At 26.0% G+C, this 72089-nt stretch overlaps 3 protein-coding genes across 3 annotated transcripts; 2 read left to right on the plus strand and 1 right to left on the minus strand.

Annotated features, from left to right (window-relative positions):
- Positions 1 to 15199: 15199 nt before the first annotated feature.
- On the minus strand, positions 15200 to 28434 carry LOC145844862 (helicase POLQ-like). Its single transcript, XM_082952283.1, has 20 exons — positions 28311 to 28434; positions 27550 to 27916; positions 26416 to 26597; positions 24924 to 25102; positions 23711 to 23851; positions 23121 to 23256; positions 22621 to 22826; positions 22401 to 22543; positions 22151 to 22288; positions 21880 to 21993; positions 21385 to 21517; positions 20877 to 20996; positions 20707 to 20809; positions 19990 to 20097; positions 19595 to 19728; positions 18731 to 18892; positions 17350 to 17523; positions 16790 to 16918; positions 15838 to 15957; positions 15200 to 15549 (listed from the first exon to the last, which is right to left on the minus strand). Exons 1-20 carry the CDS (start codon positions 28432 to 28434, stop codon positions 15469 to 15471), a joined length of 2994 nt encoding a protein of 997 aa, XP_082808409.1. The 3' UTR covers positions 15200 to 15468.
- Positions 28435 to 36651: 8217 nt separating this feature from the next.
- Positions 36652 to 42977, plus strand: LOC145844608 (acetylcholine receptor subunit alpha-1-B-like). Its single transcript, XM_082952006.1, has 10 exons — positions 36652 to 36842; positions 38283 to 38437; positions 39406 to 39514; positions 39573 to 39682; positions 39798 to 39946; positions 40100 to 40294; positions 40558 to 40718; positions 41531 to 41657; positions 41780 to 41892; positions 42554 to 42977. Exons 1-10 carry the CDS (start codon positions 36654 to 36656, stop codon positions 42716 to 42718), a joined length of 1473 nt encoding a protein of 490 aa, XP_082808132.1. The 5' UTR covers positions 36652 to 36653; the 3' UTR covers positions 42719 to 42977.
- A 19332-nt stretch (positions 42978 to 62309) lies between these two features.
- LOC145843924 (FGGY carbohydrate kinase domain-containing protein-like) lies at positions 62310 to 63887 on the plus strand. The gene has a single exon (XM_082951202.1). It carries the CDS (start codon positions 62522 to 62524, stop codon positions 63854 to 63856), a length of 1335 nt encoding a protein of 444 aa, XP_082807328.1. The 5' UTR covers positions 62310 to 62521; the 3' UTR covers positions 63857 to 63887.
- The last annotated feature ends 8202 nt before the right edge of the window (positions 63888 to 72089 follow it).

Below are 72089 nucleotides of genomic sequence, written 5' to 3' on the forward strand. Positions count from 1 at the left end.
GTACAAAGTGAAAACTTTTTCAAACACCTTTATCAGTACTATAAAATAAATTAAGATTTATTGAAAAGTAATAATTTTATCGAATTTATATTTTATGAAATACAAGAAGTTTCAAAGTATTTAGTCTAAAGATCTGGTGTACGGAGGAACCTTTTAACTATCGAGTAGTACACCACTTGGATACAGTTTACCGTCATTGTCCAGGACTATAAATAGTTTTTTAGTATGTTGTATATAAAATCAAATATAACAATAGCTTATATTTAACAAATAATTAGATTAAAAGCAATAACTCTACCAAATTATTAGCTTTAGATTACTTTTGAAAACTTTAAGCTTTTATAACTTTATTGTTTATCAAGTCTAACATACTTAAAATAATACATTTATATTATTGTACTAAACTTGACAATTACGTATTTTAACTTAGTTACTTTAAATAAAAACTTTTTAGATGTTTTATATGTAGCAGTTTTAAGAAATTGTTTTAAACTTAAGTTTAAAACCAGAACGTTTACATTGTCTATGATATAATTGCTTTTAAAATTTGAAACAGTTAAATTACATACTAAATTACCGTTTAAACAATAAAAATACTTATCTTTTATTGTATTTGCTTTTTTCCCTGAAAAAAATATTGAAGTAAACAATTTTACTGCTTATCTTTTATTTTTTGCTTTGTTATTGTTCTAAGCAAAATATATTGTAAAAATCAAATACCATTTATATAATTTTTAATTTTTTTCATGATAAGGTTTTCAGAGTAAAATATCATATTAAGTTTTAATGTGTGTTTTTCTTCTTTTTGTGCATTTTATTTTTATAAAGTTGCAGATTGTTGAAGCCGAATAATATATTTTTCTTCTGTTTGTTTTGTAACGTAAAATAAATAAAGTAAAAACTTAGTGCGTAGGTCGTATATCGAAAGTTCTTTCTATACACCAGTCCTTTGACAAGTATACTTGGGCGTTGATATTTTATCAAGTTCAATAAACTTAAAAGATGTATGACTCTAATACAAAATAAAACTTGAAAATAATAGTTTAAGCAAATAATTTTAGTAACATATAAAAACAAATGCAGCTACTTACTTAACATATGTTTTAAAGAAACATTATTATTTTTATTTAAAAAAACTACTCCTAAGCAGTAATGTATTTAGAAAAAATATTATAAATTAAAAAGTTGTTTAACTGAAAAATCGTGAACTTAAAATTAATTGTCATTGACCACTAAACAAAAACTTTAGAAAATGTAAATAAATGTATTTTATTACACTTTTAGTTTAGAAATTAAAAAATTTATACAACTTTGGTTGTGAAAAACACAAAAGTCAAAGTGTTTGTTATAAAATTACAGATATTGGAACTAATACTAATTATTAAAGTTTCTAAGATCGTGAAGAAGGAAAATTAAAACTAAAACCTTGAAAGTGCAGGTGTTTTAAACTTTTTTTTTTAGCCCAACTCCAGCGATTTTGCTTGCTTATGCTTACAACATATGTAATATATTTATTATAAATATTTAAAATCGCCACATACTCAGGCTAATTATATATTTTAAACAACTTTGGCTAAATTAGATTATTTCAAAAATCCCTGGCTAGTTTTAATGATTTTGAAATCATTTTTGTTTTTTATTCTGAACATTTTTGTTTGTTGAACGTCAAAAAAACTTTCAAATATTTGGTCCTAGGACCTGGTGCACGAAAAAACCTTTAGATTATCGACTCGCACACCACTTGAATACTTTAACGTCTTGTCTAAAAAAATTAACTTTTATGAAATTGTTTTAGTTTTATTTTTAAATACTCAACCTTGATTGACAGTAAATTTGATCTGTTATTGTTTTTTAACACATTGTTTTTTTTTATAATCTTAGGCTAATATTAAATTATTTATTTTATACCAAAATACCTATACGTAAGCCCTTTTTAGCTAAAGATGACTTTCTCCATTTTTTCAAATAAACATTTTTCAGCACTAATTGACTCTTTGCTTGCTCTTGACTTACTCATTAGAAGCTTAGTGGTAAAGAGACTAAAATTCAAATAAAAAAGATTAGAGAACTATTTAGTTAAAACATATCGTAATCATAATAAAAACTTTAAATTACCTTGAGTTGTAAATTTATCTAAACCTTTTTACAAGCTTTTTACGTTTACCTTGTTAAGATTTCCTAAAACTGCTTAGGTAAAACTTAAGTTTGTTTAAATTAAAGTAGATATTAAACTATTAGATACTACTTATTCCAGTTTTGTACTAATAAAAAAAATAAGTTGTTTATTTATTAAAATTTTTATTTAGTTTTACTTTCTAATGTAGACTTAAACTTTTACTACAACGAATAAACATATAAAGAAGAAACATAACTTTTAGTGTTTAAACTAAACTTCATTACAAAGCGTAAAAGTATTTTAAGAATATAACTTTCTAAGTTATAAAAAATATTTAAAAAAAATTGTTTCAATATGTTAGTAGCGTTTTACGTATAAATTACATTTGTATCTATTTTTTAACGTATTTTTTTCTTTTAAACTACATTAACTTTATTTTTAGATGTAATAAAATCATCGTACAACTTTAGACGTACAAAAATCACCCTTAGAAGGCAAAACAAAAATGCAAATTCAAAGGGTGACTAAGTTCATTTTCAATACATTGAGTCACAGGAAATACGCTTTTCTTTACAAGCTGGCTAGACAACTGTTAAATGATTAACTTGCAGTTAAAGCTTTGTTTGAAATAAATATAGACTTTTTTTTATATAATTCACACTCTTTTTTACTTTCTTTTATTTGTATTATAAGAACATGTTCGTCAAAAACAGCTTTTATTCAAATAAAAAACAGAAAAAACAAGTGTTTTTTTTCTTTCTTTTATAAACTTCGTTAAAAATATTTTTATTCATGTTTTGAATTATAAGTCGTTGTTGTTTGTATAATTTTTTCAATTCTTTTGTTTAATGCTTAAAACTTAGCTTTAAAAAACTTAGTGCTGTTTAACTGTTTTTAGTGAATGTTTACTAATTGAAGCGAAAAGTCTAATTGAAAATATTCTAAAGAAAGTTTAAAATTTAGAAACAATAAAAACAACGAGTAAATGAGCAAAACAGGAAAGGACCTGTACATTTGCGGGGGATTTGCCGAAGGAAGTCATTGCAACCATTTTCTCAAACTTTGCACCAAAACGAACACCTGGTCCAGACTTCCTGGAATGACTCGGCCCATGTACGATTGTAAATGTGTGGTGATCGATCAGGAAGTTTTCGTCATCAGCTCCAGTCACAACGAGAAATTATCCATGAAAACTAACGAGTGGGTTGAAATTGCGGCACTGCCTGACCAAAGCGTGCTGATAGGTGCTTTCCCTTTTCAGGGAAATGTTCTCGTGGTGACGAGGGGAGATGATTTTGCAGTTCAGCTTTACAACATGAAGGACGAAAAATGGTACTACTTGCTGGAGCTGGCAAACGCACTTAATGACTTCTTTGGTGAGATTTATTCGATAATTTGCTTCAACAAGGAAATTTTGGTTTACGGCAAAGACAAGAAGGAAAGCACGTTTTTCAACGACACATACAAGTGGTTCAGCCTTGCTACTAAAAAGCTCGAAAGCAGAGACACGAACGGTAAAAATTTGAAAGAAATATTTTCGCTCGCCGAAGCTCCGATAAGGTTGCTTTCGAACGGAGATAACTTGTTTGCGTTCATGTACTCACACGGCAACAAGTTCAACACAAACCTTCACAAATTCGACAACTTTTCCACTTCTGTAATTTTCTCCCCTCAATCTAAGTGGACTTCGATTTTACCGATGCAGACGCCGGCTCACATAGATAGCATTGATATTGCTGATGACAAGATCTACGCGCTTGTTCGCACCGATCAGTTCTGCATGGTTAGAACTTTCGATATTATGGCCGGAATGTGGAAAGGTGAAGTGAAGCTGCCGTTTAAAGTGACACAAAGTGGATTTTTCTCGTTTTGAAATTTGAAGTGCCATATATAAATATGAACAAAGTAGGAAAGATTTTGCTTATTTTTAATAGATTACTTATTAAGTTAAAATAATTAAACAACATGGCTTTTTAACTTACACAACCTTACTTATATAGCAACACTTTATATTAATATTTTTTTTATTGATTTTATTCATACATTTTCTTTATACGATACAGGGGCGTGTTTTGACTGGTTTCCTGTTTCCTGTGAACCCCCTGTAAGAAAAATGAAAAAAAGAATCTCAGAATATCACTAAATACGTTTGTTTATTGACTTTGTTTTGGTTATTTGATAAACTTTGAATAATGAATGTTAAATTTATAACACTTAAAGATTATAAGTTTCCGTAACTAAAAATGCTCGTTTTTGCCCAGCTGAAATAGATTTCAAAAAAAATTTTAATTGTGACTTGATAATAAGTAAAAGTTTTAAAGTAGCATTTTTTTCTGGGAAACCTTTTACTAAGATGCTCTTAGTTCCCAGCATAAATTGTTACTTAGTGTAAATAACTTTTGAATAAGTTTTGTTTTTCAACTAGTAAGTACAATTTTATTTAAAAAATGTTAAATATAGTCACTAAAGTTTTGTTTTATCTAGTTGAGTGTATATAATAATGTTATGCGAAGCTTTTAAACCTTGAAAAGTTCAATTAAGAGAGTTTAAAAAACATCTTTAGACCACTACACCAGCTGGCAGTTTATTCTTTTATCATTTAACAGTATTTTAATATTTTTATTCTAGTTATTTTATTTTTGTATATCTGTTGGCCACAAAGTTGATTCTTGATTTTTTTTAATTTTCAACTCAGAGCCATTTCAAAACGATCATTAGAATCCCTGCACCATCAAGTAAACATTTAATTATAAATTAAAGATGTTTTATTTTAATTGTATAAATCCAAACACTTTTTTTAGTGAAATCTATAATTTTATAAATTAAATTTTATTTTACTTAGTTGATTGTATATAATAAAGTTGTGTGAAGCTTTTAAACCTTGGAAAGTTCAATTAAGAGAGTTTAAAAAATCATCTTTAGACCACTACACCAGCTGGCAATTTATTCTTTTATCATTTAATGATATTTTCATATTTTTTTAAGTAAATTTATTTTTGTATATCTGTTGGTTACAAAGTTGATTCTTGATTTTTTGAAATTTTGAACTCAAAGAGATTTCAAAACCATCATTAGAATCCCTGCACCATCAGACAAACATTTAACTATAACTCAAAGATATTTTAATTTAATTGTACAAGTCTAAACATTTTTTCAGTGGAGTTTCAGATTTAAATTTTTTATTATAAATAGATATACAAATATAAATAGTTTAAAATTTTAAAGAAAAAACTTGTATAAACACCATCTATACTAACATTTAAATCAAAAATGAAGTTGTCTTTATGAAAATTATTATAGTTTTATTTATTTTATAATATTGTTTCCAGTATAATAAATAAATAAAATAAAGTATTTTTCTATTTCTACTTAAATGTTTTTTTTTAATTTCTAAGCAGAAAAAAAAATTAAACACAGATTTTTCGGCTAAATATAGCGTAGTACGCACAATGCGTACTTAAGCGGCAAATTAAGAACATATAAGTTTCATTAAATAAGCTTTCTGTGCTAGTTGATACTTCAGTATTAAAAAAAAGAAAAAATTTATTTATATATTACTGTAGAGTGTAGGATCGTACTTGAAACCTTATATCGTATACAAGATTTCATAATTGATTTTAATATTGAACCTGCAGTTTGGATAACTTGATTTCTATTTACAAAAAAAACTATTCAAAATATTCTAATGAAACAAACTAAAGGATAGTTTTCAAAACTTTAATGGTATTATTAACATCTAAATCAAGCTAGTTGTTCTATTATTTTTTACAGAAATCCTAGATGTAACTAAAAATCATAATCTATAGTAGTTATCTTTTATTCTAAAACATCAAACAGTTATAACTGACTTCTTTTCTCACACAACTTGGAAAACATTTGCTGGTGCTTATAATTTTCTGTTTTTTAATTTTACTTCTAATACAGGTTAAGGTACAACTAGTGTAAATACTGCAAACTAATAATATAAAATTGTTATATTTTGTATAATAAATTATCGAAAATTTTAGAATAATATTTTACTAGGTTTATGCAACTTTATAAAACCCTAAAATTTTAAGCTATTTTATGTGTCCTATAATTTTATCAAAAAAATGATATTCTATTTGCCCGTGAAGAATTTTAATTTCATACACAGTTTATTTTTCGATGAAAAGTATCTATTACACGGTCTTGATTCTTTGAAAAGTTTATAAAAACAAAAAAATTAATTGTTAAAGCGATCTAAATAACTTATGAAAATTTTTAAATGCAAAACAGTTTATTACCATCGTACTACGACTAAGACATAGGATTGTTATTAACAAAATAAGAGCCAAACACAATAACTATACTAAAATTTTGATTCACTGTATTTTTGTTTTTATAAATTCTACCTGTTATTGTACACGTAGCAATCTATTGGAATTATGTTTTTACTTGACAACTAATAAAAAACTACAGTAGTAAATTTTCAACAATTTAAACTAAAGAAATACTTAAAATATAAAATAATTTTAATCTAAAAACTCGAAATTTTCAAAACTTTTCTTTTTATTTTTCAACTGCTATATATAGTATTTAACTAAACTATTATGTAATTTTTGTGAAACTTCAGAATTTTAGAATATTTTTTAGAAAACTTTTAGACTAAATTAATAAAATAAGGCTATCACCAAAATTTGAACAATTCGAACGAAATTAACAAAGCTGTTTATAAACTTTTACATTTATTTATTTCTCTTAGGGTCATTACTTTCTAAGTAATAAATCTAGCCTTGATTTATGTGTATTATTAAACTACAGTTATGTCATAGAAAATTTGCGTCTCTGGCGATCTAAATAAGATGATACTTTATAATTACTAAGTGCAAGGTTTGCAGTATGTGTTTAGTTACTGAAGCAACTATACCAACAAACTTTTCAAAATACCTTACACATAAAATTTAGAATTATAAAAAATTAAACTGTAGTTTCAGTTTCTGATTGTTGAGTTGTCACCTTCACAACTATTTTTAAAATTTGAGTTATTTTTTTTTTGTTAACTTGGTTAAAAATATGCACCTACTAAGAACAATCAGTTATAGCTCATAGAAAGTTGAGTCATTTGACTTGATCATACAACTTTTAATGTTTTTATATAATTTTGAAACAAACTAACCAAACAGCGGTATCAATAAGTGAAAATTTCATTTGATGATTAAGTTTCAATACTATGAAATTTGGGTCGGCTAACTGTGGCCCGCATACCAATTGCGGCCTCGAAAGCCAAAATCTACGGCCTGCTAGGTACTTTTAACCCGAAAATATACTTTTTTAAAACAAAAACAGACATTTTTTTTAAATTTACAATTAGAATGCTAAGTTTATAATTACTCATTCACACTAAAAATATTTAATACAAAATTGAGGCAGTAACTAAGTTTTATCGCTGAACGGGTTATCAAACTGCGATTCTGTAATAAAAAATTATAAAAATGATAAACTATACAAAAATATGTGTTTTAATCAATAACACTTTAATAAGTTGAGGCAATAAAACTATTCATTTTGTTTAGATTTACATACATTAGTGAACGAACGTTTTTTTAACTATAACATCAAGAAAAGTAAGCTACGTTGCGATCTAATTGATATTCACCTGATTTATTTACTGAGAAATTCTATTTTAAATATACAGCCAGATTTTAACTACCTCACTAAATTTTTTTAATCAAGTGAAATGAAAGTTTTAAATAAATATACGTTTTTATATATCTTAAACAGAAGATTTAAGTACTAATTTAAACTTTGATTACAAACTAATAAGTTTAAAGGATAAACTAACTTGCCTTAAAAAGTCACTACGAATAATTGATATAACATTTTATTTCCTTTGTATGATACAAAGTTTTCAACTATTTCATACAAAATTTAAAGATTAGTATTCAACAAAAACTGTTTGTATTTAAAAATAAACTTGTGTTAATAACAGTATTTAATCTAACATAGTAGAACATAGTTTAGATTTTATATCAGAGTTATTGTAAATATATAACAGAACCATAAAAAAATAGTTACTGTAAGATTATTTTAAGATTAAAAACTATAGTGTAGTGCTTACTCTTTTTTGAAAACTTCATTTAAGTAAAAGTAAGTATGCCAGTAGACTATTTGTAAGCTCGTAAGACAGTAGCATAAGTTCTTAAACTTAGTATATTAATAAGTTTTAGGTTAAATTAAAGATTAAGCTTAAAGACTATTAATTTTAAAATAAGAGATTAAGTTTAAAGACTTCTGAGTTTTAATATTTTACTAACAGCAGATTTCTTCTAACTGTTTTTACCTAAAAACTTTAAAAATTTAGGACTGTTCCATACGTATGTTTAAAACAAACATAATATAGAAACAAAAGTACAAAAACAAAATTAATAGTAATAGTAGTTTTATTTAAAATTTGACACACAAGTAGATGCAAATAAAATATGTAACTTTATTGACAATGTGTTAACGTTTTTCCTTGTTGGTTATTTTTTTTGTCATCCAATTCAGTTTACGTAAAAATACGTATTCAAACATCATAAAATTTACAATACGCTATTGCGGTTTGACGAAAATGTTTGATAAATCATCAGTGATCATTATACTTGTTAGTAAATCAAACATTCATATGCTTTTCACAAAGTGTTTATTTGCAATAAATTTTATTTCGTTTTGGAGTTTTAAATGATTTTCAAAAAGTTTTATGCTATTTGTCTTTTTAAATAGATTAACAATCCTTATTTTTTAATTTCTATATGCATAGCATAAAGTAAAAAAAAAACATTTAAATAAAGAAACACTGTGTTTTTTAATAATTAGCAAAGCAACTAAAAAATATTTAGTAATGTGTCAGAGAAAAATTAGATGTGAAATAACAAACAAATATTAATTTCAAAACAACAGAAAGCATGAATAAATCTTTTATAGCCGTCTGTGTTTTAAACTTCATCTCCTGCATAGTGATTGCAGGAATTGGTGTTTTGTTTTACACAAGAACTTTTTCAGTCACCACCGAAATTAAGAAGGTAATTTTTATTTTTTAAACTAGTTTATTAAATTTTTAACAAATATTTTATATAAAGGAGATGCAGATAAAAATAGACGAACACAACAAAACAATCATGAACCTCACCATTAAAAATTACGAGTTAAAGAAAAGTTATACAGGTAAAACACATATTTTTTCAATAGTATATAGTTATAGAAAGTATTGGAATTTTTTTCAGAATTAAAAGCGTTATGTGAGTTTCAAGGTTCAACAATAACTCAACAGACGACACAGCAAAGCTCAGTAGCTACAACCGCTTCTACAACAACAAAAACTAAAAGCTCTACAGCCGTACAGACTACATCAGTTTATAATGGAAACTGGACTGTAAGTTTGTTTTGTTGTTTAACATAAACAATAAAATTACAATAAACAAGTTTGTGTAGTAATTGCTTTTTAAATTGTATAAAATATGAAGTTTTCAATACATTCAAACAACAATATTAAAAGTGATACGAATTTTACAAACAGTAACAATTAAGTCTTTTTCTACATTTTTAATAATCAACAATTAAGTATAGATAGTACAAAATTAAAACAACTTTACATTTAAAAAAAAAGTTTGTTAAATGTATCGTTTTTGGTTTTATATACTTTTTGACTATTTTTAGTTATTTATATGATTCAAATTTTTATGTAGCTCATTTAAATACTATTAATGCACTAATATTAGTATTTAAATAAGCTTCTTACATCACAGAAAATTAAGCAATATATTTTAGTTAACCAAATAAATATATAGCTCATATAAAAAAAAGTTAAAGTCTTTAAAAAAAACAAAAACAACATTAACCTTTAATGATACTTTCTAACACACATAAAGTTTGTAAATATTTCAATGAATATTTGTACTAATAATTTATTTTAAAAAAACTGTAGACTACTTCTTAATCTAGCGTTATTTAACTTTTAAAACTAGCAACATTCAATTAAGGTTGACGAGTGTCCTGTGCATTAAATAGATTTATGTTTCTATACTTTTGCGTATAAAAATATTACTAAACTAATGGTTTTATGGTTTTGTTGATGCTAGAGTGCTCTTGATTAAAAAAATGATTTAAACTTTAATAAGAAACATAAATATAAAATGTTTTTTAAGAACAGAACAATTCGTAAGCATAAAATTTAATGTTTTACAAAACAATTTAGTGCTTAATAGTTTTTTTTTTAAGGCATTCCATCGTAGGTACGACGGTAGTCTTGACTTCGCTAGAAATTGGACAGAGTATGTTCAAGGTTTTGGAGATAAAAACGGAGAATTTTGGTTAGGTTAGGGTTTTTCTATAAAGTATGTAAAATGTTTAAAAAGGATTACTAGGAAGTTTAGAATAAAATATGTACTTATGAAGAACGAAAATTTAATATTTTATCAGCAGTTTTTATGACTGAAAGTATTCAAACTTTTAGACAAAACTTTAAGGCTTATTTTGTCTATTTTAGATTTAAGCTAGTTTCATTTTTAGGTCTTAAAAAGCTACACAACTTAACAAATGATGGTAATTTCGATTTAAAAGTCGAAATGACCAGTTTTGACGGAAGGTTCAAGTATGCCCAATACAAGTCAGTAAAACAATTTTTTTTATGTAAGCTAAAGATAAGCATATTTTTCTAAAAAAGTTACTATAATTATAGATTCTAAAATCATTGAAACTAAGATAAATTTCTAGTGTGTTCTCATATCTGTCAAATATAAAAAACATTAACCTATAAGCTTTAAAACCCCATGTTAAAAATCTATGTTTAAAATTATTTTCTATTTTATTTAAACTAATTTAAGAAAACAGTACTCCACAAATAAAAAACTTTTTTAAATGATTTAAACGATGAATTTAAAATAAAGTTGTTGTTAAAATCTGATTAAAGTTTTTATTTGCTACTAAAAATTCTAAACCGATCTAATTAAATTAAACTTTAGTAAAAAAATTTTAGGCTTTAGGCTTTTTTTAAGAATAAAATAATGAGTTAGTTTTAAAATAGACTTTTTAGGTTTTTTAGAAATTGTTTTAAATTTTTACCTAACTGCTAAAACATTTAAATTAGTATAAACTGAAAAAACTAAAAGCATATTAACATTAGAAAATTTTAAAAGAAAAACATAAAAATAAAGTTTATAAATTTAACTAAAGAAGTCAAACTATTTATCTATACAGAGAATTTAAAGTCGCGGAGTCCTCACAAAATTATAGACTCTCATACAAGGATGGATCTTACTCCGGCGATGCAGGTTAATAATATTACTACTTAGACTGCATAACACAAAACATTTTCACAACAGTCTAATGTTTATTAGATATTTCTTGAATCCCTTTAGAGGTTTATCTTTTCGTTTTTCGACAAATTTCAAACTGCATTCCGTATTAAATAAAAATTAACATTTATTATTTTATACTAAAAAGCGATATAAACATAAAATGTTAGTAAAACAAGAGGCATGAAAAACATTTCGTCTTTCCAGGCGACAGCTTGAGATGGAGCAACAAAATGGAATTCAGCACCTTCGACGTCGACAACGACGCGTGGGGAGATGGCAACTGCGCTGCCGACCATCGCGGCGTCGGTGGCAACTGGTTTCACAAATGTGGTGGTCAGAACATGAACGCCTTTTACGGCAAGCCCGGTGACAAAGGTTACGAGTTCATGTTCTGGCAAGATTTTGATAAAGACGAAAGCGCGCTGAAAGCTATGAGCTGGATGGTTAGACCGGCTGTTTAATTTTTGCCGTTGTTTTCTTAGCTTTACTAATTTCTAAATATAAACGTTAACAATTACAGGGAGAGTTTTTTTTGGTGAAACCTGTTAAGTTTTTATCTAAAATCAAAACAACTTTTAAATATATAGTACTTTTTATTTACCTGATTAAATGTTTTGTATACTTCGATTAATTTTTTTGAGTACGAAGTTTGCAAAAAAAAAAGTGTTATACGTCAACTATGTCTAATCTTTTTACAAACCTTTTAACTATGCTTTTAAAATTTATACTGTTTACTTAAAACTAGAAGTTTTAAAAACGTACTTTTTAATAAAATTGTATAAACATTTGAATTGGAAATATTGTTTTGTTTATATACTACTCTTAATTATTATAAATTTGTCGCGGGCTGTATACTTCTTGTGTAGTTTTGAACTATCTGTATCCGGCTCGATCCTAATTTGAGTTTTATATTTTACTAAAACTAAATATCAAACCTGTACAATTGGTCCGACCTAATGTTGTCCTGGACAAGACTTTAAACTGTATCCAAATGGTGTAGGAATCGATAGCCGAAAGGCTTTTTTTGCACCAGTTCCTAGGACCAACTAATTTGAAAGTTTTTTTTTTCGTACAGAAAACAGTATAATACAGATTCCGATAAATTAGTATAGTAAATAAGGTTAAAAATATTCTTTAACTTTAAGAAAAAAAGCTTTTTAAATTCAAACCATAAAAATGATGACACAAACATGTTAGTATATTGGGTATTAGAATTAAAAAAGAAACACTTTACCCTTTGTACATCATGCCCAAAACAATGAACCATTAATCTTACATAAAGAAGTATATAGACCAGTAGTCGGTAAATCGCGGTCTGCAAAGAATAAAAGTGCAACCCGCGAGCATTTAAAATTTTCTCGCTTAAGAATAATTGGGATTTAGATTACATATTTTCGAGTTGTAAACTAAATACTCCGGTTCTCTAATATAGAGTACAAAAAACTACACCTTTGGCCGCCAAATTTGTTCAAAATTGGACCTGCGACCACAAAATGCTTGCTTGTTTTAGACAACAAAATAAAGTATTAACAGTATTCAAGTAAATCATAAGTTTAAAAAACCTTTTCAACTGTACTAAATAATAGCATAATACTTAATTTTTTATAATTACTGCGATTAATATTAATGTCAAAACTTATATTTAACTTTAGGATTTTTAAATTAACGTTTATAAAACAAACTTAAAATTAAATAGACAATTTAGGGCTATTATAAAAATATAAATATTTTAAACTTATTCAATAAAGCTATTTATAAACTTTAAAATTTGTTTATTAATCATATAGTAATAACTTTTTAAAATCAATAGAACTAGCCATAATTTAAGTGTATTACTTAATTCTGTCATATAAAAATTGCGTCACTGTGCGATCTAAATTACGTAGTACTGTAAAATTACTAAGTGAAAGTTACAGGTACAAGTTTATTAACCAACTATAAAACTTTAGTTTTCAAAATATAATACATTTAACAATTAATATAACTAAGACTTACTAAAACCTAAAATCCTGTTTCTGACACGCAGCAAGTTGACTTTCTATTTTCTATACCATCACAACAGTTTAATTTTCTTTTCTTACTTGGTTAAATATAACTGCTAAAAAAAATTTTTAAGCTTCAAGCAGGGGTCGGCAAACTGCGGCCAGCGATATACTTTTAAACTTAAAGTATACTTATTTCAAGAATAAAAATACCTGTTCTTCTGAAAAACCCCAAAATCAGGCTCTTAATTTAATAAAAAACTAAAGCTTATTTTATCACATATTTAGTTAAGATAGTCTTTTTATGTCGATCTTTATACTTTAAATTAACCGCAGCGCTCAAAAAACTTGTAAAAAGTTGGCACGCACACTAGGCCCAAATCGCATTTATGTGGAAGGAAAAATTAACTTTTATAAAAATCAAAATCTGTAAATCTTTTTAAATTTAAATGTGGCCCTAGTTTGTTATCTCTTGAACTTTTCAAACTAAACAAAAATTATTTTGCCAAAAAAAATATTGTCAGACTTTGAGGAGTAAATCTCTAAAATATTATTAAAAAAAAAATTTATTGAGGAAAATATTAAACTCATGTCGTAATTTATTTGTTTTATTACAGCTTGTAAATGTTTATTAGATATTAATTTAAAATTTTTCTAATAAAAAATAATTTTTTATGATAAAAAATAATTTTTTCTAAAAAAATTACTGAACGAAAATTCTAGAGATAAGTTCATAAGATATAAGAGAATACATTACCTATAACTGTCTAAAAATCAAAAACAAATAAATTTGGGCATTAAGTGAAAATTTTCTAAAAATTTTCTTTAAGACTACTACATCTGCGGAATTTAAAACACATATATGTACCCAGCTCGTGCTTAAAGTAACTTAATCTTTGAAAGTTTACTGGCATTTCAAAAAATATAAATTTAAGCGTTTGTTAACAAAATATCCTAGCAAAACTAGTTTACTAGAATATATAGTAATAAAAACTTATAGAGTAAAAAGTATATACATATAATAAGAAAAGAATAATAACAAATTTTACAAAGGATACTGTATAATTTGTTATTAAAAAAAAACACTGATACATTTTTTGCAAACATAAAAACTTTCGATAATACTATTAATTAAATATCTTAACGAAGCTTTAAAATACCTTCTTTGAATTAGGTAAAAATACTATGAAGTACTTTTATATAAAGAATATTAAACGGTTTTTTCATTGACCTTTGATTTTTAAAGACATCAAAATTTGATTCATGAAAAAACTTTTCAAATGGCCCCACGCCAACTAGAATAGAATAGCTTTTGTTGTAGACGGTTTTTTTTTTGTTTGATTTTCGCCACAATTTTTGAAGATTTTTTTTTTCAAGTATTGGGCTTACTGTTGCCTACGACTTACAAAAGGCTGCCGACCCCGGGCTAATAGATTGTAGCTTGACTGATTTCATAGTAAAAAGTTTATAACATAAATTTAAACAAGTTATCTAAATAGTGGTAGCAACAAATGTATTATTAGTTTAATGATTGAGTTTCAATACATCAATAAAATATTTAAAAAGCTTAATAATTCAACAATAGTTAGCATAAAACATTACAAAATTTTCAAAAAAAAATTCAATTTGTTTAATATTTTTAGAAGCTATTTTCATTAGAAAAACTAGCTTTTCTTATAATAAAAAAATATTCAATTAACAAATCTTGGGCTGGTTTAATAATTTTTTAAACTAAGTAGCCGAAACAGTAATTACTTTTTAGATTATAGTAAATCTTGCTTTGTTTATTTTTAAGCCAGTAAAAATTTCATTAAAATACTTCAATTTATTGTTAAGCTGTCTATAAATTAAAAAAAAAATTAAATAAAAACTATTATCAGTCAAAACAAATTTGAACAGTTTGAGTAATCGATAATTTGTATAATACCATTACTGTGTTTTTTTATAGTAACTAAACTTTCACTACTTTTTCAATTATGTGAAACATGTTAAAAAAATTTTTCAAGCAACTTGCTATTTTTGATCATAAACTATATAAAAATAAATTATGTAAAAAAAATTAAGCTACAGTTTGTCACGACTTCTTTAGAGCTTCTACTTCTTTTAATTCTTCTAAATCTGATTGTAAGTTTTCTACTTTTTCAGCTAATAAAACCTAAAATGATAGCAGTTTATAAATCATTAAGTAAACCAACATAAAAGTTTTAGCAAAGAGTTAGTTTGCTAAAAAAAGCTTTTTGTAGTTCTCAAGTTTAGACCATGAAAGTAAAAACTAAGAATAGATATTAGTTCAACGAAAAAAAAGTGCTGAGTTCTTTAATATACAATAAATTCATCAAAAAACAAAACAAACTGTTTAACTTGGAAATAAAAGTAATACATTTGCAATTTTATGTAAACAGTTTTTATACTACTTTAACCAAACTATCATGTTCAAACTAACCTTAGCAGAATTTATTATTTGTTTAGCTTGTCTGTTAGACAAAAGATCGATTTTAGACACAAGTTCTTTGTGTTCAGATGCAGATATTGATGCTAGTGTAGTGTACCCAGCTTTGTGCAACTGATTCAATAAATTATTATTTGTGTTCATTATATTTACATTAATCACTTTAAAAATAGTTAAGTGTATTGAATGTTACGAAGAAATAAATACACTCAAAAAAAAAATTGATCTTTTTTAGAATCATATTTATTTTTTATTAAAGTTCTGATATTTTGGCACGTTTTTATTTGCACTAAGTAATTATAGTTTTTATATAAAAAATTTTATTATTATAAAAACAGTAATTACTTTTTAAATTATGGTAAAACTTGCGTTGTTCTTTTAATTTATTAAAATTTCATTTAAAAATTTAATTCATTCTTAAGTTTCATATAAAGTTAAATAAACTAGTTAATTTAAAAAGTATTACCTGTCAAAAGTTTTAATTGAAAATTTAAATAATTTTCGTTTAAAATAACTGTTAAACTTCGATATTTATAAAATTATTTAAATTAGATAACTTTGTTATTATTATACGTTGAATATTTTTCTAACTTAACTTTAAAAACATTTAGTTAAATAAAATAAGTTAAAAAAAGATTGCTATTTACAAAACTTTAGACAACTTTTTTAGACAATTTGTAAAACTAGCTCTACAACAAATTGAAAGACTGTTTATTTTAAACAGTTTAAAAAAATAAAGAATTATTATTATATAATTTTTTCTGTTTCATTGTTTATATTTTTTGTAAAACCTTATTTATAGCATTTTTTTAAATCTTATATAATGATTACAACTTTTGTCACATTAACCTAACATACAAATTAAGTACATTTAAAATATAAACGGACTGCATCAATATCAAACTGAAAATGTTACTTTAAGATTTATAGAAAAATAATGAACAACTTGTTTAGCACGAGCAATTTTAACACCAGGTATCTCCATTAGAGGAACAAGTTCTTGTATTTTGCAGTGCTGCAGCGCTTGCACTAGTTTATCGAGCAGAGGTGGATAAAATGACATCTCTTCTAATTCCTAATAAATAAAATATTACGCATTCAAGTTGTATACTTTTTACATATTGTGTAAATATTTTTGAACTATAGACTACCTACAGATGCAAAATAGTCTATTAAATAAACTAGAAGTATATATAATTAGAATAATAGTTATTTTTGTCTTTTAAACTAGTGTTATAAATCATAAAGTTGAATGAATTATTATTGAAAATTTAGTTTTAGAATACTTAACTTTAAACACCGCTTTATTAAAATGTTTACTTTATCAATTTAGTAACGTAATCTTCACTTATTTAGTTTATCAAATATCATCAAACTACCATAATATTGCATAGTTCTTTGATTACGAGTTTAATTTAAAACAACTCTATTGTGTATTCAAATAAAAAATCGTTAAAAAACTTAAATTCATTCCAAAAACTGAGGGTAAATGTACTGTGTTTTTACCTGCGTAAAATAATTTATTCTTGATGCAAATGCTGCGCTGCTTGACACAAGGTTTTGTAGAAACCCCCGATCTTGATCGAAAGTTTCAGCCACTTTCCACACAGAAACACCGTTGAACAGTTGGTACAACATTAGCGTCGCGTAGAACCGAGTTACTACAAACTCGTCTACTTTCTACAATAAAAAAATTATAACTTTTGTTAGGTGACAAATAAAATATCGATTAGTAAGTAAAAATAAAAACAACCTATTATTTATATTAGAATTATAAATGAACCGTTGATGATTTATAAGTTGCAAGAAAACTATATGGTATGTTTGGAGTGAGTAAGACAGAAGAAATAAAAGTTTAAGCAGGAGCAATTTGTTTAAATTTGTTATTTAAGTTCTACATATTAAAATAAGTTAGTATAGAAGTTTAGAGCGATATATATAAAAACAACTGTTTTTGTACGCAGATACTTTATTGAGACACATACGTGTTTTTTTTTTGCAGATTCATTAGATAAGCTTTATGTATTACTGAATAAATCAAAGTTTAATAACTTGAAAAATAGGCGATAAAACTACTCTTTCTGTTTAGTATTATACTTGTAAACAAATATTTTTGAACATCAAAAAAAAAGTAAGCTACGTTGTGATCTAATTGATGTTCACCTAACTTCTTTTACTAAGAAATTTATGCACTAAATTTACAGCCAGATTTTAAACATCTCGTTAAAAATTTTATTAACAACAAATGTCTCAAACTGACTTCATATAATAAAATATATTTTCTGTATACATTTTAAATTTTAAACTTTATTTTTATTACAATTTATTATTTTAATTCTTGCAAATGTGGATAAATGATGTTTACTAGATAATTCTTTGAAAAAATAACATGTTTTCGTTAACTAAATAATCATTTAAGTAATATAAACTTGCAAGTTATAGTATAAAACCTCAATAAATATTTATATAATAACACGGCCCTCTAAAGAATAAATTTTCTAACAACTAATCAGCCAACTAGAAAAATTGGCCTACCCCAAACTAAAGCAACAAAGAGTTTGACTACAAATGTGGTGTGTCATCAGAATAATATATTTTTAGCATTCTTTTGTGTGAGTAAAAAACATAAGTTGAAATATCAAAATACTTTAACCAGATAATAATTAAGTTTTAAACTGTATAAAAACTTTTATAAAATAACATACATAAACTTTAAAACCAAGTTTTAATAACGTGTAATTGACGTAATGTACCTTGTTATAAGAAACATTTGATTGAAAACTTGTAAACTAACTTAGTTTTTCTATTATACAACTTTTTGTAGCTTTACTTATAAAAAACAATAAACAGCAACTGCCACATAATAACTTTTTTTTAATTTACTGACAGATTTTCTCAAATTTCGACCACTGGCTCGCTGAACTATGTACCGCTCTGGTGCTCCAATTAGCTGGGACACCTTAAGTTCTGATTGGTTGAGACGCCCAAGCAGGTTCATGTATATCATCCAATCAGGTTTTATTTTGTTGACAACATCGTAGGGCGTCACCTTGTTTGTAGAAACATATTAATAGTGTTATTATTAATAACTTTGTATTTTTTAGTGTTTTAAACTAAAGTCTTTTGTTCAAAATCTACATAGCACTACAATTACTAACTTTTATGAAGTTTATAAACTTATTAAGATAAAAACCTAAAAAGAAATCTATTTTTGTGAAAACTAAAAAATATTTGTTGTTAAAAAAATAAATCAAAAACAATCTTTGACGATATTGTATTGAAATAAAAGCTAATAAATTATATTTAATTTAGAATAAAAAAAAGTATGTTATATGTCTTTGATAAATCATATCTAAAATTTTACTTTTAAACGTATTATTAAAACATATTAAAACCGTGTAAATAACTTCGTACATCAAACTACATTAATTCTAAAAACTAAAATACTTAAGAAATTTTTATTTTTAACTTTTAAAACAAATAATGAAACGTACTCTTACAATATCTAGCATCATTTAAAAAATAAACAAAAACCTAAAAAAAAAAAACTGTTTTTTTTTCATATTTTATGTTTTGTAGTTAAATTTAATGAAAATTAATATACCTTTTAGTTGTTGCATAATAAAACTTAAGGAGTTAGAAGAAGCTTTAAATTGCTCACTTATATTTTTAAAAAAGAGTTTTTTTAATAAATCATAAATATTTTACTTTAGCCAACTAAAACGTGTAAAACAGTCAATCGAAAACATACAAGGTATATTAAATGAAGGTATGAGTTTAGACAAAGAGCATCAAGACCTTTTTTCAAATCATCATAAAGTCTGTGACTTAGCTCCAGCTCTATTGATCCTTTGTATGTTGCCCATCCAATACGAGTAATTTTTACTAGAAAATAAACAAGCATACTAATTATAGATTACAATAAATGGATTTCACAAAACTTTAGCCATAGTTTTAGTACAAAACAAAATACATTTAGACTTTTAAAGGTAGTTGAACAACCATTGAAAATATAAAAGGGTAATGTATTGTTACATTGTTTTAAAATTGTTAACAAATTAGTAGACAATATAAAACTTTAACTACATTTTTAATTAAAAAAGTTATCAAGAAAACCTATAAATCTACAGTATATTAAAATTTCACCATTTTTTTGTTGACTATTGTCTGAAGTATTTTCCACAGTAATTAGTTTGAGAGACTTTAACTTTTCTAGAGACTCCGTTACAACTTGATCCAAAGAAAATGTCTCATCTGGGAAATTATTAGCTAAAGTTTATATGTTCGAAACAAATCATTAAAAATTAAATATTTTATAACTAATAAAAAGTTTTAAATATTAAAAAAAACATTAAGGACACATTTTGTCATTTATAAATTATATCTCAGCTGTTCTAAATAAGTATTTGATAAATTTATTACGGACTTATTTGTCGTCCTATTTTCACGCTTGCAATAGCTTAAATTAACAACTAATTTTCTAATGCGCTCAACCTAGCTGCAAACTAAAGAATAGTGACTTTAATTTTAGTTGTTGTTACCTATTTTAGAATCAAGTTAAAAAATTGTTAAACTTGATCTAACATGGTTGTAGATGGCAAGTTTTTTAAAATAAAGCCTTTGATAAAAATAAAACTGAATAAATAAAGAAACTTATTTGATTTAAAAAAATAATTCAGTTAAAATACTTGTTTATTTTCTTATAAAAGTTAATTAAAAAGACTAAGTTTGACAAAAACCATAAGAATATTATAATAAACCTTTTTTTTAGAGCTCTCTAGTGCCAGTATGGTAAAATTAGCACATATGCTAAGATAAAGAGTCAATTGGTAAGTTTTAAAAACAATATTTTAAACAACTTACCTATTTTCACTGACTGAGAAAGCAACAACTTGTTGTGTTTCAGTTGATAAGAGAAAAGTGTTTTTGAAAAGAAGCTACTTATTTCTGACGTATGGTTTATAATCTGTAAAATTAGTTTCGTTATGGCTTCATCATTTATCATATAAACTTTATTGAGCAAAGTTTAGCACCTTTAAGCCAATAAGGTTTAATAGCAAGGAATAGAACCCATTGGCCGATCCATACATTAAACTACTGATACAGTTTTCGACTGATCCAGAAATTAGCTCTAAAATATGTTCTTTTCCTCCCTACAAACAATATAATTTACTTTAGTTTACTTTAACTATGTTGTTAAGCTCAGAAGCAAAATAAAATAAAAAACGCTCAAATTCTATACTTTAAAAATATAAACTTTCAAAGATATGAAAGGAGTCGGGAAAAATAATTTTTTCAACACTTTTACTTTTAGCAAGCTTTATAATAAATTCATAGAATAATAACTTTTTTTGAAGACAACAGCTTAATAAACAAAACCTTTATAACTATAAATAAATTAATAAAAAATTATTAATCTTTTCGATTAAAGCCGATACCACGTTCAGCACCAATTTAGAACAGTACTGTTTTATATTCCATAACTTAATGAATTTTGAACATAGAAATGATAAATGTATGAGCAAATTAAAACATACAAACCTTGCTAGGAGGAACAACTAAGTAACTTTCTCCTTGGCTGTCAATACCCGCACGCCCGGCTCGACCAATCATCTGTCGGTATTGCGCTCTGCTCAACAGACCGTTACCGATACGAGGTGATCTTATAATAACTCTAAAAAAATAGCAATATATTAACAAAATTGTAAAGTTAAGAATGTTGTGGATGAATGTTAATACATGTCTAGTATTAATTACCAAAATTTGAAAGTGTCATGCGCTGCAAAACTTTCATAACTTTTTTTAGTTTTTTATTATTAAAAACTTTGTATTAAGACAATCTTTTGAAAGTTAAATTTATAAGTGTAAAAATCTAAAAACATTTTTTAGTTTATTTTTATGTAGGCAACGTATAAAATTTTGTTTTTTAGATGTCTGAAGATCATCTAATACTTAGTTTTATAAATAAGTTTTAGAAGATTTACATTTCCTCTATTATAACAACAATTATAAGAACATGCTTAAAAAGAAAGTTACCTTCTAGCAGGTAAATTTACGCCTGCAGCTAGTGTAGAAGTACAAGTCAATAAACATAACACATTATTTCTGTAAGCTTCTTCAATTAACCGTCGCTCGTCTCCGGTTAACCCACTGTTATAAAATAAATCACAATCAAAATAAGCTTAAACCAAATTAATATAACATTTATTTTATATGATAAATTCTATAGTGATAAGATACTAAATATTTAGGATTTTGATTGTTTGTTACTTAAATTATTTAAAACTTAAGTTCAAATTTAAACTACCTGTGATGATACGCTATGCCATATGGAATAGTTTTCAACAAAGTAGGACATATTGGCCCTTCTGAATCTAATTTAATTTTTTGTAATAGATTTATTTTCTCCAACTTTAAATAATCTAATAATGATTTTTGTGTGCTTCTGTAGGTCAATTTTACAAATTTTAAATGTTATCAATAACAGTTAAAATTTTCAAAAAAAAAAAGCTTCTTACATTACAGCATGCAACTTAAGTTAAAAAAAACTTTCTTACTTGTTCAATGAGCTACAAATCATAGTAGCTACATTTTCACAGTTCTTTTTGGTTGGACAAAACATTAGGCAAGAGTGCTGAGGTATGACTTCCATTACAAGAAAACACAGGTGGTCTTGGTCTTTCTTTTCCATTCCTTGCATCTAGTGTTAAAAATAAAACTAGCCTAAGGGTGAGCTATATAAAATTTTAAACTAAGATCAACAAGTACTGCACGAACTTTATGCTTGATAAAACGTTGGTGTTTGAGGCCTTCTTCATTTCCTAATTTACTGTCAACCATCATGACAGTAGAATCGAACTTGACGTACTCATTAAGCTCAACGGGTCTAAAGTTGTTGGTGTAGATGCTCGCATTGCCTAAAAATCCTGCTAGATCCTTAGTGTTGGACAGTGTAGCCGACATTCCCACCAATTGAATAGATTCTAAGTAGAAAAAATAAAACTATTTAACAAGTTCTTAAGCTAAGTTTTAAACTAAACATTATATAAAAATGCATTAAAATGCTATACATCTATTTTTAAGAATTTCGGAAACGATATTATTTTATTTACCATAATTTAAAATTAAATAACTCACTAGTAACTTTAACTAGTAGTAGTGCACAGTACAAATTAAAAGAATTGTCAAGTAAGAACACTACCAACTTTATATTAAATAGACTAAAGTATAGCTCAGTATTACAGTTTATTTGATACAAAATTACAACTACTAATTACCATTTACATGCATTAGTTTTACAAGTGTGGTTTCAATACAAGAACCTCTTCTACCGCCATCACCAATCATATGAAGCTCGTCCACTATGACGAGACCCACTTCATCTAAACGTCCATGCTCTATTAGTGAGTCAACCTTATATTTTATTTGGAAATTAGTAAACGACTTTAATATTTTATTTCAGAACTAACAATATCAAACAAACTATCAAGCCGAATTTCAAATAGATTTTTTTCAGCAAGTAGGAATAGTAAGCTATAGAGTAAAAAGTTGAAAACTTTGGTGAGTTTTTAGTATATATTAGAAAAAATATTAAATAAATTAATTAATTACAAAAACACTATAAAACTTTTTACCAATAAAATCACTCTAGCTAACTGTACTTTTTTTTGCTTTTACAAAATGCAAAATACAATTTACAGCATTTTATGTGTTATTATAAAAAAATACATAATAATAGTTTGAAGGTAGTAGGTATTTACGACTATTACACCTCTTTCAATTTTTATATAAACAATTAAAATTTCACAACTCCTTAAAAAATTTTAACTACAACAAAGTACTTATAACAGCGAAATTGCTAACGTACCATTCCACTGGCTTTTTCAATTGTGCATATGTATACAACATTTTTCTTTCTCCGTTTTTTAGGAGGGTAACATCCTTTACCTGCTGCATACTCTTCAACTATAAAGTCCAAAGACAATGATAAATCAGCTAAGCATTGTATCTTTGAAACACATGTGTTTTTTAACATACTTTTTGTTAAAATATGTTACAAGTAAAATGTAAGTTACTTTGAAAAATTAAATTTAAACACTTCAACAATATAAGATCAAGCAAAAAATATTAACAACAATTAATTTTCCACAGAAAAAGTAGTATTGAAGTTTTTATTTATAATATAGACATAAATAATAGCATTTAAAACTAAAATAATTTAATTGAAGCTATAAGATCAGATACTGTTGTACTTCCAAATTTTATTTTTTATGACCGTTTTTACTACAAAAAGCTAGACTTTTTAAAAGACCATGTTTGTATAAAAAACAAACTTCAAAAAATACCTTTTTTATTTTTTCACCTAACACAATTAAATCTTTAACAGCATAGTTGTTGTCAAATACGTACAAAGTTAAGTTACAAGGAAGTAATTGATAAATTTGCTAATTACCTTTTTTACAATACACATTTTCTAAAATTGTGAGAAAGAAAAAACAAACTTTTCTATTGATCCTTTAAAAGTACATGTTAAGAAAGTGAACAAAGACTTAATTTATAAGTTCTTAATTTTATATAATACAATGTTATGCCTTAATTTCAAAAATTACAGGTATTAAATAGTTTGAAACAAACGCACTCTTCGGTATACGTTTTTGTCTTGTTTTTAAAAATGTATAATCATGCTGTCAATAATATTTCAATTTTAACTAAACAATATATAACTAACCATAAGATTTCCAAGTTGGTGTACTACTAATTTAATTACTAAAGTAAAACTAATAATAAACAATGAACTTCACCGCACGATCAACAACAACAGCATCCGAGACAATCCTAGGACCGGTTTCGTCCTAATTAGGACTCATCAGGTAGGAATAGTCGCGAGAAACCGCTGACGGATCTAACCAAGCGGGCTTAAGTACGAAGTACTGAAGCGATATAAAACCAAGCGAATAAAACATCTTAACTTTGTTGATGAAGGCCGAAATAAATACTGGCTAAAGTAAAACTAGAATGCTATAGTGATTTAATATTTCTAACCTAAATTAGCAACATCAAGTTTGTTTAAAAATAAAAACCTTTTCTTGTACAAGAGCAACAAAGGGAAGAACAATTACAACATTCTTTTTCAAACACAATAGTGTTTTTAACATCATAATTTCAGCAACCAATGTTTTACCACCGCTTGTAGGTAATGAATATATCAAATTTTTCCTTTCGGTCACTGCTGGCAGGTTAAGACATTCTTGTTGCCAATCTACAAAAACAACAATTAAACACATATACAAGTTGTTAAATAGCTCAAGTAAATAAACATAAAACATGTCATTTGAATTATAACTAATTAAGTTTAAAAAAAAACTCTTGTTTTTTGGTAAATCATTATTCTTGTACTCTTAATTTTAGTATTCAATAATCTTAAAACGCATGTAAAAAAAAATTAAAACAAAACCCTATATAAGGTGTTGTTTAAGTAAAATGATATAATGCAACTACAACTATATATTAAGTAAAACACCTAGGATACTTTAAAAATTAAAAATTGACTAATTTCTAAATTGTTTTTTCTTAACTTTCACTAATCTAAGTTTTTTTTTTCCAAACAAAATTTAAGGTTTTTACAGTTTCCTTACCAGTTGTATATTAAAGGTTTTAAACTTTCAAAAAAAAAAAGCTATAAACTTTATTCATAAATATCAAAAAATTAAAGTTTACTTTAATTATTTTAAGACTAAACTATAATCTATATTTATCTTACATAAATGATATTAATACTAGTAGTTTAAACTTTAACATTCAGATTAAAGGGTAAAAAGCTATTATAAAAAGGTGCAGTTTTTATAAAGTTTGGGCTAGATTAATCAAAATTATAAAAAAAATTCTAATCCATAATTAATTTGTATTAAAAAATATAAAATTTATTTTAAATCGTAAAAAAATGTTCAGCTTTATTGGTATATAAAGAAAACAGTGTCTTCAAGTAAATTCGTTATCAAACTTAAGGTAAAATTTTTGAAAATAAAATAAAAATTTCTCAATTTTTATTTCAGTTATAAACGCTTTCAGTTTAACAGTTCAGTTATAAATGCTTAAATTTGAATGATCTTAATTTTAAGAAATGTTTAATAAAGAACCTAAAAACAATTAAAAAAAAAAAACAGCAGTTTAGTACAATTTTTTTTTCCTTCTTTTAAATATAAATTTATGTTAATAATTTATGAAAAATTACAGCAATTACTCTAAAAGTGGTCATGGTAGTAAAAAAAAGATGTAGTCTTTGAAAAAGTATTAAGTGCTAAAATATTTTTACCTTTCGATTCTCTTTAATATAAATTTAAATTTAAAAAACTAAACAATATATAACTAAGAAAAAAAAAGTTGTATGACTATAAACATTAGAACAAAAACATAATTATACTCTAGTAAACCTTTTTACTTTTCACATTAACAATGTCCTAACTAATATTTAAATATTAAACTCTACTTTTATCTTCAAAAAGTAGTTTAAAAGCGAATAATTTATAATAGTCCGATCTTGCTTAAAGAAAAAACTAATCAAAAGTGTCTAACCATATAGTTTTGAAATTCCTTTTTCTGCATATTTTTTTCTCACTATTGGTGGAAGTCCAAAAAAAAGTTTTTCACTCTCTTGAGTTTTAGCTGTTGCTTCTTCTAAAGTAGAGATTCCAACATAACGGGGAATTTCTATAGACTTATTTTTATGTACAACTTTATGTGCATTTTCTTTTAGTCTATAAAAGTAAAATAAAAAGTATTTATTTATTTTTAAGTATTGATGATTAAATAGTTTAATGGCAAATAGAATCAATAAAGAGTTCGAAAGTAGATTATATAAAGAAATTAATAAAAATAACACAAAAAAATAATTTTTTTAGATAAAGTTGCTGTACATTAAGGCCATAGGTGGGGGGTCCAACACTTTTTTTACAAAAATTAACTTTGGCTTTTGCATGAAAGCTTTCTGCAAACCAGTTTTTATAGAATTCAAAAATATCATTTAACTTATGAGATATTTTATTTTTTGTAAAAAGTTTCGGAAACAAACGTATGGACTGCAAACTTTTTTGGGTCAATTTTCTCAGAAATTAAAAAAAAATTACTTAATATCTATTTCCTCCTTCATTTTCAAGTAATCTTCTTCAATTTTTCAGAAATTTTCTTTTCATTATAAGAAAAAAAAGTTAATAATGAATTTAAATAATTGAAAAAATATATAAATTTATGACAAAAACTTTAAAAAAGTTATTTTTACTTTATTTTAATTTTTTGAAGTCCAAAGTAAAGTTTTTTTGTAATTGTATAATGATTAGACTGTTAAAGTTATGAAATAGTCTTTTTTTGCTGTTTTAGTTTTCACTTTCCATAGGGAGCCTATAATAGGGCCCGACTTTAACCTGTCATATCTCAAAAAATAGTTCGAATTTTATAAAACGGTAAAAAGCAACTTAAAGCTCAGTAAAAACTCTATAAAATAAGAACAGCTTGTAAAAAACACGGTTTATCCTCCTTTGGCCTTAAATTTTGTTTTCTAAGTGCTTCACTCTTTACTAGTCCTTAAGTTAAATCAATTTCAAAACTAAAAAGAAGAATTAAATAAAGTCTAACAATTACTTGTTCTAGTTTATTTATTTGTTTTTATTATAACTTAAGTAATTATGGATTTGTATATTCAAAATGTCATACCTGCTTTGTAGTTTATTTAATAAAGACTTCGAAGATTTGAGAGGCGTTGATGTTTTAACTTTTGAAACACTCGGTCGAGGTAAAACACTATTGCTTTTATCAACACTTTCAAACTGTTTTTCTAAATTAGAAAGATCTAATTCCTCAAACACAGAGTCATTAAGCAGCTTTAAATTTTCATTTGAATTCAAATTATCATTGTTAAAACTTTTTTCACAATCCAAGTTATCATCTTCAACTATAGCTGCAAATATGTCATCCAAACTTTTATTTGAAATAAGACCATCTTGAGCTGAACTACAATTTGTTTCAGTTGAAAACTCAGCACTGAAAAGACAACTACTTGAATCAAAATTTGATGAATCACCTAAAAATTATTGTTGTAATTTTCATGTTAGCTACTAAAAATTAATTTGTCAAAATTTAATCTACTAGAAATAAGTTATAATTATTTTGGTATACAAGAAAACTCACTTTTACTGAACCTTGAGACTTTTATTTATAAACCTTACTAAATCTAACTACGCTTAATAATTTTTTTAACCAATTATGATGGTATAAACTTATACTTTTTTAATAATTGCACATAGTTTAATGATATCAACTAAAAAAAACTAAGTATAAATCACCAAAACACATACCATTTAAAAAATTAAGTATAGAAAGTTAATAACCTAAGACTATTTTTATTATTAAGTAGAATATTTTTTCAATATCTCTCTAAAATTAAAATAACATATACTGTTCATTAAAAAACTTACTTGACTTAAATATTTTAGACTGTTCTAATTCTTCAACTGCTTCCAAACTGTTAAATCTTTTTGGCAGCTTTCGTTTTCTACTTGACCTGCTTCTATTTGAATGAGATTTAAAACCAACATTCATACTCTACTTATAATCTGCACAAAAAATTAAAGTACTTTAAGTTATCAAATACTAACTATATTTGTGAGTTCGCCTAATTTTGTTTTAAAAATTTCAAACTAGTTTGAGTTAGCCTGAGTGTGTGGCAAGCTTTTAATAAGTTGCTCAGTCTTCATGTTATTAGAATAAAACTTTATTTTTTAAGCTTAACACTTTAATAGTTTTAGGTTGCTATTTATTACTTGACCCTTAAACTAGTGAGGAGTAAAAGTAAATAATTAATGGTAACACTCTATACTTCTTGGTTTGTAAGAAAGAGTAAAAAAGGTATAACTGACAGGTAATTTGAAACTTACAGTATAAAGGGGGATAATTATCTTTAAAAAGTGATAAGGGGGAAATCATGAAAAAGGGTTTAGGGAGCTCTGAATTAGGGCAAATACAGTATTTTTTTGTTTTTTTATGCTTTTGAATTAATATAGAAAACAGTTTTAATCTAAAAGGTATTTATAGTTTGACTTTTTAATCTTGTTTTAGTATTTGATATAAAATAATAAAATCTCTGATTTTTATAGTTGTCACTTATTTGTAATTTTTGTTTCTCATTCAAATATTAAATTTGCTGTATATTTTTTTTTAGTTCTATAATTTATTTTTAAACATAATTAAAAAACATTAAATTTTTCTTATAAATTTTCATTACTGTCTATTTATTCACTTATTTAGTTATATTATAATGGTTACCACTCTTTGAGTCACAAAAAAAACTATCCTGAGTAAACTTAAACTAGACAAAGTTGTCATAAGCATAATAAATCTTTAAAGAAAAAAGTTTTGCTTCCAGTGCAAACTAATTATTTTTTTTGTAAGAGTAAAAAAGAAAATATATATAAATAATAAAATTATTTAAACAAAACGGCTTTAAAATAACAACAGAATCCAGATTATTCCAAACAGATTTTTTTAGATGTATCATTTAACATATTAAACTCAAGTTACCAACCTTACTTTACACCAAACCAAACTCACCAATTTTATACAAAAATAACAATTCTAATTACCCCGGACAAGTTTGAAACAACTACCTAAATCAATAAACAGAAGACTCATAAAACTTTATAACAATGAAGAATCTTTAAACAATATAAATAGTCAATATCAAAAAGCATTAACTTCAGCTAATTACAACAATAATATAAAATAAAACAAGACCATTCTATAAAAAAGAAATAAAAGACAAAGAGAGATGTAGTATTTATCAACTCACCGTTTAGTTTAAGGGCATGGGGGGTGAATACGCTTTTTTTAAATTTAATCTTATTTTATATAGTTTTTACTAAGCTACAAGATGCTTTTTACAGATTTTAAAAATTCTAAATAGTTTTTGAGATGTAGCCGGTCAAAGTTAGAGGCAGTAGTAGGATTCTTATGGGAGGGGAAAACTAAAACAGCAAATAACTAGAAATCACTAAAAACTTATCTCTTCCTACATTTTTTGAGATAACTACCTTAAGCTTTCAGTAAATATTCCTTGCAATATTTAGAAAATTCAGTCCACACAAAATTAAAAAAAATAAAAAAAAACTGTATTTTTTTTGTTTATGTTTTATATAAAATTTTAATTTTTTAATTTTTTTTAAATTCTTTCCAACAGAATTTTCTAAATATATCAAGTAACATTTACTGAAAGTTTGAGGTAATTATCTCAAAAAACGTAAGAGAAGATAGATTTTTAGTGAAATAGTCTATTTTTGCTGTTTTTGTTTGCGTCTCCCAAAAGGATCCTATTGTTACCTCCAACTTTGACCGGCTATATCTCAAAATTTTTTTTGAATTTTTAAAATCTGTAAAAAGCATCTTGTAGCTTAGTAAAAACTATATAAAATAAGATCAAATTTCAAAAAAAAAGGTGTTCACCTCCCCTGCCCTTAACTGTAATTTGTAATATAAGCAAACGGTTTTTAAATTTAAATAGCACATCCTTAAATGAAAACCATCCATATAAAAAATATTCAATCGCAACACAATTAAAATATAACACAGTTGTACAAGTAATTTTAAGAGCAAAATAATAGCACACAACAATAACATTTTAAACAAAAACAGTATAAACAATAAAAGTAACACAAAAGATAAACTTTGAAATTGCCACAAATAACCCTGCCCTTTAAAAACAACCAATGCCTTATTTCTAACATAATCTATAGAGCAACAGTAACATCCAACAAAGCAACCAAGCAGTTCGTAGGATCTACAGGAAATAGTTCCAAAAAAGATAAAGGAATTACAAACCTTCATTCAATAACATTTGAATAAGACTTACAACAGAACTGGCAAACTATACTTGGAATTAAAAAGATAACAAAACAGACTATAAAATTAAATGGGAAATACTAAACAGCACAAAATCAAAATTTAATACAAAATTCGGCTGCAGACTTACCAACTAAAAAAAAGTGAAATTGATAAATCAGACAAGACTATAACAGTAAACAAGAAAAGCAAAAAACAAAACATATACCAAAAATACTGTTTTACCAATATTAAAACTTTTAATCAAAGTAAAATTAAGCCGCGCACACGAGCAGTTTAAAACATTTTTCTAATACAATCTTTTCTTTTCATACCTTGAAAAACTTGCTTACTAAAACTTTTTCGAAATGCACAAATTCTTAGACCAACAACAAAACTAAAATCAGCGTGTTTTATTTAAACTAAACTTACTGTACAAAAACCTTCATTATTACTTATGTGGTAACATTTATAAAAATTTTTAATTCTAAACTTCTGCAAAACATGTTAAATAAACTAAAGCTTTATTGAGGAATAAACAAGATAGAAATACCTCATAAACAAAACTGCTGTATAAAACTGTTGTTCGTTATATAATCAAATAAACATATATACTTAAATATTTTAAGCTAGTTTTGAGTTGTTAATGAGAAAACTAATTTTTATGGATTTATTAGTATGAATACCTGTATTAGTAAAGTATTCTATGTAGTTTTTTTTTGTAGAGTTCAATTCAATAACTTTTTTACTTCTTTTGAATTGTAGTTTGAATCAAATAGTTTTATGTTTTATCTAAGACTCAAGGCTTTAATTTTCAAAAAAATTACTAATTTTAATTTTGTGTTGTAGTAGTAAAAGAGTTATATAACACTGTTTGTTAAGATAGTCTCTAAAGGTTAAATGTATTATAATACAAGTTTAATGCGCTTTGTTAACAACTTTTTGTTTGTTCACTCTGGTGGCTATGATTGGTTGGACTTGTTGTATTGCTACTTAATACTTGTTGGGATTTGAAATTCTTGATTTTTTCACAACCTTAGTAATAGTTGTTTTTATTGAGAATTTAGCCTTGAGGTTGTACTCTAAATGGTTAATAAGGTTTTTTGTCTAGAATAGTTTTCGTTTTTTATTTTCTTTCATGGTAAACTAAAAAGTTAAATATTTATAAAGTAGGTAAAATTACACATGATGTAACACAATTGCTTTGTCCAGAAAGTGTTTATTGTTGCAAAGGGTAAAGTATAAGACAGATATTTTTTCTAACTATTAAATATATATATATTGTAACAACATTAAAAGTACAAGGTTTTCAAGCACTAAGGATGCTCAGTATACCATGGACAGCTCAGAATAGTTTGAAATTTTTGAAAATCTTAGAATGAATCAGGATAACTGGAGATATTTAAAAAAAAAATTAAATTTCAGGCTAGTTTGTTTTTTTTTATAAAGTATATAAACTATAGCTTAGGATATTTTAAGATTTTTGGAACATTTCAGTTAGTTTCTTTCAAGATATTGAACAAAATTATATGATCCAGTTTAAGAGCATATGGGAGTAAATCATTTTTTTTCACAATTTGATCTTATTTTATAGAATTTTAGCTAAGCTACAAGATGCTTTTTACAGACATAAAAAATTCAAAATAAATTTTGAGATACAGCAGGTCAAAGTTGGAGAAACAATAGGTTTCTTACGTGAGGCACAAACTAAAACAGCAAAAAAGACTATTTCACTAAAAATCTATTTTCTCCTACGTTGTTGGAGATACATACCTCAAACTTTCAAGAAATGTTTCTTGCAATGTTTAAAAAATTCTGTCAGAATGATTTTAAAATACTAAAAAATAAAAGTTTAAAAAAAAGTAAACAAAAAAATAGTTTACGGTTGAACGCTGCAATATTGAAACCAATGGCTGACACATATTCAAAATACTTTAAGAATACCAATTTTACAAATAAGGTAGTACAAGTCAGTGCAAGTAATAAATATATTTTATCATTCTTTTTATTAATCCTTTTATATTATACTAAGACAGAGAAAGATATTGTTAAGTATTTAAACTTATTTTAAAATTCATTTATACAAATTGTTAAAGTTTTTAGTTAGTAAAAAACTTTTGCCTTTTTCTAAAAACTAAACATTTATAAAAAATAACTCAACAGTTTTAACTTTTTTTTTTTTTTAATTGAAACTACGTTTATATAATTGCTTTTTAAAGCAAATATACTTCCTTGGTTCATTGTAGTAATCCAATAACAAATTCTATTATGGAAGTACAAGTTTTAAGTATAAAAAAATAAAAGGTAATTCAAAAAAATTTTATGCTAGAGTGATTACAAAGTAAGCTTAAGTTTTGTAGTCAAGGATCAATGCTACATAAATTCTCAATTAAATATCATCTTTTTACAACTTTTATTACAGAAAATTCGCTTAGTTTTAACAAACATGTAGTCAACACTACGCTTTTTGCATGAATTATTTTTTTTTTTCGTAAACTCTACACTTACCAGATAAAAATGTGTGTAAGATACATTAAGTGTTTTATTTTAGTTATTTTTGCATTAAAATTTACTTAACTGTATAACATAATACATTAGTCCTGGACAAGACATTAAACTGTATTCGTGGTTTATGACGCGAAAACTGAAAGGTTTTTCTTACACTCCGGTCCTTGGACCAAATTATTGTCGCTTTTTTTTGTCGTTCAAAAAAACAAAATATATTTCAAAAAGACAAAAACAGTTCAAAATTTATCTATTTTTACACATTTTTTTTTAGTTTAATATTAAAACTCCATATTGGAACTACAGTTGATATCAAAAATATTCTTGTCTAAGGTCTCAAATCGTAAACTTATGTATTACATTGATATTTTCAAGGTTAATCAAAATGAAATAAAACTCATTAAAAACATGTAAAACACTAAAAACATATAAATTATAAAAAGTTATGTTTCAGTATTAATTGACTGTATAAATATATATATATATATATTAACTTAAATTTAGTTGTATTTAAATTACTTTCAAAAACAAACATTTAGATTTTAATTAACTTTCAACTATCAAAGTTGCAGGTAGCAAGTATTTTAAAGTTTTATATATTTAATCTCTTTTTAAAAGAATTGAATATTTTTAATAAAAGCCGTAAACATTTTACAACTAAAAGTTAATTTCAGATTTAAAAAAGTGATATTTACTTAATTATTTTATCATGCTTTGTTAAAAGTTACTTTAGATTTATCAGCTAACATAAACCTATTTTTTATATTAAATCAGTAAAAAATAGATTTACTAAGACAAATCTAAGAAAACCTTGTAGATCACATTAAGAAATTTCATTTCAATTTATAAAAAGTTATTGCTAAAGGTATTTATAAAATAAATCTATCGTACAAATATTATACAATTGACTTATTTTCTAACATGTTTAGCAATAACTTTGTATAAGTTATTAAACTAATTTGTATTAGTTATGGCAAAAAAATTATTTTCGAAGCCAGTATTAAACTTTTTTATTATCTGCTTAATTAAGTTTCATTTACATGTAACATAGATTAAAACTTGCTGCTTAGATGTGTTTTTGTAACTGGAAAATGCGTTTTGCTACTTTCTTTAAGTTTCAAACTAACACTAAAAGGTTTTTTTTCTTCTTTAGGATTTTTTTTGTTAACTATTTTTGATTTATATTGTTATAATGATTTCGAATAATATTCGAAAACTTGATAGCTATAGAATACAAATTGGATTATAATGTGCAAAAACTTTGAGAATCTTTTTAAGGAATTAAACTGGAGACTTTTAACGTTGTATCTAGACTAACATTTATTTTAGAGATAACTTTTATAATTCATTATAGCTTCTTTTAGCTTTTCACTCTACTTTAGTAACTTAGTCTTTGTAATTAAACAAAACTTAAAGATCTAAATGTTTCATTAAATATTTTTGGAAGAACCCTAGCTTGTGTTTTCAACTACTTAAAGGTATTTGTTTTACTACTATTATTAACTTTATTTGATGTTCTTTAGTAGATATTATTGTTACGATAATAATAAGTAGATATTACGAGGTTTTAAAATATTTCTATTTTTCTAATAACAAGTTTAAGTTTAAACTTGTTGATGTAGTGAATTTTTTTAACTTCTTAAAGGCTGTATATCTAAATAGTAAAACAATTCATGAAATAAAATGATTTCCTTAGCCTAATTTAAGAGTTTTTTCATCAAAACAGAGCTAAAGATACTAACTAGTATCTATTATTATATCTTTTAGATAAGCGAGACAAAGATCATAGAAATTTTATTTTTATAATAGTTTTCATCAACAAGTAATAAAAAAGTTTAAATGTTCGTTTTCATTGTAAGCATGATGTCTATTATAATTCGAATTTTTAAGTACAAAGCTATCTTCACCCAAGTACAACTATTTTTGATACAATACAAGAAACTGATAAAACAGCGTTTTAACATATTGTTAATAATTTAAAAACTTTAATACCCTAATAATATCATTTTAAAAGCTTTTTAAGGTTGAAGACAACTTATAATCAAACTTAGCTTATCGTAAAATTTTTTTTTAATATGAAGCTTATATTAAATATGTACTTTTTTTATAATTTTATTTAAATTAAGTTATTTAACATCTAACGGGTTTGACTAATTTTGTAAGTTTTGAGAGAACTAAGTTTGAAAAGAAGAAAGTTGCAGCTGTTAGTTTGGTTTTAGAACTACATCTCGTTTTTATATTTAGTTAGTGTCTATAAGCAATTTTGTTATAACAAAGTATATAAGCTGTAAACTTTAATAAGTTCTGTTGATTAAACTAACGCTAAAAGCTGGCTATTTTAAGTTATAAAAAAATCTAGAATCTTTAAGTTTTTTACAGTATGTACGCTTTTTATTTAAGTTATTATCTTTTCTTGTATACGTCTTTAACAAATTATTCTTCAAAAACTATTTATATGTTTCTAGCATACTTTTCAACATCAACAAATTGTAACTATTTTAATGAAATTAGAAAAGGTATAAATTACATTACTAAATTTTTGTTCAGCACATTTAATAGTTATAAAGACTTTAAAGTGTAATTTAGCAATATAAACCTAATAAGTATTTAGATTTAATACACAAAAATTATTACTAAAACTTTTTTTTCTAAAGATACAAGATCAGCTAAGTCATTAAATAAAAGTTAATTTTTTTTATAAAAAAGTTTGCTTAGTTATTTGATTATTTAGTTTTACTTTTAAACAACTAAATTATTGTTTAAAACGATGGTTTATATTTTTTAAAAATATTAATCTAATTAAGAAAAAAAAAAACATAAACATATTTATCAAACAGTTGTTTTAAATTTAATATAACGATTATAACAATTCAAACATTTTTTAAAGACTTTAAAACAAAGGTTGGCAATTTACAACCCTCTGGCCAGATCCCGCCCGTAAAGCAAAAAATGTTCAGATTTGTTTTTTTTTTGTAGTACATACAACCCAAGTTAATAAAATTACAACTATTAAAACTTAAATTTTGGTTTTATTTGTTCGTGAGTGATCCATGTTGTAATTTTTCATTGTCTCATTTCGTTTTGGTTATAAAAAATAGTTTCTTTAACATAACTTTACAAAAAGTACAAAACCCGTGAAAGTAATTATTAATATATGCTGTTCGTTAGATATGAATAACAGCCAATTGTTGTTTTTAATATATTAATAACTTAAAAGTTCTAACTAGTCTATAAGTTTTATAACTTCTGAAACTTAACTAATTCTAAGTGTATTAACAGCAAACTATTGATTAAAAAAATGTTTTTTACATAAACTTAAAAATTAAAAAAGAAAAATTAATGTTTTTTTTTAATCAAGTTAAAGTTTTACTTTAAAAAAAAACTTTCTTATTAAAACTGATATATACAGCCTAACATATTTTTTTTTAATTTTCAGTTTTTATATGATTAAGATTTTAGCTTTTGTGTTAATTTACTTACTATCATCATTAACCATCTGCCTAGCTAAGTCTAAAGCAGAGCTTATTGACAATTTGTACTTGAACTACGACTCTAGAATAAGACCGAGCAAAGTTTATTCAAAAAAAGTTTCTGTCGAGTTCGGAGTTCATTTGATAGAGCTTCTTGATGTGGTTTGTTTACTAGTTATTATATTTTAACTAAGTTATTGTTGTACAGTCAAAACTTTTTGCTTATTTTTAAAACGAATATCTTTAATAGCAAAACCTAATAACACGATGGTTTTTTGACAGTACTGTTAACTCAACAGACTTGTGCTTTTGGGTTATTTTTTTTCAAATACAGTAGACTACCGCTTAAGTACGCACTTTTTTTGGTACGCACCTCGCCTTAAGTACGCACTTACCTAGAAAGACAAAAAAAAATTAAATTTTCTTAGACTTGGATTTTTTCTAAAGACTTGTTCCATAGAGTCATTTTTTGGCGCTTTCCATCCATTTTTTTAAATTTCTAAATTTTTTTTATTCAAAAACGTTCAGAATATCTGCAAAAGAAAGGCTAATTTTAATGTGACATAATACAAAACTAGTTAACCACAAAAACTAGTTACAATTTTTATTAAGTCAAAATAAACATATAAAAAGAAGCAACAACAACAAAAAACTAAAGTTAAAAAAAAATAAATGAGCATCTTATCATTGTGCACTTATACTATAAATGTTTCTACTGATATAAACTTTCTCACAAAAACAGTCCTGAAAAGTTTTTCTTTCATATAAAAAAATCAAACACTTTTTAGCTAATGGAAAATTATAGTAAATGTATTAACTAAACTAAACTTAGCTTGACTAGCATTATGTAGAAACTTTTTATAAGAAAATTAATCCTTTGAAATATATTAAAAATTTTTGCAGATTTGAATTATTTATCAAATGTTAATTAAAATAAAACTACTTTTTATTTGGCTTAATTATTTGGTAGCTAGTTGTAAGAAAGAAAACAAACAACTAAATTTCATATTATACTATATCGTCAAAAAGTACGCACTACCCGTGCTAAGTACGCACTTTTTGGTCGGGTTCAATTTGCGTACTTAAGCAGTAGTCTACTGTAACTCATTATTTTATTGGTAGTATATTTTTCACGTGTTTTATATAAATTATTTGTTTTTTCTTGATATAAAATATGTTTTAAAGCAAATTATTTAATATGATGCCAAATTTTTAATCTTAAGTATATCAAGGAAATTATGGTATTTAAATTTTGTGTTGAATAAAACGTAAGTTAACTATAAGTAAGAGTCAAACTAACAATAAAAAAACTTAATTTATAAAAATCTAAATAATTAATTAAACTTTTTTATTGCCAAAGGTTAAAGTTTAATGTATAAATTGAGCTCTTTATCACTTAAAAAAAAACTAGCAATATTAATAAACCATATTTTATTTAAAACACAATACTGATATTTTTTAACTAATATTCAGTTCGAACAAAAGCTAACTTTTTCAGTTACAATTAGTTTCTAAATAACTTTTGTTTTAAATTAAAACCATAACCTTTTACTTAAAATAGTTTTTGTTTATTTTTACTTTTAAAATCGTTTTTAAATGAAGAGTGAAGTGAATCAGAAAATAGAGACAAAAGTAATTTTGTCACACGTCTGGAATGATCCGAGGCTGAGCTGGAATGTAACGGAGTACGGAGGAGCTGAGTATATTTTCCTGGAAAGCGAGAAAATATGGCTTCCTGAGCTAGTGCTGTACAACAAGTTAATTTTTTACTAAAATAAATAGACATATAAATTATTGACACACAACAAGTTATAATCCAATGGTTATTATTTTATTGAATTAATTATTAAATGCTATTTGTAGGATTATGATGTTAGCTTTTTTCGACCAAACTGAAAATATTTTATACAGTTAAAGAAATTTACATATTAGTCTCAGAAATTTAAATGTTATAATAAAATAAACTTTTTTTTTTCAACTGTATAAAACTTACCTTAAACTAATTAATCTTTTAACTCGTCATTTAATAAAATGTTGATCTTTAGCACTAAAACATATTAGAGCATATAATTTGAAAAAGTTTAAATATGCATTTAAGTCATGTATTTAAATATTTACTTAGTTTACACTAAAAATAAAATTTAACACAATAAGTATAGTTTTTTACATATACTGTTTTACTATCTAAATTAACTTTTAATTTCATTTGTAATTTGTTCGTAGGTATCATGTATAAATTTATAACACAAATTTTGTCATCATTTTATATTTTAATCATAATGATTATAACTGTTAAAGTTAAAAGTGGTTTTAATGTAAACTAAGAGGTTGCCTTACGGAAGAAATATTTTAATTGTTAGGTTTTAGTGAACGAAAAACAATTAAAACACTCAAAAACTTTGGTCCATGGACCTGGTGTACGAAAAAACCTTTCGGTTATCGACTCATACACCATGGATAGAGTTAAATGTCTTGTCCAGGGCTATTTGACTTATTTGAATAGTTGAGGATTAAAAAAAACTTATATTTGCGTAGTTACAAACAAGCTAAAAGAGTATTATACGAATTAATTAAATGTTTGACGTTGTTTTTTCACATATCGAAAATAATATTAAAGCTCACCTAACGAAAATACTATATAAATATGTAATCTAGCAACACTAATATTGTAAAAAAAAATTTGATGAAAATAAAGTAGTTTAACACTGTTACGTCATTGTTTCAGTGCCGATGGAGACTTTGCAGTTTCAATACGAACGAAAGCACTGGTTCATCATACTGGGAGAGTTGAATGGAGCCCGCCCGCTATTCTTAAAACTTTTTGTGAAATGCAGGTACAATTAAATAAACATAACAAATAATTGTTTGAATTTACTTTGATGACTTCTTAAGGTCGCAACGTTTCCTTTCGATACTCAAAACTGCACAATGAAGATAGGAACTTGGTCCCAGGATGGAGGTGTTCTTGATGTAGTTAATTTAGATGAAAATGGAAATGAAAGGTTTTGATTTTTTTTTAGATTTAATAAAACGTGTTAACATTTACCTAAGGCAGCTAACACGTCTTAAGAGTAGTTTAGTGTAGACTTTTTGGTACTATAAACACTTTTTTAACAGTGCGTGTCTTGAAAAACTAGGAGACACAAAGTTTTGTGGCAAACGAAAGTGCAATCCAGCAATAATATCTAACTTTGAAGAAAATGGAGAGTGGAAACTTTTATCAATAGGCTGCAACAAGCATTATGTAAAATACATATGCTGTGCTAGTTTGTCACATATTTAAACTATCAGAACTTATTTAAAAAAGTCTGTTTCAAAATGTTAAATAGTTTTTTAAGTTAATACTTAACTGCATTCTAGTATTTTCCAGTTCTTTTCCTTTTATGAAGTTATTTTTTCAAGTAATTTTCAACACACAGAACCGTATCCCGACATGACTTACTATTTTGTGATAAGGCGCCGTCCTCTTTACCTCATCATAAACATTCTGTTTCCGACTCTTTTGTTTTCCCTTTTGACATCAGCAGTGTTTTACTTGCCATCTGATGCTGGAGAGAAGATAACGCTGAGTATTTCTATTTTGCTCTCGCTTATTGTTTTCTTACTTGTTGTAGGTTAGATTACTGTTAATAATATTATTACTTTGCTTATATTATGGATACAAACTTGTTTGAAATATCTAAAACTATAACATAAAATAAGTTAAGACAAAAGCTTAAAACAGTCTTTTGAATAACTAAAAGTACTTTTACTCACGTTTAGCTAACTACAATACATATAATTTGAAACGTAATTAAAATAATTCAAAAAAGATCGAAATAACAGTCAAATCAAATGGTGCTTGTTTTACTAAATCTAATACACATTAGTTTTACAGTTGAAGCTATACCATCAACAGCAAAAGGAGTTCCTCTCTTGTGCCAATACATTGTGTTTACCATGATACTAGTTTGCTTGTCTATTGTCTTCACTGTTATTATACTTAATGTGCACAACCGAACTCCTTCGACTCATGAAATTACACCAAAAACTAAAAAGGTGAACATAAAAGTACATAGAGTAAAAAATCCTAATTCGTCAACTAGTAATACTAAAAAATAGTTATCGAAATATCTTAAATGTTATCGAAATATCTTAAATCCGGTACAATGTTTCGCCCAGTAAGGCTCTTCAGCTATAGAATAGGTCTAAAAAATTTATTTAAAACTAATGAAGGAAATACATTTAAAACCAAAAACAAAACAAGAGACTAATAAATTGATACATTTACAAACTAAAACAAATCGAAACTAAATATAGTTAAATTAACTTGTATATAACATAATTTATTGTGTCTACAAAATTTGTGAACTATTATTGTTCAGATTAGGACTAAAAACATAATACTAAATATTACTTATAACAAAAGATTGCATTTTTCTTACTTTAATAGTTTTACTAGAACTGTTTGTATTAAAAACTTTAAGCATAATACTGTAAAATTATTTATTTTAGATTTTTTTTCTTGTTTACTGCAACTTTGTTTTTGTAGTTGAACTTAACAAAAAACTTCTTGTTCCGTACAAAGTTTAAAAAACTTTTACCTCAAAATAATTATACAGTATTGGTAGTACGTTGAGTAAAATACTCTTTGTTTACGATATCTTAATCATAAAAAATATTTCAGTTAAATCTTAGTATATGAACTTAATTCTAAAATACAATGTTAAACTTTAAATATGTTACTTTTACAGCACTAGTTGCTAATTAATCATTGTGAAGTATATAACTACTGTTTTTGGCTATCCTTCTCTGGGTTTTGTTTATAAAAAACCACAATTTTAATTTAGCTCAGTTTGTTTCTTTTACAGCTGTTTATTGAATGGCTTCCTAAACTTATGATTAGTTCCACAGTTAAAAAAATACATACCAAGTCGGAAGATGATAACATCATAAAAGAGTCAGCAAGAAATGATCATATATATGCTAACATGAGTGGTTTGTTGATAGAATTTATTATTACGTTAAAAAATAAGTTGTTTAAACCAAAAAACATTTCAAAAAAAAAAGTAAATATCATAATGTGTTTAGTGTTCAACTATTTCTTGTTTGTTTGTCAGAAATTTCAGGAAGAGCAAAGAAACCTGAAATTCTTGGGTACGAACTTCAAAAGGCTATAGAAGGTGTTAATACGGTCGCTGATTACTACCATGACCAATATGAAAGTCAAAAGGTTTATTGTTAAAATGTTGTGAAATATTAATGATAATATCATAGTTATTGTTAGTTAATTAGTTGAAACATAATTAAACTTGAATGTAAAAAGAAAAGTTAAATTTTTAACTTAAAACAGTTCTCAAAAGATTTATTACTGTTCTAAAGTATAACAATTAAAAACTAAAGAAATGTTTCTTTAAAGCTAACTAGTTAAATTATTAAATCTTAAATTTCCACCTTAAAAATATAAAAACTTTCTATTGGACTTTTTCTAAGCATATAATCTTAGAATCTATATAGTATAAATAGTTTTAAAAACTAATCTTTTTATGTAAAATATTTAGCGCAGTAAAAATGAGTTTATAACTAAGTATTTTAATTTATCGTCGCTTTTTAGAATAATTTATATGCGCAGCACAAACATCAACAAAAGCTTCCGAGACAATCTACGACTGTTTTTTTTTTCTTATGATAACTCACGAGGCAGACATAATTACAAGAAGTCGCTATTTTACTTGAATCAAACGGTAAATATCCTACTAAAGCAACTGCTTGTTTTATTACACAATGGCAAAAATATCTTAGCTTTGCTTTAAATAACCGAAATATTATTACTAGTGAAGAACTTTTTTTTTAACTTAAAATTCTATGAATCTACATATATAAAAAATTCTTAGAAAGAAGATGAATGGAAGTACATAGCAATGGTTCTGGATCATTTTATTTTGTACATCTTCATGGCGGCTTGTTTTGTAGGAACTGTTGTCATATTTGCTGGTAGGTTGATGCAGCTTGATAAAGAAGAAGAGTGTCTGAAGAACAATGGGGAGCATTGTCTATAATGTTTTTTGAGATTTTTTTAAAATTTTAATTTTTCTTTTAAAAGCCTTTTGAAATTGTAAAGTATCCAAACTACGATTAAAATGTTTTCGTTAAATGTATAATCTTAAAAATACACACTTGTTATGAAATAACTATTTTAGTATAACAAAAGCTAAGCTTAATTATTTTATTGATACAGATTAGAAAAAAATTTTTACTAACCTTCATGATCTATTTCCACCTTTTTTGATATGTTAGCTATTATAATAAAACTATTTCGCTAAATATAAAGTTTAATCTTTATTACTTAGATAATTTTGATAGTTTAAATAGTTTGTGAATTTTACATGTTTTAAAACCATTATAGATTTTAGTTTCAAAAAACCTAAAAGATGTAAGTTCATTATAATTTAATAATTGTATGTTTGACTAATTAATAACTTTAAAAGTTTTTATGAAAATAGAAAAGTTATCTTATAGAAGTTTCAGTATATACAACGTTCAATAAATAATTGAATTGTGAAAAAAGTTATGCAAAGGTATAGTATACTTTTAACTTGTTTTAAGAGTAACAATCAAAGGACTCAACTTGTATCAAAGAAGATATATACAAATGTATTTATTTACCAATTTTATAAAACAATATTCAGTCAATTAATTAAAAAAATTGATGTGATCATCCAATACAATCAATTTTTTTGTTATTTTCAGTAATAAAACGTTGTTTGAAAAATCATGATTTAATAAATATGTATTTAAAGATAGTGGGAAACAAAATATGAATATAGTTAACACTAAATAAATTAATTTATAATGACTTTTTATTCATGTACCACAATGGGGATTCTTACTTTATAAATTGAACAGAAAACTAAAAAGCTTTTTTTTTGCGGAAATATGTAATACAAAATCGCATTTTAATTAAGGCGGTCGTAAAGATAATGTGTTTTGTCTAGGTTTTTATTTGCGTCTTTAAAGTTTGTAAACAGATGCAAGTTATACATGAAATGATAAACAAGTATGTTTGTAAAAAGGATAAATATTTTTTGCCTTTATTATAAAACAGAAAAATTTTGTACTCACAGTTAACAGAGTCAAGTTGCAGTTAGTTTGTTATTTACGGTGCACTAAAATGTTATAAATTGCGAGTTTCCGTGGTCTTAAATCTAATTAACTTTTAAAGGGCTTCTCGATAATTTATGCTTAATTGTTTTCTTATCATTTATAGTTTTTGTCTAACTTGTTTGTAATAGTGTTCATTTGGTTTAATCGAAATAATTTTTTCAGTTTGTATAAATAAAATTTTAAATCTCATTCGCATTTACTGAGATAAGGTCTTATCAAAGGACGTTCCACAATACTTTTTACACATATCTATCTCCCCACAAGCATCTACGTTTGCTTGACATTTATAACTTTTCTTATGTAACATAAAAAATTGAGTTATAGTTCAAGCGAAACAAAATTCAATTTGAATTAATCACGTTACATGAAGCTAGCACAGAAAGTATATTTTTTAAGTAAATATTATTTTAAAACTGTTTTTTATATACAACCTAAGGATATTCAGACATGTAGTATTTTTCTGTCCAAGACAACATTGTTTTGCAAAGTAGACTATATATTCTTTTAGAAATTTTAATTAAAGGTCAGCCGTGACAAGCTTGATTTATTACAAAGTCTTTCGCAGAACTTTGAATTAATAAAAAAATATATTTAAAAACTTTCGAAAGCAAACTTGTAATAAAATATGAACCTACTAACAAGTATACAAAAAAGCAGTATACTTCAAAATTTCATTATTTAAAATAAGTAAAGTAAACTTTAAGTACTTAAAATAAAACTTAATATGTGGACCGGAGATTTACTTTTTTGAGTTGGATATGGCTAAGAGGATATTATTGCTGACAATTACAGTAAATTTTAGTTTTTGACAACTACTGACTATTGAAAAGCAATACGAAATATTCTGAAAAAAATTAAAAAATTCTACTTGTTTAGATTTATATTCAAAAATTGTTTAGTATTGTTTTCAATAGTACATAGCCTTAATCAAAGATAAAAGTTTACAAAATTTTTATTAGAAAGTTACTTGAAAACTAGTATATAAAACTTCAAGGCCTAAATTTATCTTTTATTAAATAATGTGTAGCTCGATGACCAAAAAGTTTTTTATACACCAGCTCCTTTAGCCATAATTTTAAGCTTTGAACTTTTATCATGTTCAATAAACTTTTAAATAATTTATTCCAAAAAGGCATTAAAAAAATAAGAACATCATCTTTTTTACATAACAAACTTTACCTTCCGAACAATTTTCTTTTTAAGTCTTTTATTTTGTTTTACTACACTGAATTTTTAATTATACGTATTACAGTATCAACTTATTTAGTTCACAGCTAAGTGTTACAAAACACTATAAAAACATGTTATAATACTATAAACTTCTACAATTATGAGCAAAAGTTTTTTAAGCTGAGTTGTTATATGGCTTAAATTAATTTTTAAACAAAAAAGCAAAAAGTCAAAAAATAGTTTAAGACGTTTCGCATTAAACTGTTGAATATTTTATTTGTTTTCAACATTAAAGCTTTTAAATAGCTAAATAATGTATTTTAAACTAAATCATCTAACATTTTGGAATTTTATCAGATATTTTTGTCAGCTTGTTTTACCAATAAGTATATCTTATTTATTTAATTTTTAGTAAGATTTTATTTTAATGACTGACTATAAACTGCTAACAAGCAGCGACAAATTAAAAATGTGATGTTTGTAATAAATTTTTACTTAGTAAATCATAAGGCAGTTTGATTATGTACCTATTAATAGATCTTTTTGTTTAATTTTGTTATATTTACTGCCACTAGAGGCATTTATTTAAATAAAATTTATTTTCTAAAGGGCACTAATTTCAGTTACAATTCTTTTAATACAATATCAAAATATAGAACTATATGTAAAGTAATACATAATAATTTAAAGTATTTTTGTGTTGTTATAAGAAATATATTTTGTTTATTTAGCTTACGGAATTGAAAGAAACATTAAGAAATTAATCATATAATAGTACTTATTGTATAAAATGTTATCAAAATAAACTTATCATCAAATCAAAATGATTGTAATTTTTGCTTTGAACTTTGTTAATAAGTTGATTAGTAAAAAAACTAATTAAATTAGTTCCCTAAAACTAAAATTTTTTATGAAATGTTTAGACGAAAATTCTATTACAATAAATCCATCTAAAATTCACTTTTAAATATATTGAGAATTAAAAGATTTCAGTTATTTTTTATACATGTAGCTAGATAGTTACGTCATATATTGAAAGATATAATTTCAAATTTATAGTTTAAAATCTTATTCTCATATTATATTAAATTGATGCAACCATCCTTTTTTGTTTTTGATTTACACAAAACTTGTATAACTTTATTACTTTTCATTGTAAGTTTGTACATTGTAGTTCTTGTTTTTTAATTTTACAAGTAAAAGCTTTCAAACTAGTAAAAGTTTTTATAATTTACTTATTGTTGTTTTAAAACTTAGGTGTTGTATTACTTTTACTTGTAAGATGGTTTAAATCAAGATTTCTCAAAACTCTTTGCAAAAGGCCCTTTTTAATAAAAATAAAAAAGCTATGGCCCCTCCAACAGAATTTCTCAAAACACTACCATTTAAAACGCCTAAGATCTTTTTTTTGCTCTTCATCATCAACTCCAGAATGTCTAATGTAAGTTTCAAATTATGACTTTGTGACTCTCCTTTCACAGCTTATGGCCACTTGTTTTTCATAAAACTTTTCTACAATATCTAGCATAAGTTTCAAAAATACCATTGAAAACACCTAAGACCTTTTTTTTGCTCTTTCTCATCAACTCCAGTGTAAAATCTAGTGTAAAATTAATTTATGAACTCATGGCCCCTTTACTGTTTATGGCCCCCTAAATTTCTAAAATGGCTCCCAAGGGGGCCATTTGACCTATTTTGGGAAACCCTTGTTAAAATAATTCTTGTTGTTTGTTTCTACTACTAAAGCTTTCAAACTAGTAAAAATTTTCACAATTTACTTATTGTTCTTTCAAAAGTAAAGTGTAATTTGTAAACATAAATTAACTTTTGTAAAAAAGTATACCTTTGAATTAATAATGACGTCAGTTATAGCTTAACAGCCTTCAGTTTTGTAGTAGTTATTATAGTTCACTATTTTTTTATTGTTTAAAGTTAAGCAAATTGACTCTACTTAAAGTTAAAGATTTAAAAGTTTTGCTCTTAGTTGTTGTATATTGAAGTATGATAACACTTTGAGTAGCTTATTTTATTGTTTGTAAATTTGAAGTATTAGTTACAAATCAATTAAAAAAAAAAAACTTTTCTATAGTGTTTCAGTTCATTTTATAATAGCTTTATACTAAACTGGATAGGACATACTGAAATATAATATTATTGTTATTATATCCTACAATAACGCTTTGTTTCTCTTGAATCCAATATCTAATTAGTACCTTGTTATTAAATCAACTTAAGACTATGTCTATTAATAAATCTAGTAGAATTTACTTAACAAACTAACACACTTTGTGCTTAATGACTAATTAAAACCTTAAACAAGGAGTTTGCGAATTCAAAAAATAAATTATTTTCACTAATGAATGAACATTATGCAAAACTGCAAGTAAAAACGCGACAATAACAATGAAAGTATAAATATATAACAGAGTTGAGCTGCGCACAGCACGCAACTGAAATCGATTGAGCCATTTATAAAACAAATAGTATTTATATCTGTCTACATAACATTGTCTTCAACCTGAACATAAATACAATATCATAGTAAAACATCTATTTAGAGGTCAATTAAAATTTATCTTGTACTTAAGTCAAAGTTGCCCAAAAGCGTGTTTTTGATGATCAATAATATATTCTATAAGCAAGTTTTCTATTAAAACCGATTTTTTAAATTTTATTGTACTAACAGAATTACACAAGCAACCTCGTACTTTCTATGAAGATACAGAAAGAAATTCTCTTCAGCAAGTTATAAGATATTGGTATAAAAAACAGGTCATCATGAGATAAATAATTTTAAATTTTTAATATAAATTATTTAGATATTTTTAACACATTCAAAATTTCAAGTTAATCGTTTGCTAACAAATATCCTTGCGAAGCAAGTTCATTGGAATACATAATCACTGGTTTACACAGTACTCTTTCTTTGTTAAAATAAAGTTCGTTTCTAAGTTTTAACAAAATAGAATACTTCAACGGAGCTATGCGAATCCAGAGATACTCTTGATTGAGTAACAGAAACATATGTTAGTTTAATAAAGAAAGAGTACTGTGAAAGTTTGTTATTATTAATCACATATATAGATGAAGATTGTTTAAGACAAAGTTTTCTTAATTAAAATTTAAAAATATTTACTTTTTAAAAATGCATTTGAGTCAGCATTTAGAAAACTTTTGAGTCAAAGTAAATTTTAAACTAATTGAACATATGGGTAAACCGTAAAGTATTCGTCACTTATACTTATTTATTTTATTACACTATCATTAACACCAAAAACATAAAGAATTAAAATAAAAAAAAGATTCTGTTTATGAGTAAATAAAATGGTACTTCGAAAGCACTTACAAGCGTAAAACCTTATATTCATCTATATTATAAAATTAAATATAGATATTGCATATTGCAAAATCCTAAAGTAATCAGATTCAGACTTTGCAGGTTGACCTGAAATAGAGTTAGGAGGAGTTTGAGCTGCATTAGTATAAGTGTTTGCTCCTTGATGTTAAACATAAAAACTGTAATTTTTTTGTTTGTTTAAGGCTTGGTGATTTTTGACCGAAAAACCAGGTTCTTGCAAAAGCCTTATATAATAAGACTCAGATTGTGGAAATAACAGTGCAGATTGACCTTAAAGGGCATTATAAACCTTTTAAGGTGCATTAGAGTAAGTACTAAATCCTTGATGTGAGACATCAAAACTGTTGTTTGCTGAAGTCTTTGTGACGGTTGGTACAAACGTTGCATATCATTGTTTTAGTTTGCTCAAACAGTAAGTGTGTTAGAAGGCATTCTAGCTACATTGGAATAAATACTTGTTCCTTGATGTTGAACTGGAAATACGTAGTTTGGTTGATGAAAGGTGTTCGTTATGAGCTCGGTTCAAATATAACTTGTATAGAATCGTTGTATGTATACGTGTACGTATACGTGTAGTCAAAGCAAATAGCCTTTCTTAAATCACCAACTACGGTCAGATACAAACAACTTTGAAAATTGCTTTTGACAATAGATTAAACTATACACGGTTTGATTTGATCGATACTTACGATGAGGGCAAGTGTGCTTATCAGAAAAACAGTTTGACACTTGTAAATCTAATTTATTTTGGGTAATAGTGTTGATAATGGTGAAGTTTAAAATTGTATTATTACCAATGGTGACAAAATTTATTCATATTAATTTATCTTTGTTTTATTTAAAGAAAAAAAAAGTTTAACTAAAACTCAATTGTCTTTAAAAAAGTAGCTTTTGCGTAAGAAAAAAATTTACTGTGGACTACAGTAGACCTGGATTAGGTAAATTTTCGAAAAAGTTTATAAACATTATCGTAGACATGTTTAAGTTTAGTTTATAATACTTTGTCTAATTGCGTGAAAACTTGCAACGAAAGTTAACTTGGTTGATTAATTGAGTATAATTATTTATGTTAATTACACATTAGTTAATAAATATTACTTCATTGGTCGGCAAACTGCGGCCTGCGGCCAAATGTTTTTTAAGCTAAAATTTGTATGTAAAAAAATTAAAGTTGTTGTGGTAAAATTTTAAAATTAGGTTTTTAAGTTAATAAAATATAGTGATGTACCGGACTCACTATCCGGGTCCGGGTCCGGCCGGATATTGCCATTTTTGTCTGATATCCGGATCCGGCCGGACTCTAATTTGAAAAAAAAGTCCGGATCCGGTTCCGGCCGGATTCCAATTTGAAAAAAAAAGTCCGGATCCGGTTCCGGCCGGATTCTAATTTGAAAAAAAAGTCCGGATCCGGGTCCGGCCGGATCCTAACAGAGATCCGGCCGGACCCGGATCTAGTTAGTAAAAAAGAGCATACTGAAAAGTATTTTTTCAAAAACAAACCCTGTGTAAATTAATAAGAGTCATTTTCGTCAGTTAAAATTAAACACCTACCGTGATTGGCTCATTTTGTACACGTGACTAATTTACATTTGTTAACATTTGAACTATGCATTAAACATTTCAGAAATGCAACTCTTTACATATGTTGTAAAATTGAAAACTTTGGAATGATACTTGCATTATTTATTGTTTAAAGTTGAGCTCAGAGAATATTTAGAGTTAATACGGTTGAATGTACGAGCCAATGAGAATCATATGACGAAATGTTTTAAACTAAATACTGATGCAACAAAACATCAGAACATGAAAGGCAGTTTATATGTCAGCAGTTAGTTAGTTTGGTGTGCAGCTTGAAGCAACAAAATATCTTGAACTTTTTTGTGAATTCTTATTGTAAGTAGTGTATTGTTTTAAAAGTGAATATTTCAATTGGTGTTTAATTGTTTAAGTATTTAATTCAGGTTTATAGTTTATAAAAAATTTTACAGTTTCTTCTTTACTAAAAGTTTTATTTAACTTTTAGTTTATTGTTTTAAGTCTTTTGATATAGATTTAAATAGCTTTCAGTTTTTAAAGTTTTACCAAAGTAATTAATAAATTTGTATATGCTAGTATTTCTTGTTGTGTTTTATATAAAAAATTCATTACTCAAAACTGTCGTGTCTGATTATAGAAAGTAGTCTCAGTTAGAATTAGTATTCGTTAGATATTAATTAAATAAGGTAGGATTTAATTATGATGGGTAGTAGTAATAAGTTAAGTGTACCACAATCAGTCAACAACTTTACTACCAAATGGTCAAACTTTGCTAGCTGTTGTACTGATTATTAGATTAAAGTAATTTTTCAGTTTTTAAAAATCTCATTCTGACTCAGGCTTGTTTATACTCACTCTAGCTAGTTTTATTGACTTAAACAGTGGCAACCCTGCTAGTTTGAAAATTTTTGGAAATTTTAGAAAATCTTGGACTGCCACAGGCTAGTTTAGTTTTTTATAAAAACTCAGGCTAGTTTTCTTTTAAATTTTGAATGAGTTTGAGCTGTTCCAGTTTTCAATATTTGGTAATTTTCTTGTGTATTTTGTTGAAGAACTTGATTTCAGATTTTTGGTTGTAAATATCACCTAAATTTGTAAACCTTGTGGCTAGCTGTTCTACTTATTATTAGATTAAAGTTCTTTTTTTTTAGTTTTTAAAAACCTCATTCTGACTCAGGTTAGTTTATACTAGTGATGTACCGGACTCACTATCCGGGTCCGGCTGGATATTGCCATTTTTGTCTGATATCCGGATCCGGCCGGATTCTAATTTGAAAAAAAAGTCCGGATCCGGTTCCGGCCGGATTCTAATTTGAAAAAAAAGTCCGGGTCCGGTTCCGGCCAGATTCTAATTTGAAAAAAAAGTCCGGGTCCGGTTCCGGCCGGATTCTAACTTGAAAAAAAAGTCCGGATCCGGGTCCGGCCGGACCCGAAATTGTGGGTCCGGTACATCACTAATAAAATATAATATAATGATTAGTGCTTAAGTGTTGCATATTTGTCATTTTTTTCGTTTAAAATAGAACTTTATTGGTTATTCTAGATTAGGGGTAGGACCTGCGGGCTGGATCCGGCCCGCAGAAAGAAATTGACCGGCTCCCAAACGTTTTTGAAATTTTAATGGAATTCGTCCCGTAGATGAAAATGACCGGCCAGCGAGCGAAGTGACCGGCCCGCCAAGGTCAATGTTATAAAATTTGTATAAAACTTTGTATCAAATTTTTACAAAATAAAACATAAATGCTAGACTTTGAAACCATGTTAAATTTAATTTTAGTTTATGTGTAGTAATAAAAACACTATTTTATCCTAATATTTTGTTTTGGTTAAACTCAGTTGAAATATTCTTTTATCAAAATACCCTAAGCTAAATTTTCTATTTTAAATCTGACATTTTACATATCTACCTTTGTCAATCTACCATGTCAATGATATTCATATACAATGAACGAGTCAAAAATTATATTTTTCTTGAAAAATAATGAGATGTTTTTATTAGTATTAAAAAAAGTTTTTTTTTTTCCGACAAGTAAATGACGGCTGTTTTCAGTCGAACTACTCAACTTTACATTTTAACAAAGTTTAGGAAAAGTTTTTATATGCGTTTGGGACCTAAAGCCGCATATTCGGCAACTTTTAAAAATGAAAGAAAAGTATAAAGGTTTTACTCAATTTTCCAATAAGGATTGCTTCTCAGATTTTGCATTCATAGTAAATTTGTTTAGGCATATGAACGAACTGAGTACGAAACTAATAGGAAAGGGAACTTTAGCTCATGAAATGTACTCTGTAGTTAAGGCATAAAGATTAATGTTAAAATTATTTTCTTCCTATCTCAGTAAGAATAATTTGACGCATTTTGCAGCACTTGCAAATACAAACTATCAGTGATATCAATGGAAAGTAAATTAATACCATAGTTTCAGCTGACAATGAGTTTGACTTGACGATGAAGTTCAGTAAAACAATACCCTCATGGAAAAATTCAAAGCTGAAAAAAAATACCAAATTTATGATACACTTAAAGTTAAGGTTTGTATTAAGTAACTTTTAGTAATTAAACTATTTCATTTATGAAATTATTATCAATTCTGCCCAGGGTTATAATATATATAGAAATCTATATACGTAATAAATATTAACTCAAATTGTCACACTTAAGATATTTTTGTAAACTAAATGGCTTCGAAATAGTGATCAACCGGTTCCATAAAATTAGTACCCGGCCAGATCCGGATAATGGTTTATAATTAGCATCTGGCCAGGTCCGGATCTAAAAAGGGACTATCCGACAGGATCTAATGTATTACGAGTTTGAAATGCTCCAGCCAGCCGATTAAAAACCCTTCCCACCCCTTAAATGAATAAATGCTGCCCGCAAGCTTTTTTTATGATTATTTGCTCGTTCCTTAAAACAGGCTACATGTCTTAAGTAGATATTTTTAAGTTATAGAAAATAAAACATTACGCTTGTAAGTGTTTTCGTAGTACCATTTTTTATAACTTGTATTGAAAACATTTTTTTTAAGTTTTAAAAAAGACTGTTTATGAATTTGTTTTTAATGTTTTTTGATAATTTAATATACAAATAAGTATAATTTAATAATATTTTACGGTTTACCCATATGTTTAATTAGTGTAAAATTAACTTTGACTCAAAATTTTTCTAAATGGTGACTCAAATGCATTAGGATGTATTTTTTTTATTAGTTTTATTTAAGCTGACTTTGCCTTAAACAATCTACATCAGGGTTTCCCAAACTTTTTTGCAAATGGCCCCCTTTAAAGAAATTTAAAAAGCAATGGCCCCCTTCAACAAGTTAACTCATAAACTACGTAAAAAACACCGAAGACCTTTTTTTTTGTTCTTCGTCTACAACTCAAGAAAATCTAGTGTAAGTTTCTAAACTACTATAAAATACACATAAGACCTTTTTTTTTTGCTCTTCATCTGCAAATCAATAATATCTAGTGTAAGTTTCAAGTTATGGCCTCATGGCCTCCCCTGTGGCTCCTTTACTGCTCATGCCCCCCCCCCCCTCTTCCCCCTTTGCTGCTCGTGGCCCCCTGAGTATCTGTCATGGCCCACTTTGGTAAACCCTGATCTACATATATACATATATATATATATATATTTATATATGTTACTAATAATAACAAACTTTCACAGTACTCTTTCTTTATTAAACTAAGTTAACAAAGCTATGCAAGTCCAAGATACACTCTTGATTGAGTACATATCTATTTAAATTTTTGTCGTGTTTTTGCTTGCAGCTTTTGTATAATATTCATTCATTAGTGTAAATGTATTCATTGTTTAACTTCGCAAACTCAATGTTTAAGTTTATAATTAGTCATTAAGCACAAAGTATGTTAGTTTAATAAATAAATTCAACTAGATTTATTAGCAGGCATAGTCTTAGGTTGATTCAGTTAAAAAGTACTAATTAGATGTTGGCTTCAAAGTAAACAAAGCGTAATTATAGGATATTAACTAGGCCAATAATATTATACTGCAGTATGTCGTATCCAGTTTAGTATAAAGCTACTATAAAATGAACTGAAAAATTATTTAAAAGTATGCATGTAACTAATAACGTAAATTTACTAACAATACAATAAACTAGTAAAAATATTATCATACCACAATGTACTACAACTATTAGCAAAACTTTCAAATCTTTAACTTTAAGTAGAATCATTTAATTCGTCAAAAGACTTAACTTAAAATAATAACAAAATAGTAAACTACAATTTATAATTTTAGATAATAAAAAACTAATCGTTTAATTGATTGTTTTATTACTAAAGATTTCAATATTTAGGTGATAAAAAATTATGTGTAATAGCTCGTAAGAAATTGTATAAGCATGTGGTGTACGACTCGATAACCGAAATGTTCCTTTTTACACCAGGCTCTTAGACCAAACTTTTTGAGCGCATTTTTTTTATCGTTCAATAAACAATACATATATAGTAACTACTACAAAGCTGTTATACTATAACTGACGTCATCATAAATTTAAAGGTATACTTTTTACATAAGTTAGTTTATATTTACCAGATGCACTAAGTTTTAAAACAACAATAAATTAATTATAAAAACTATTATTAGTTTGAAAGCTTTTACTTGTGAAAGTAAAAAACAAGAACTTTTAAGACTAACTTACAAGGAAAAGTTTTACATATCTACAAGTTTTCTGTAAATAAAAAACAAAAAAGCTGGTTGCGTTAATATGATATGAGAATAAACTTTTAAACTATAAATTTAAAATTACATTTTTCAATATATGACGTAACTATCTAGCTGCATGTATAGAAAATAGCTTAAATCTTTCAAATCTCAATATATTGAACAACGAATTTTAAATGGATTTTTTGTAATAAAGTTTTCGTCTAAACATTTTTATAATAAATTCCAGTTTTAGGGGATAAAGTTTTTTTTTTACTAATCAACTTATTAACAAAGTTCCAAGCAAAAAACAAAATTATTTTGATTAGATAATAAGTATACTTTGATAGCATTTTATATAAAAAGTATTTTTATATGAATAATTTCTTAAAGTTTGTTTTTATTCCGTAAGCTAAATTGAAAAAATATCTTTTTTATAACAACACAAAAGTACTTTAAGTTGTTATGTATTACTTTATATATCATTATCTATTTTGTTATTGTATTAAAAAAAAATTGTGACTAAAACTAAAGCTGCTTAAAAAATAAATCTAATTAAATAAATGCCTTATGGTTTTCCAAGTAAAAATTTATTACAAACATCACATTTTTAATTTGTCGCTGCTTACTAGCAGTTTATTGTCAGTCACTAAAATAAAAATTTTACTAAAAAATATTAAAATGTTCTTATTGATAAAACAAGCTGAAATAGTAATTCAATTTGACATTATAGTTAACGTTAATTTTAAATCTACTTTAGCTGAACTCTAAATTCACAAGCTAATAGTGAAATTTTATAATTATTCAATGTAATAAATTCAACTTTCATTGTCTAAAAGTTTAGCAAAATCAAAGTAAACAACATTTTGAGTGAAAAATTTGAGCTACTTTTATCTTATATTTTTCAGGGATGCCAGGAAACAAGTCAAAACGCGTCCCTTCTAGCCTCTAGGTACCAAAAATAAAATTTGTAGATCATTATAATATATTTATTTTATAGAAACTGATACATATTTTTTCTGTATAAATTGTTCTTGCCAAATCTGATCTTTGATCCAACCTTAATTTGTTTCCAATTTTATGGATGTTTATCGAATAGTAATGATACAATAGTGTAAAATAGCCAGTTTTATCTTAAACAAAAAAAAATCTACTTTTAAAAATAACAAACCAAAAAATAAACTTTAAAAATAAAACATTGTACATAACAACCAACTTTTGTTACTTCTCAACCTATCATATATACACAAATAAATTTGGCAGAATCATATTTCTAGATGAATCAAAAGAAACACTTAATGATTTCATGTTAATATTTGAATGCTTTCCTTTTTAACAATTAAGGAGTTGCCAAAGATACACAAACTATCATTTATCTATAAAAACATATGGTAACTATAATACAATATACAATATAGTACAATACACACTACACATGTTTAAAATTCAGCTGTACATTTAGTTTAAGAATAATTATAATGCTATGTTCGTTGAAAAAGTTAAAATATACTATTTGAATAGTTTACTCTTTTGATAAATTTGTTTTAAATATTATTTTTTAACGGTATTAAAACTAACTTACAACATTTTTTTGTGACTAAACTATACTTAATACAAATATTTACAACCTATTAAACTAATTGATAGCATTATTAATTTTCTCCGATTGCTTTCTACATTAAATTGCACCAAATGCTGACATATCCCTCTTGAATTTTTGAATGTAGCAGGCTCTGGTGTCAATAGAAAAAATTTTCCAATACCGTTTTCTATCAAAAATTAGTACACTAAGTTAATAAAATTTTAAGCTATTTAAGTTATTTAAGTGAAGTTCTTTGTTTATTATTGATGGCGAAAAACATCTCAACTTTGTTGACGATGGCCAAAATAAATATTGGCTAAAACTGATAAAAACGAACGTAGAGACTAAAATCTCACATTAAGCTTACAATGTCTTAGACGTTGGGCTGTGAACGATTTGGTTTCGTCAATTTTTGGACTTTACCCACAAACGGTTGCTTCAGTACATATGCACTTAAGTCCGCTTGGTTAAGACCACAACAGCGGTTTCTCGTGACTATGCCTGCCTGATGAGTCCTAAAAAGGACGAAATCGGTCGTAGGTTGTTTCGGATGCTGTTTTTGTTGGTCGTGCGGTAAAGTTCATTGGTTTTTTAAGATATTAAAACAAAATGTTTTGTCGACTGTTCCTTAGAATTATAATTTTTTAAGATATAATTTAATTAAAACAAAAACTAGCAAAATATACAAAAAAAATAGCACAACACTAACAACAAAAATATTTGAATAGTCTGTATTTCAACTAACTAAATAAATTACAGTTTAAAAAACTATATTAAATAAAACTTACGTCGAACGCAAAGTTCATTACAAGCATCCAAAATCTCAGCTAATGATAAAACAAGAACATAAGCTAAAATGCAGATCGAAAAAACCTCTACTTACTTAAAATAGATAAAGATAATACTAAGTCTGATAAGATTATAAAGCCGTTATTTTCTAATTAATAGCTTGAGTTTGCTAACAGGCTATTGTTGTTGACAATAAAATCAAATTATAGCTTAATGTTTGACAGCTAATGACTGATTAAGAAAGTACGAAAATACTGTAAATGTTAAAAGTTAAAAACACACTTTCTGTTTTGTTTAAATTTGTACTCCAAGATACCTTAGTTTAGTTATAAATAGGACGTAGTCTTAACAATAACTAAAAGTTTTTAACATTATTTTGCGAAAGTTTCATGAAAATTAGCTTACAAATCTTCGAGGCTTAACTTAACTTTCTTTATCGTATTAAAACCAAAATAACTTATATACATTGATAAAGTGTATATTTCTTTTAAAAGACTTTGGATTATAAAATCTAATTTGAGATACTTTTGAGATTTTTAACTGAAGAACTCAAATAAAAGATTACTAAGAATATTCCTAAAATAAACAATACAAAATTCTAAGGTTTAAAATTTATAGTACTATAGTATAACAAATACTTTTTTATTTACTCTAAGAATGTAATATGAAAATATATTCCTTAGCTTTTATACTTTCATTTTATACTTGAAACCTCTATTCTTTAAGGTTAATTAAACATTTTAGAAATTAACCTTTTCTACTTCTATCCACCAAGAATAAACGCTCTGCTAGCTAACTTTAAGAAATTATAGGATTTGAAGCCCTTAATTTACCCAATACTTAAACTCTGGCAGCTGTGATAGACCAGGCAATTGTCTGAGTAAATTTATTTAGTATCGAAAATTAATAGAATCTAGGCGCGCTCATTACTTCCAGTTACTAACTTATTTACTTGAAATGATATATATGATGAAGACTTAAGACTAATTAATTTATGTACAAGCAAAAGTGAAGATTGTTAAATATATCACAATAAAAAAACTTCAAAAAAAACAAGAATATCAATATAACAATATATCAATACTCTACACAAATTTAAACTGAAAAAGTTTAGTAAGAATAATCAGCTCTTTTCCAGGAAAACTGTCAAATATTCTGTACAAAAATCCAGATAAAATTGGATTTATACTTAATTAGGTGCCAACTGATTGAGTTTATCAACTCAATGTGTTTATATTTGCTTTTAATTGCTAATAAATTGATTATGACTATCTGTTTTGAAAAGTGCAACTTTAACTTTTATGACACTATTTTTCTTAAATTGCACTTTTCACAGGGACTTGTTCGCTTTACAACGTAATTTCAAGAAGTTAAAGGACTTCAAAACACTTGAATAAACTATACTTAAATTCTAGCAGCTGTGGTAGAAGGGCAGTTTTTAACTTTGGCATTCAACTGTTGTTTAGTACTCTTGGTTGTCATAAATAAATAATATAAACTAAGTAATAAACAATGAACTTTACCGCAAGATCAACAACAACAGCATCCGATACAATCCTACGACCGGTTTCGTCCTTTTTAGGACTCATCAGGCAGGAATAGTCGCGAGAAATCGCTACTGTGATCTTAAACAAGCGGGCTTAAGTACTAAGTACTGAAGCGACCGTTTGTGGGTAAAGTTGGAAAAATTACACAGCTAAATCATTCACAGCTCAACGTCTCAGACATTGTCAGCTTATTGTGAGATTATAGTCTGCGCTCGTTTGATCAGTTTTAGTCAGTATTTATTTCGGCCATCATCAACAATGTTGAGATGTTTTATGCCATCGATAATAAACAATGAACTTTACCGCAAGATCGACAACAACAGCATCCGAGACAATCCTACGACCGGTTTCGTCCTTATTAGGATTCATCAGGCAGGAATAGTCGCGAGAAACCGCTACTGTGATCTTAAACAAGCGAGCTTAAGTACTAAGTACTGAAGCGACCGTTTGTGGGTAAAGTTGAAAAAATGTTGTTGATCTTGCGGTAAAGTTCATTGTTTATTATCGATGGCATAAAACATCTCAACATTGTTGATGATGGCCGAAATAAATACTGACTAAAACTGATCAAACGAGCGCAGACTATAATCTCACAATAAGCTTACAATGTCTAAGACGTTGGGCTGTGAATGATATAGCTGTGTCATTTTTTCAATTTTACCCACAAACGGTCGCTTCAGTACTTTGTAGTTAAGCCCGCTTGTTTAAGATCACAACAGCGGTTTCTCGCGACTATTCCTGCCTGATGAGTCCTAAAAAGGACGGAACCGGTCGTAGGATTTTATCGGATGCTGTTGTTGTTGATCTTGCAGTAAAGTTCAATGTTTATTATCGATGGCATAAAACATCTCAACATTGTTGATGATGGCCGAAATAAATATTGGCTATAAACTAAGTAAGTCTAGTTTGTATTTAAAAAAAAAATTAATACACCAAAAGTATATAAGTTATAAGGTATTTTAGAAAGAATAAAATAAAAACAGATAAATTTTAGAAAATGTTTAAAAAATAAAGCTAAACATAGAAAGTTCAGAAAACTACACAGTAAAAAATTACCATAAGACATAAATGTTATTTATAAAATTCCCTTAGTTGAAATAAAATCGGTATTAGCATTAAAATGAGTAAAATAGAAGAGATTAAAAAATAACAAAAAAATAAACAACAAACAATTTTTGACATATTTGAGTAATAAATAAAGTATTGTTTAAACAGAATGTTGAAAGTTTGCTTAAAAACTAAATGTTAATTTAAAAGAGATATATCTGCTATTCTAAAATGGTTAGTTAAATGTTAATTATAAGGGGTTACTTAGATTTACAGGTAATAACAACTTGCTTGCTTGACCGTCAAAAAAAATATCATTGTAGAGGGGAAAGTAAGACTGAAGTTTTTCTACCATAATAAAATAGCCCACAGCAAAATTAGCAAAATTTTTAAATAGCAATTCTTACCATCCAACACATGTTTTTAGAGGAATAATTTTATCAGAAGCTAATATTCTCAAAAAACTAAATTAAAAAAAAGAAGATTATAAAATGGCACTAATTAACTTTAAAATTAAATGTAGTAGATCAAGTTTTAGTAAAAAATTGATAAGTTATACCTTTAATGAATTAGATGAAGTATGAAATAAAGATCCTAATACAAACAACATAAAAAAATCAGAACAAAGTGAAAGAGTGACTTGGGAAACCAGCTTTAAACAATTTATAAACTTTAGCAAAAATGAACAATGTGACAGTACATAATTATTAAGATTAACTTATAAGAGACCAAAAACACTGAGAAATATATTAATAAACAAAAGTAATTTTACAAAAAAAGAAAACAACAAAACAGCTGAATGTGGAAGGTGTGCTTTATGTGGAAATTTTGGAAACTATAATAAAAGTATGATAAATAATAATAAAACAATACAAAATATGAAAATTAAACAACATTTAAATTGCACAAATTATGGAATACATGCAACATATGCAAAAATTTATACATTGGACAGACTATGAACAGCTTTACTAAGAGGTGGAATGCCCACAGAAACATATGGAAAAACAATAAAACTAAACCATAAAATAAAAGACCAGTTGGCTCTAATTATACATTATAATAAACTTCACAAAAAAAATATACCAAAACAGATTGAAAATGCATACACAGTCCAGTTTTTAGAAAGCCCTATAAGAACTAATTTAGACTATACAGAACAATGGTGAATTAAAAAAACTAAGGCAAAAATTAATTTAAACAATATTTTCAAGGAATAGTTTTAATAAAAAATTCAAAATGTCATCAAATTATTTTTTTATCAAGTACAATATTAGTTGATTTTTTTAATTGTTTGTTGTTTATAGAAATAGTTTTTCTTAGTTACAGTAAACAAAAATAATTTTCTAAAGTGTTGTTTTCTCACTTTCTCAAATTGAAAAAAATATATCAAACTTTACTAACTAATCTCAAATATAAATGTTCCATTATTTTTGAAGTAAAAGTATGAAATTCAGTATTTTGATAAAATGGTAGTTTTTAGTTTTATTTTAAATTTTACTAAAAGTATTTAATTTACAATAATTGATTTTCTCTAGTTGCTAGTATATTTTTTTGCTTTCTACAGAATTCAAAATGTTTGTTTTTTAATAAACAAAAGATCTATTCAAAGTGCTTGTATAAGACTGAGACTGATTTTTTTTGATGGTTCTAACCATTTTTTATTTTTGTTTATCTAAAATTTAATCCTGTCCGGTCTTTAAAATCAAAAGAGGAAGACTACCTCCATTCCATTTTAATATATAAAAAAAATAGCAATAAAACTATTTCTGAACTATACTTGTGCTAATACAAGTAAGAATATTTTTTTAATAGTAAAAAAGATCAGTACTCTACCCTTTGCAACATTTAAGGTTTTCTTGGTAACAGCAAAAGTGTTACATCATGTGTAATATTACCTATTTTTTCAATGTATTAAAACATTATTTAGTCACTTAAGTTAAGGTATTTTCTAAAAGTTTGTTTTTTATTTAAATATTAATATCTTTTGTTTTACTTTTATATTTTTACTTTAGTTATAGTAGTTATGGAATGTATATTGCATAGGTACTGTGTACAATAGGGTTTTCATAGATTACAAAAATTTTTACTTGTGATTATTATTATGTGATGAATTTGCATGCAATTTAACAAATCAAAGTCATACATTAAAAAGTAAGAGCTAAATAACTCTGACTGAGAATATGTTTAAAAAAAAATTTCTATGTTTGTTTCTGTTGTGAAAAAAGTATATCAAGTAGAGTTTAAAACACAAGTACAAAGCATTTATATGGTATTCTTATAAAATATTTCCAAAATCTTCTCTTATAGCTAAATAAATACTTCACAAATAAATTCTTATATAAAAACCTCTTGATATATAGATTAAAGCTAGCTATAAAAATTAAAGTTTATTTTTAATACTTTTTTTTTCTACAGAACAAAATTTCAATACTCACAGTTTCAATAGTCACAGCAAAGAAAATAAAAATTAACAAATTTCTTTTCATCAAAAGAGTAAATCATAATAACTAGATTCCTTACTTTTTTTTAAACTACCAAAATCTTATAATTTGTAATTATTTCAATCTGCTTAGTAATTATAACACCAAACTTAAACTTCTTAAAAAACAGTTTAATTACATTCTCTTTTAAGATAACTAATATTATTTATGAAAAGTTGTTTAAAACAGTTTCATACTAAGAAAAATGACATTTTTCGTTGGTTGTGATGTTGGCTCTTCAAGTGTTAGAGCTGGTCTCATAGATGAGCATGGGAAAATACTCAATCATGTAACTAAAAGTATTTCTATCAAGCACCACTGCCAAAACAGGTATGAACAATCTAGTAAAGAAATATGGAGTAATCTGTGTTATGTGATAAAACAGGTTTGTAAAGGAATACCAAAAGAAGAGGTTGCAGGCATAGGCTTTTGTGCTACTTGCTCCTTAGTTCTCTTGGACACCAGCAAAAATCCATGTCCAATTGATGAAAGTAGTCCTGATCATAACATAATCATGTGGATGGACCACAGAGCAGTAGAAGAAGCAAATGAGATTAATGCAACCAACTACAGAGTGCTAGATTTTGTAGGAGGAAAAATTTCACTTGAAATGCAGATTCCTAAGATTATGTGGCTGAAGAAACATAGGCCCTCTCTTTTTAATACTAAACTTGGCTATTTGTTTGATCTTCCTGATTTTCTCACATTTAAGGCAACTGGTTCGTTTTCAAGATCTTCATGCTCTGTCACTTGTAAGTGGACGTACACTCATGAAAAGGGCTGGTCAAAAGATTTTTTTGAAAAAAATGGTTTAGGAAAACTTTGTGAGAACAATTTTGAAATGATTGGATCTGATATAAAAACCTTAGGCCAAACAATTGGTTCAGGTTTAACTAAACAAGCAGCGGAAGAAATGAGTCTTCTTGAAAATACTCCTGTTTCCACATCTTTAATAGATGCTCATTGTGGAGGTATTGGAGTGTTAGGTTGTGATACAACAAAAGTGGGAATTCCAAACACTGACTTGGTTAACAGATTAGCTATTATCAGTGGAACTTCTTCCTGTCACATGTCAGTAACAAGAGAGCCAATGTTCATTAAAGGAGTTTGGGGACCTTATTACTCTGCAATGGTTCCCAATTACTGGTTAAATGAAGGAGGGCAGAGTGCTACAGGAAAGCTCATTGATTTCGTAGTTAAAAGCCATCCTGCATATCAAAATGCTGTCCAAGAAGCAAATCATCTTAATGCAGGTAACGTCCATGAATTTTTGAATCAGTACCTTAAAAAGAAAGCCTTAGAAATGAAATTAAACTTTTGTGATTTTTTAACCAAAGACTTTCATGTGTATCCGGATTTCCATGGTAATAGAAGCCCTATTGCTGATAGTAGTCTCAGAGGAATGTTTTCAGGTCTTAAACTTGATGATTCTTTGAATGATTTGTCACTAAAATATCTTGCCACAATTCAGTCTGTAGCACTTCAGTGTCGTCACATTGTTTTAAGAATGAGAGAACACAAGAGTAAAGACTTTCCAGAGCAAGTTTTTATTTGTGGTGGACTGAGCAAAAATAAACTATTTATGCAGGTGCATGCAAATGTACTCAGAGTGCCAGTTATCTTAAGCACAGAAGAGGAAGCAGTTACAGTTGGAGCTGGAATCCTTGGAGCTGTTGGTGCAAAAAAATTTGAAAGTAGTGTTGAAAAAGCAATGAAAAATATGAGCCATGCAAAAGAAGTTGTTTTACCAGAAGGCCCAACAGAAAAATATTATGATAAAAAATACAATGTTTATAATTTAATGTTAAATAATCAAATTGAATACAGCAAAATAATGATGTCATTTTAAATGTTATATGTCATTTTTGTATCCTCTAAGTTTCTGGTAAAGTTTAAACTTTGAAAATAATCATAGTACTATACTTTTCTTAAAAGCTAATTGCAATATCAACACTAGTTTCAAAACATTTATAAATTTTGTTTTTCTACTGTGAATTAAGCAGTTATTCAACATTTTTTAATATGCATATACTTTCTGTTCATTTATATATAATTTGCTAAAAGTTATTGATTTTCTTTTCATGCTGTATATTTTAATCTCCAGCAATCTCATCAGTTTTACGTAAATAAACAAATTAACTTTTTAATTTGAAATTTTTAATAAATTATTTATTCTTTTTTTTATTACATATTTTCATGGTTGCTAAAAGATCTATGCTAGCTTGTGATTTCTTTGCAAAGCTTACAGTAGCTTGTTTTTTTAAATTTTTTCATAGTATTAATTTTATATTGTTTATATATGATTTAGTTATAGTTTTTTATTTATTGATTTAATCATTTTAACATTTATAATACACTTAATGCTTTTTGTTTTTCACTAGTATTTTGAACAGTAAAACATTGTTTATAAAGTTAAAATTATTAATTGAATAAACTTTCTTCCTACTTCCTTTTAAAGATTTTTTATCATTTTTTTCTTTAGTTTCTATAATTTATTTTTGATGATGCATTTAATATAGTAAAGTAAATAACAAATAGTAAAATTATTAATAAAGTATAAAATAAATATCAGTATTTTAAAATTTGAAGTCTTATTTGTTAGTACTAAATTTTGTTTCATTTAATGTTATAGCATATAAAAAAAACTTGAATATAAATAATTATACCACAGATGTTCTTGTGCTAAAACTTTATTTCAACTAACGGCGTTTCACTGCTCTCAAATAAATTTAAGAACAGATCTACGGAGTCTATAAAATGTTAACACACATTAGAAAAAAGCAGAAAAAAGCATGTATAATTATGTATAGTGTTTATCTAGGTAGTAACTATAGATGGACTTTATGGTTTAAAAACAAAGTTTGGGATAAAAGCATAAAATTATAAAATTGTCTACAAAAAAAACAAGTTTAATAAAAGTAGGCACTAACCTCAAAAAGCTCTAAGAAAAAAGCTCTAAAACTTGCCTATTCTTAGAGCTTTTTGAGGTTAGTGCCTACTTTTATTAAACTTGTTTTTTTTGTAGACAATTTTATAATTTTATGCTTTTATCCCAAACTTTGTTTTTAAACCATAAAGTCCATTTATAGTTACTACTTAGATAAACACTATACATAATTATACATGCTTTTTTCTGCTTTTTTCTAATGTGTGTTAACATTTTATAGACTCCGTAGATCTGTTCTTAAATTTATTTGAGAGCAGTGAAACGCCGTTAGTTGAAATAAAGTTTTAGCACAAGAACATCTGTGGTATACATTCCGATAAGCTTAGCTTATCAGGATCTCCAGGATTTAACGCCTTATAACGTTACATCTTATAAATAATTATATGTATTAATTAAAATCATTCTACATTAGTTTTGCATAACATTTTGTTTTAAATGAAAATTTTCGTTTCAGTGAAATTGTTAACAATAGGATTTATAAAAACTTTGTTTTTTGTAGTTTATAAATAAAAAATATATTGATTATTTTGGTGATTATTGCAAGGGTATTAAATGTGCTAAATAGGTAACACTATGCTAAAGAAAATTTAGGTTTATAAACAATATAGAATAGATTTTGTTAGTTGAAAACTATAAAAATATAAAATAACTGAAATATTAATCAAAATTGTCTCAAAATCTTCTTTGTTAATCAGTATAAACTGTTTTATGTAGTTTGACTTACTTTTTTTAATTAAAAAACTAAGCAACAAATTTTAAAAGTGTTTAATTGCTGATTATTTTTAACTTTAAAGAGCCTTTTAACCCAATATCTCTTCTTAGGATCTGTTTAAGGTGTTTTCTAATAAATAAACTACAATTGATTTACATAAAGATTTACTTACTGTTTTATAAAACATTTACGTACTATCAAGAATTTTTTGTATTAAAAACGCTACTTTTGCTCACTTTATATAAGTATCTAAAGATCTCTTATCTCTTAGGGTCAGTTTAGGTACCCTGGTCTTTGAAGTCTAAAAATAAAACTTTATGTTTACTGATTTTGAAGGTATTGACTGCATTTCAAATCAGCTAAAACTTATGTTTTTGCCCTTCAGCGTTTTTCTCTTACTGTTTTTATTTATACACAAATTAGCTAAAGTCGTTTGTAGTATATAAAACATTACTTCTTTTTAAGTTGAAGTATTAAAAATGTTTTAATTTGTAATTATTTAAAACTGTTTACTGATTATATTTAAAACTAAAATTGTGTTGAATAGTTTTTTATCGAAACATTCTTTAAAATGAACAAAAATTATTAAATACAAGTAACAATATTATAATATTTAAGTTTTTCAAATCGTCCTTTAGGTATTACTCTTTGTTGATTTTTTTGTCTTTATCTTAGTTGTCATATATAAAAATTATTATACCTCTTAAAAATGCTTGAATTCCTTTAATATGCCGACGTCCAAGGGAACATTTGTAAAAAATATTCTTACATCAAATAAAGATAAAAGCGTTTTTTCCGACTTAATATTCCTAATCTTCTCAATCACTTTAAAAGAATCTTTTTTACTACAAACTGTGAATTACAATTTAGCACTGGTTCAAGCAATAAATTGAGAAGTTTGGCTAGCTTAGGTTGGAGTGACTTTGCCATTAATGAAATAGATTTTAGAGTTACTTGTTATTTATGTAGTTTTTGACGACCATATATCCTGGGTTTGATTGAACCAATAAGTTTAAATTAACTGAAAATTTGTTGATTTATTTCTCTTTTGGAGACTAAATCCTTTAGTAAAACAACTATTTTAGCTTTTTTCAAATTGTCAAAATCACTAACTTGTTCCAATTTAATATTTTCAAGTTTTATTTTAGGTGTATAATCTCAAACATTACCTTCAAGTTGTCTGTTTTGTCCGGTAGAAAAATAGTCGAACCTTTATCCGCCTTTGCAAAAACAACTTCTTCATGTTTTTTATATTTCTCACAATATTTGATATTTCACTCGTGTTTATTATAATATTTTTCTCAAGTTTTGCATTGGTGTAATATAAGCCAATACAACAAGGTTAGCCATAAATGTCATTTCACTACTATTTTTATTTAGTTTATGTCTGCTAGATGCTTTAGAAAGATCTCGACTAGAACTGGAGCAAGCAAAACTTAAAATTATCAAGTTAGTTAAATTTTAGCTACTAACTAGGTTCAAATTCAAACTTTTTATATTAGGTTATAAATTTTTGATCACTCTGATTTTATTTATATCTAAGTTATATTCAAAAATAAAGTGATATTGTAGCTAGATTAATTATAGCTAAGTTGTATAACATAAGCTTTACAAATTATTAAACAACGTAAGTACAGCAAAATGTTATGGATCTAGTAGCCATTAAAGCTGTTGAAGTAAATCGTAAGTAATTGATGCATAAAAATTGACCTCCTAAGTCAACATATACCTAGAAGCTAGAGCTTTTAGTTTTTTTTTTTAATGGATAATTAAATTTTAATTAAAAAATAAAAAGTATTTCTAAAAAATCTTACGGGAGCTAAACTAGTTCAGTATAAATTAGTCGGATGAAAATTTACTAGGTGCGATTTGAATGAAAACTGGTGAGTGGAAAATTATTTTGTTAGAAGTTTATCAGATTGATCTGAATTAGAAGGGGAAAGATATGTACCGTTGCATATATATAACTTTTTCAACATATTGTAAGCTATAAACTTTACTTATGCTAAAAGCTTCATGTAAACAATTTACATGCTCGATTGCCGCAGTTTTACCTTTCACATTCGAGATTCCACTTAAATTTTAAACATTAGTGGATCTTAAGTTACTCACCCCAAGCCTAGAATACAGCTGTTGACGCAAATAAAAAAGTATGTAATCCAACAACTACTACAGTTGTTTGGTGTTTTTCTTTGTAATTAGAAAAAATTACATTGTATTTCATTAGCTATGGTAGCATTTACACTGTTGTTTTGATGGAATAAGACTTTTACATACAAACTCAACTAACTTTAATTTATAATTAACTTAGAGTGTAACAAATCTAAAAGTTTGTATTTTCTATAACATTTATTTAAAAATAATTCTTATAAATCTATTATTGTAACTGTATATATTGCTTATTATTTATTTATAGTTATTCTTATACCTTTCTTAAATATTTTTTTTATAAAATATGAATATGTATGTTATGAAAACTATATTTAGCTAGTTTAATGGATTTATTCGTGCTAAAAATATTCATTTCAAACTTTATATTACTGTTTGGAACTAAAAGTTTTGTTAAACATTTTAAGTTTATTTTATTGTCGAATTACATAATCAAAAACGCCATTTATATAAAGATCTATTGCATCCAGGATCCAAATTAGCCGGACTCTAATATTATGAATTAAGTATATCGCTGAACTTTTTCTACTTGTTTCAGCTTCTTCCAGTTTTTACTTATAAGCTAATTTTAAATATTTAGAAAGTTCTATAGTGTCAAAGTCTTTACAGCTTTTAGCGCCTTATAAGTTGATAATAAGTTACTTTAGATTATTGTATCTTAACGTTTTAGAAATAGAAAACTTGTCTTATAATAATTTTTAATAATAACATATTTCCGCACCACAACTTACTATGTATTCTAAAAGATAAGTAAAAGATTGGAGATATCTCTTGCAACAGTTCTTCGTTTTATATTTTTAAAAGGTTGTAAAAGTTAATATTCAATTTCTTTTTCGCTTCTTATAATCACAAAAGCTTAATGCTAAGTTAATGTAAAATATTTTTATTACAATTGTATAAACTTGTCTACTTTAGGACTCTACAAAGTTGATATTATATTTCTTTTTTTATAACGAACCAATTTTATTTTAAATTGTAAATTCGTTTTATAATTGCAAACAGTTGCAAAACTTTATGTTCTTTCTCATTTTTTTGTAACGATAAAAACTTAATCTTGTTTAATCGTAAAAAATGCTAACTTGACTTGTATTTTATTTTAAATTTTAAGCTGTTACTAAAGTAGATAAATAATTATTTTTTCTTTCACGGCATACAAACAACGAAAAAACAAGTCTATTGTAATTATAGCTTGTAATCATATCAAAAGTAAAAACTAGAATTTTATGTATGCAACTATTTTTTAAAAGCGAGGTGTACACTATTTGTTCGTTTTCACAATAAAGTATTTCAACAATACTAATGAATTTATTTATTCGCACGTGAAAAAAATATTTATATTTTAACTAAATTAATAGTAATACAGTACTTATTTATTATGTTTGTATTTATTTACATTATAAACAACCTATAATTCTTAGGATTTGACCGAATCCTAGTTTTATAGATCCGGTAGACTACTACATGAATGCAAACAAAAAAATCTTTACAGTTATTTTTCTCCAGTTTTTTTAAAAGAGTAAACTTAAAAAAAAAAAGATTTTTTTCCACTAAGCATTTTTTAGAAGCAGCTAAACAAAAAATAAATTTGTTACCACCATTTTCTAAGTATTCTAAGCAGATGTAACGAGTTTTAGTGTTGGTTTTGTCTTCAGTGGAAACTGCTGTTGTGTGTTTTCCACGATTCAATTTCGCTCTAAACGAGTATGGACAACTAATAGCTTTATTGTTTTTTTGTTCAAACATAGTCAATCGAATAAAAAATAGAACAATAAACAACTATTCTCGTATTTTCTGTCTTGAGAACATTTAAAAGCACTTCGGTTTCATCTTCTTTGACTATCAAATTGTAGTAATTTATGTACTTACTTTCTCTTTGTCTTTTAGACCAGGTGTCCTTGAACTCGAGTTGAGATTTTATTTCATCAACTTTTAAAATCATGTTTGTAAAGTAAGATATAAAGAGATTTTCTAAGCTATCTAAAATATCTTTTTGGAAATAATGAGTGTCCAACCATAAGTATTATAAAGTTTTACCGAGTCATCGCGTACATTAGCTAAAGTATAACAATGGTTTTCCCCATTAAAAACTACTGCTAGTTGGGATTTTGTTTTTAACCTATATTTTACTAGTTCATCTACTTTAATATCAGGTACGTAAATGACATGTCTATAATGTTCATTTTATTTTAAACATTCAGTTGAACACACAATATCAAAAATACCAATTGTGAAACTTGTTAAAACCTAGTGACTATGAGCCTCTTCTGCAGATTCATAGTTTCTACCAAACAATAACTGAATCAACACTTTTTCTAGTAATGGATCTGCCAAGTTACCGTTTTTGGAGCTTCTGCATTATTTTAATTTTCCACTTTTGTAAGTCAGCAAACTTTTGTCGAAGACTACTTTGTGAAGCTTTCTAAACTCGTAAAGGTTGAACTCGAATTCCGGCTTGGAGTTGTTTTAATTTGCAGCAAAGTTGCAGCCAGCTTTTTTTTTTGGCATCACTTGGTTGTATACTTTGCAATTTCCCAAGTCTACTTGTACAAAGTTGAGCTGTGTTTTGTCACAATTCAGATCGACGTGGCTGTCAGATGAGTTCTTTATGCTGTACTGTTCGATCATTTTTTGGAAGAAAGCGCACAGTATCCTGCCACCAACGCTCCCGTTACAACTTTGACACCAGTTTTAAGCAATTTCCTGAAAATCATTAGTTCAAGTGTATATTTTTACTAAAAAGCTTTAATTATTTTCAGGATACATTCTTTATTCATATATTTATCGAACCCTGAATAACTTGGGTAGGAGCTTAAAATGCACGAAGGGACACTTTTGCACGAAGGATATTTTTGCACGTTGACACTTTTGCACGGCGTCACTTTTGCAATAAGACTTTTTTGAACAAGTTGAAAAAAATTTGTTTATTAACTTTAACTATTTTTTTTTACTATCTGTATTAACCCTCGGTCGGTATTTTTTTTCTTTTTTTTTTAATTTTTTGTTAGGTAACTTTTTCTATCACTGTTACCCCTAACCCTTACCCTCGGTCAGTAACTTTTTATTTCGTTTTTATTTTGTTTTTTTTTTAAGTTTATTTATTTTTTATTTTTACTATCACTGTTACCCCTAACCCTTAACCTCGGTCGGTAACTTTTTTTTTTTTTGTTTTTTTGTATTAATTTACCCTCTATTATTTTTTTATTGTTTTTTATTTATTTTTTTTAGTTTGTTTTTTACTCTCGTGCCAAAATGTCCCTTCGTGCAAAAATTTATTCGTGCATATTTTACCCGTTCCCGAATAGTTTATCTTCCATTTAATTAATTTAAATACAAATAGATAAAAAGCAACAGTATAAGTGTAATACACTATACAAATATGCAACATTACACCTAAATGATAATAACCTTTTATTCTAAAATTAAAATAGAAATAGGATGATTAGAACTGAAATAAGCAAAGTTCAGATTTGAATTCTATGAAATACTATTGGATTCGAAGTAAAACATGTTGTAACTTCAAACCACTCTGATTTAAAAACAAAAATTTAGTTTAGAAAACTCAGTCGAAAATAAAGTTGAACTAAAGTTAACATATGTATAACTAAATACTACAACATAAGCTTTACAAAAACTAAACAGCGTAATTTATAAACTATCTAAACTAAGTATTTATGATCCAAAAGTCAATAATGCTTTGTTGAAGTTCGTCGTGAGATTTTTTTTAATTCAGTCTCTTAACTTAAAGTATAAGTTTTAGCTAGAGCTCCTTGTTATTTAAAAGATTAGATTGTTTCAAATAAAAATTTAGAAACAAATTATATTTCTAAAAGTATACTGGAATAAAACTAGTTTAGTAAAAATTCGGATGAGAATTTAACGGATGCGGTTTAACTTGAATGAAAAACTGACCAAATGAACGATTATTTTGTTAGAAGTTTATCAGATTGAACTGATTTGGATGAGTAAAAAATGTCTTTCAGTGCATGTTTATTACCTTTGAAAACATTTTGCAACCTATGAACTTTACTTTTGTATTCAAAAATGATGTAAATTATTGATACAAAAATTAAGCTGAGTAAATTATGTAACACTTAGAAATACGACTTTTTTTCTAAAACGTCAAATCAAGCAAAAATTAAAATAAGTGTAATTAACTTTATTAGTGATTAAGCTCCTAAAAAACCAACTGTTTTTTACATAAATCAGATCACCGGTTGTATATTAAGTAACAAATAGTTTAAGGTAAAATCTCAA

The sequence above is a fragment of the Thalia democratica genome, chromosome 9 (assembly GCF_965202585.1).
Source record: "Thalia democratica chromosome 9, ktThaDemo2.hap1.1, whole genome shotgun sequence".
NCBI classification, from domain to species: Eukaryota; Metazoa; Chordata; class Thaliacea; order Salpida; family Salpidae; genus Thalia; species Thalia democratica.

Bases quoted from the DNA above. Each gene is read 5' to 3' on its own strand.
- LOC145844862 (XM_082952283.1), bottom strand. From the start codon at position 28,434: ATGAATGTTGGTTTTAAATCTCATTCAAATAGAAGCAGGTCAAGTAGA. The intron at 26,598-27,549 runs GTATGACATTTT...TTACTTTTATAG, and splicing joins TTAAATAAACTACAAAGCAG to ACTAAAAGAAAATGCACATA. The intron at 18,893-19,594 runs GTATGTTTTCGA...TCTACAAACAAG, and splicing joins ACCTTCATTTAATATACCTT to GTGACGCCCTACGATGTTGT.
- LOC145844608 (XM_082952006.1), top strand. From the start codon at position 36,654: ATGATTAAGATTTTAGCTTTTGTGTTAATTTACTTACTATCATCATTA. The intron at 39,683-39,797 runs GTTTTGATTTTT...CTTTTTTAACAG, and splicing joins GATGAAAATGGAAATGAAAG to TGCGTGTCTTGAAAAACTAG. The intron at 40,719-41,530 runs GTGAACATAAAA...TTTCTTTTACAG, and splicing joins TTACACCAAAAACTAAAAAG to CTGTTTATTGAATGGCTTCC.
- LOC145843924 (XM_082951202.1), top strand. From the start codon at position 62,522: ATGTGGATGGACCACAGAGCAGTAGAAGAAGCAAATGAGATTAATGCA.